Consider the following 60,948-nt stretch of genomic DNA (forward strand, 5'->3'; position numbering starts at 1 on the left):
AGATGGTGGCCTGTGCTGTTTAAGTGATATTTTAACAGAAGTAATTTCCATTTTAAGCTCTGCAAATGAAGTATAGCAATGTTTGATGGATTTAATATCATCTCCAAGATATTTTAATGAGGCCATGAGATCAGGGACAACCCTGGTCACTGCTTGCAAATGTATGGAATTGAAACTACTCTGAGCTGAAATAGCACGAACTTCACTGGATCCTATGTTTGAACACTTCTTGCACCGAATAATTTTGCAGCAATCACAAAGGTATCCGAAGATATCACCTGGATTTTTTGGTGGATCCTAATATTATCAATCAATATTATCAATCATATGCATGAGCATCAAAATGTGCCATTATTTTAGAATTTGCTATTTAAATATTTAAGATTTTATTTTTACGTTTCGTTAACATGTTTCTTCATTTTATTTTACTTCTAAGCAAACGCAAAAGTTAGATTTTTTTTTTATTTATTTATTTCTTATGCATTTTCTAAATATGTTTTTATTTTGTTGAGTTTTTTTTTAATTTTATGTTTCTTTAATCTTTCCTACATTTAATATTACTTGATAAAAACCTTTTATATTACCTTTAATTTTATTTATAATCCCAGAAGTGCGATATGAATGTATAAAATATACACTGTTCTGACACATTTTACGAATTTCCTACGCATGTTAAACCATGGCAAAATGACGTACAAGCCAATACATTATTTTGCCATTTTTTTGAAATTAGGTATTTAAATATAATTACCAAGGCACAAGAATGTAAGCTACATAACTGCGTTAAATTGATATTTATAGAGCTTTATTTTAGTATACTCTAAAAGGTATGGTAGAAAAACATAGGTTCGCAAATTTTTATAAAGATACGTCAACTAATAACCGCAGGGCACAAAAAATAAGGAAAACCTTATTTTTTTCGAAACTTGCTTTTTGCGAGTACATTCTTTAGCCTTGACACGGTAGAGCTCTATTTGAGGTGATGACGAGAGTTTGGAGATGTTTTGGGTCGAACTGTTTGTAGGCTAGTGCATTGTTGCACAATTATTTAAAGTAATTTTACACGACTTTGACAGCAGAAAATTGCTAGAAAACACGAAATTACGTCTGACCTATGTCCGCTATCGCTATCTTGGAAACGGTGAAAGATAGAATGTCGGCTAAAAAAGGAAAAAGTTGCGCTTTTTTGTGTAAAACAAAGTTGCGTTCACGAAGTTGCCAAATTTTCATTCGTTTCCGATATACAAGGATAAATGTAATAAGTGCCTAAGATTTTTTTTTATTTATAAACTCTCGTTGGTAGTAAAATAATTTGCCAAAAAAAATTCAATTACACCGCTTATCCGATTGAAATGTAAAATAAAATCCCGAATTTCGTCCCATTTTCATTCCCTTATCTCGAAACAAAGTTAATTATATACTCTAGGAATTCCTTAACGATTTTTCACAGTTTGAAAAGCGCTTAACTACAACGTGGATTGATGTTCAATGGTGCAAAATAATCTCTTTAAAATTAAATTACGATCCTGTTCCATCGGATTTTAACGGATCTCAGTAAAAGCCCCGCTTCTCGATGATAGGATCATGATTATTTAGGATTTTTAGATTTTATTATTATGAAGCTTCTCCCGTTTCTCACTTCAAAAATGAACGAAACCCAAGGGATTTTCAAATTGTTTTGCTCAGTTGGTTCTGGTTTAAAATTTATAAGAAGAGACTTTAATTTTAAAGCTTTTAGACTCGGACGTTTCTTTGATATGTCTTAAAATATAAATTTAAGAAGAGAAATTATGAATCTTTTAGAAGCTATTATTTGTTCACTAGAAGGCTAGCTTTTATAGCCCCAACTATGGCAGTTTAAATAGTGCTTACAAGATTGAAATTAAATCGAAAATGTCTGCCAGATATGTACTGCGCAGTACCAGGGATCTGTGCACCTAAAAATTATAACTTTTTGACATTTATTGAGGAAAAAACCCATCGAAGCTCCTCAAATGTATTGAAAGTTAAATGATTACCTCTACTCCGGTTTTGTCATACAAGAGTTATCAGTAATCTACAATCAAGCAAATAGACTTAAAATTAAAACATTAAGGAATAACAACATACAACTCATGTGTTCGAAAATTGTAATCTTTATTTTAATGAAATTCTGAATCTCGTGGCTTCAGAAAAAATAGGAAGCCATTGAATAAACAAAAATAAGCATAGTGACCAATTTGATAAAAAAAGATAACAAGACACTCGACTCGAACAGCCACAAAATAGTCAAGTGATTTATTACACATGTAGAAAATGTACAAAATTAATCATGTATAAGATTAACTATGAATTGACACTAACTGTTAGAGAAGATGGAATCATCCAATTTTATTCATTATTTTCTAACTGGATGTTAAGGTTACGTTGCAATGCAGCAGGAAAAAAAGATAATATATTCGCTATAGTAGTACATCTAGGTACTGACAAAGTATCCCGTGACTCTTTAAGATCGATTTCATAGCAAAATGTATTAAAGTTTTTAAAATGTAAATATTTATTTGCTTTCAATGCGCTCTTTAATTCTAAAGAACATATATTCTTTGTATTTACCTGATTGTCCGCTATTTCGATCGCTTTCAATCCCCAATGGAATCGTTATTGTTTCCTAAAAGATAGTCGTACTTCCGGTAGCATTACTTATGATACTTTACCTATGCCTCTTGAACGTCTTCTACAGTTTTCAACTTTTAAATTCCGTTCTGGAGAAATACTAACTAAAGAAGTCTATCTCGGACTGATTCCTCTTAAATTATCAATCTCCTTGCAAAGAAACTCATTTTACACCTCTTCTACCGCTGAATTTACTTCGATCATAGTGTTACTACTAGAAAAATTTACCAGATAACATGATCCTAGTCTATTGTCTTACTTAAGTTGGTCCAACGGATATGCCTTTATGCCCCATCAGACGTTCATCAAAAAAATGTATGACAAACTCGTGGATTGGAATAAAAGTCATATTCTGTAAGTCCATACGTAAGACTGTATCTTCATTTTGATGAAGGATTTACGATATTTGTAATTCCGTGGCTTTAGAAAAAAAAATAAGAAGCCATTAAAAATAATGACCAATCTTCAATCAAGAAGAGAACAAGACACTCGATTTTTAAATGACATTCGGCGGCGTAGCGTCATCTCGATGTATTAACTCGATGTTTTCGAACAGCCATTATACAGAACGTTTTTACGGTTAATTTAGGTTGGATTAGTACACTAGATATACATGAAATAGTCAATTGATTTATTACGGAGGTAAACACAATCATTTAAGACCACAAAAATCATTTGTTTATACTAGATTTATTTACTACCATACTGCCCAACTATGGAGAAAGGCAGTAACTGCCAAAAAATGTAAAAATCGTTTTTTTGCTTTGCTGGAAAGATATGCAAATTTTACATCCTAAACCAATGCAAAAAAGCAGTAAAATCATTTACTTAATAAGAAAAATATGAAAAATACTTACTGCCTTTTAAATAAGTAAAGCATTTACAACAGAAGAAAGCAGTAAATATATAATACAAAGCAAATAGGCAGTATCATTTTGTAAAAAAAATAGTTGCTGCTTTCTTGTGTTGGATTAAGTGACTTTTGTGACAACAGAAAAAAGCAGTAAGTGTATAATACAACACAAGTAGGCAGTTTCTTTGGGTAAACAAATAGATGCTGTTTTCTTGCAATGCATCAGGTGGTTTTGTTCAGTTTGTAACCTTACTATTTAGTGTCTGCGGCCCTTGCAACAATAATACCTCGTGTTCAATCAGTCATACTTGCACAGTGACAACGAGCGTTGATTAGTTTTTTTAGTTAGTAAGTAGTTGTAAATTCACAGTCAAAGTGTAAAAGAGATAATTATTAATTTATGTGGATTTAAAGGAGTAAAATAAATAAAAAAAATTTTCAATACAATTTTGCTGAAAAATAATTTATAGCAAGGGTACAGGGTGTCAAAGTTACAAATAATAATTGTTTTTTTTTGCCTTTTTTTTTGTTTTTTTTTAGTTTTTAAAATATTTAATCGATCTTAACCAAATTTCGCACACAAGTTAATATAATTAATGCTATTTTTAGCTTGACAAGAACAGAATTGATTCTACAAATGGCGATGAATAAAAAGCGTCTTAACATAGCTTTATAATTTTGCAGAATGAAAGTACTGACATAGGTAAAAATCTTGTAAGTTAAGTATATTATGTCCACTAAAAGCACTAAAAAACAGGTTTAAATTATGGGTATGTATTCTTACAAAAAAAATTCAGTAAATACTATGCAGACGGAACTGGTAGGATTAGACGCAGACGAAATTGGGGAATCCTATAATAACAGAGATGAAATGTGGACAGAAAATTTAAGAAATATATTGGAAAACGGAGTTATTAATTTTGAAGAGAACCTTGGTAAGTAGTGTATAAGAAATATTAACACTTTTCAATTACGTAAAAATAACTGTTCAAACTGTTTTTTTTATTTAACTAATCTTTTTACAGTATCTGCAACGATTGAAGATCATTCAGATTTGGCACTGGGGAATGATTTTCAAGAAATTCAGGAACCCATTCTCCAGAATAATTTGACTCAATTGGAAAATGTACGTAGTGACGGTAATAATGAGAATTCGGACATAATACCCGACTTGCAAGTTGTAGAAAATTCAGAAGACGTTCAATCGCATGACCCTTTGGAAAATGTATTTCAAGATAAGCAATATATTGGAATTACTCAAACAGAAAATGAAGAAGACTCTAGCAGTCCAGATGAAAATATTCCTTTGGCTAATTTAAAAGAAATACAGAGAAAGAGAAATATTAAAAAAGAAGAAAAACAAAATATCACGGAAAGAAAGGTCTAAACTTAAAAAAATAACAAAACATCCACTTAGAAAAGCCTGCAAAGATTCATGCAGCAAAAAGTGCAAGAAATTAATAAAAGAAGAACAAAGACAATCAATTCATGACAGTTTTTGGTCTTTAACATGGTATGATCAAAGAAAGTTTATCCTTAATTCATGTAGCCGAGTGTCAGTTAAAAAGAGAACCAGGGACGGACCGAAGCGAAATTATTGGGGGGATATAATAAAATTTTGCTAACAAAAAAAAAATTGTCTTAAGTTATTTATTGGACATTACGTTTTAAAATATAGGATTAATAACAAAAATTTTAAAAATAGAATAATGTAATCCTTTATACTAAAATAAACGTCTTGCTTAGTTATTATACAAAATACAAATAGAAATTAAAATTATAATACTTTAAACATTAGTTTGCGTAACTCTTAGTCTACGGTTTTTGCGCTTGCACCATGTTGATATAATTTTAGATATATTGATATTGCCTGTTATGTCTTTTTCGCATTTAAGGGCCATCAAAGAGTTAAGCCGTTCGTTTCCCATTTGAGTCCTACGGAACTATTGGAACGTTCATTTTTTGCAACTGAAAATCCAGCAGTATAAATAAATTGACATAACTGGAAGGTTAATATTAATGAGTCCTTCCGTTGTACTGCGACTTCCATAATGTCATGCATAGAGCTTACATTTTTTTGTCTGCATAACTCAAAAAAAATTTTGAGCTCGCCCTGCAGTGCATAAGGGTCTGGCTTGTTGCAAGGATACATTGCTAGAACTAGATTTATGTGTTCCCTAGAAAAATTTTCATTAGACAATGGCAAAGAAAATAGTTTTATTATTGGACGAAGGTTTTCTATGACATCATTTAAATTTGTTTGTAAAAATGTGATTAAAACATCCAAAACACAAATAAATTCTTTTTTAAAATATCCGTACATATCAAAAGACGTTGTGTTTTGATTGTTTTCATCGATTTTTTTTTGGTATAATGGATCCCCTCCCATCCCCCCCTAATGTCTGTCCCTGAAGAGAACTATAACTGCTGGATATTCTCAACGAAATTTAACTTTTTCTTACAAATTAACTCAAGGCAGTGGAATGTCAGTGGATGTATGTAAAATTTTTTATTTAACAACACTGGGATTTTTAATGTTTTGCACAAAATTGGACCAGGATCAATATTACCAAATAAAGACCGCAGGGGACATAATTCTCCAGCCAATAAAATTGATAGACAATTGATATTAAATCATATCGAAGCATTTCCCACTACCGACCCGAGCATGCTCCTTACGTGAAATACCTGCCCAGCGATATAACCATTGTTTCTATGCATCAAGATTTTATAGAAAAATACCCAGAACACAAATATGGATATGAAGCATATAGAAAAATATTATTTGCAGAAAACATTAGATTTACAAAACTGGGCCATCAAGAATGTGAAAGTTGCGAAGTTATGAATCTTCATGAGCACCAAAGTGAAAATTTAAACCCAGAGTGCTCAGTTTGCAAGAAATGGTCAGATCACATAAATAAGGCCAGAAGCACATGCAAACACTGACTACGATTGTAAAACAGTTTGCGTTTCAGCAGATTTAGAAAAAATCATCATGCTTCCAAGAATGGAAAGTTTAAAAAAAATATTGTTTACTCAAAGGTTAGTAGCTAAAAAAGTATTACCATTTGCAGTTACTTGGCATGAAGCCATACGGGGAAGAGGGAAAGAGGAGTTGATAAGTTGTTTCTTTCAGTTCATACTTCGACATAGAGACGCTAAAATTTTATATTTTGGTTTGCTCTTCCCAAAATAAAAATTGGGCAATAATGACATTTCTTGTTTACATTGTCAATTCTTTAAGAGTGGCAGCTCAGACTATTGATTTTTTTAATTTTGAGGCCGATCATTCGTTTATGTCAGCCGACTCCCTACACCATCAAATTGAACTATCACTTAAGCGTCAAAAAAAAAAACTTGTGACTTTAATGATTTCGTCACCGCTATTCAAAAACACTGAAAAAAAAGGGTACTTAAAATGAAAATTAGACACTTTATTTGAGAAAATCTATGGATTATATATCCGCAAGAAGATAAAAGTTTAATTTAAGAATATTATATTTTCAATTTCAAGATGTTTATAGAATTGGTTTAAGTCGACAAATAACTTATTGTGAGAATATATTGAAATTTCATTTTAGAATATCATATTCTTGCAAGGAATATTTTTTTCTTTAAAGCAATGAAATTTAATTATTTAATTCAAATTTATTTTTTCTCACATTGAAACGGTCATATTCTTAATTTAAGTAATTCTACTGCTTGCTTCATCAAATCAAAAATATTTAAGACTAGCTACAATGAATTATAAATTCAACTTAAAGATGTGAAGAATTGCTTTAAACCGCCTGGCAAATTGAATTGAATATTAAATAGTATTAAATTAAAATGTTTATGGCTTGTTATTAATATTTTTTATTCGATTTAAATAGGTTAAATATTTGAAATAAGTAATATTTACACTCAGTTGAAATAAATTAATAGTTTTATAGTATTTAGTGCTGTGGTATTTAATGGGTTCTTTTAGAATCAAAATAAAAATATCAAAAGGCACACACTTTCTGGTATTTTTATTTTGATAGCCAAAGAACCCTATAAATTACCACAACACTAAATAACATAAAACTGTCAATTATTATTTCAACTATAAGTTGTATAACTATAAGTGTATTAGTTGTACAACTATAAGTGTAAGAATTGCTATAACGTATTAAAAATTCAACCGTTTTATATTTTACAATTTAGGTATTGCAAAAAATATCTATGTATTTACCTAATTATTTTTCGGTTAAATTCTGGTAATAAATTAATAGAACAGGTTCTACGCAAACGTATGTTTATTATCCGAAAACAAAAACTACATACTTTATATAGGAACAAATATTACTTTAAATAATTGTAACAAAAACAGTAAACAAAAAAAAACACATTCTGTGTATGTTTTTTAAATATAAGTACATTTTTGTCATAAAGTACTCATACAAAATGAAACTGTGAACAAATATTATCCAAAAACAAAAACTTATACATACATTATATAGGAACAAATATCACTTTACATTGCAACAACAACAGTAAACCAAAAGAAACACACATTTTGTGTATGTTTTTAAATATAGCACTATATTTATCACAAAGTACAAAGTAGGTACTCAAAGAAAATAAAAATCTAAGTTAGTCTATGACTAACAAGAGTACAAGAGGCAAGCAGGGTACGCGTGGCGTGATACGCCGAAGTTGCCATTTTTGAGATGAACAAAAAGTTTCATTTGAGAATATATAAATTCAATTGAATACATTGATTTTATTGTAAGAAAATAAATATTTAAAGCAACAATTTATTTTCTTCAAATGAACCGGGTATAGTCTTCACTTGATTAATAGAGTATTTTAAACTATATATACGGGCTTTAAAGCAATAATATATATCTTTCTAAACAATAAACTGATTTATTTAAATTAATTAAGTTGAAAAGCTTAAATTGAACATAACATTTACTAAATTCAAGATTATAATGACTTGAATTGATACCTTTATTATTCAAATGGGACATTTCACTTGTTTTTATTTGAAAATACATTTAATACAACTAAATCTATGAAATAATTTGATTAAAAAAGTATTCTCTTTTTAAATCTGTATTTTAAATATTTTGTTTCCTATTTATAAAGAACTCTATTTCCGCAATTTAAGCCTATTTATTTCAATTAAGAATGTATTATTCTTGAAAAAATGAGAAAATTTACTTATTACGAGTAATCGTTTTTTTCTGTGAAGCAAACGGACGAAAAATTGAAACAAAAGAAATGATGATAACTGATTTTTATGAGTTTAAAGACTTGTCATCAGTTAATAAAGAAACATGACAACTAACAAAGAAAAGATATTGCTATCGGAGATTGTCAATGCAAAAGCAACACGAGGATCTTTTGACTTGATGGTCCAATGTGATCTAGAAAGTGAAAACTTTAAAACACTTAATTTCCTTTGGAGTGATGGATATAAAGTAAAAACAATTTCTGACCCTCTTCAGTTTACTATTCCATGTGGAATTAGTGAGGAAAAAAAACAACTATTAACACAAAATATTAAAAAGAAATGTAACAAAAAAAGAGTGACTCAATAAATAAAAATGTTCAAAGTTTACCTGTGTTATTTTTCATTATTACCCAACACTTAAAAGCAGTATAATAAAAATCAATGCAGAAAAGCAGTATGTGACACTTACTGCTTTATGGCTGCCTCAGAAGGATATTTAATACAATGGAGAAAAGCAGTAATTGGCTTAACTAATTACTGTAGAACTAAAAAACGTTTTTGCTTATTGAAAAAACATTTCCGATATTGTCTTTAATATAAGAACACATTTTTGTTTAAAGTTTGCTTTAAAAAAAGCTTGGCAAATGATCTTAAAGTTTTTGCCCTTTTCCCACAAATTTGCCGATTAGCAGATACTGCCTTTTTCCTTTTAGTATATTTATTTCGAATCAAAAGTGGCGCCAATATTTAGACCTGGCCTCCTAGCGGTCAGTTCCGGAACGCTCCAACTTTCTACGTGTATCACGAGATGTCGCGAGGTATGTCCGCCGCTCCTGCTAATCAGATTTATAGAAAATACACCATCCCAAAGAAGAGTGGTGCTCATAATGTTCTCTCGATGTTTCAGAACTGACTTTGGAACCTCTTATATACATCTTATGGATACAGTCCACTGTATTGGTCTTGTCTAATAGATGATTTTTGAATATGATATATTGTCGTGGCTTCAAAAAAAAATAACAATTAATGAACAACAATAAAAATAATGCCGATTCTGGCAAAAGAATATAACAAGACACTCGATCGTTCAACCACATGCGGCGTGGCGTCATCTCGATGTATTTACACGACGTTTTCGATTAGCCATTAAGTATAGATACAGGAAATGACACATTTATCACTTTGTTACTGTCAATTGACCAATTTTTTGGCCGACTTCACTTGGTTTTCTCAATTGTATATTTGTGAGACGTTATTGATGTTTTTTAAGCCTTACTCTTCTTTGACAGATAAAAAAATGGATAGTTGCACGATCTCAAACTTACATACGCCTTTTTTTTATTAAACTTACGGAAAATTACGTCATTTTCGTTTGGCTCGGGTCCAGAACGGCACTGGTGCAAGGGCAATAAATTCCGATCCTGCGAGACCGATTGAAACCTGGAGTGACGATGCCCGCCGCATACCGGAAACGGCGAGATATACACTTAAACCGTGCATACAGATCGAGATTTCGTGTCCTGGAATCCTAGCGATCGCGGGGTGTTAATTCGCTTTAAATTTATGTATTAAAGGTTACAGGTAATCGACAACTTTGACCCCAGAAACCATTTGGGATACCCGGTTTAGACTTGGGCGGTAATGAATTTACTTGCTTTGACGTATCCGCTATACAGTTTCGGATTGTTGGTGGTAAGAACCGATTTCCATCGAGGATATTCGAACTATGATCCCGTTCGGAGCTATTTCAATTTTATCAGTTATAATATCGAAACTATTCCCTACTGACCGCTAATTTGATTTAGATGTTTAGTAAATATATTTGTGGGGTTATTGATTGTAATGACCATTTATTAAAGCAGCTTACATTGGAATAATCAAAAAAAGTATTATATTTTTGAAGCCCGTAATTGATCGTATCAAAAGCCTTTGAGTAATCAAGAAGCGCAAGTATTAAATTAAAGTCAAAATTGGCTTTCTTGTTATAACAGAAACTGTTTTTCACATACCAAAGTACATACATTATGGGTTTTAAGGTTTATTCAGACAGGAAATTAAAGAATCCATAAATAAAATTGTAAATAAATAAAATACATTAGAAGTTTTAGTAAATGATTTTAATCATATTCAATTCACTTGAAACTTAGCGGGATTATAAAGCGTCCTATTGGTAATTGACCGAAAAAGACACTAAGTAAATCGGCCCGTTATTTTTTAAGTAATAAATGTTTCTTGAAAAGCGGTTCAAAAAATTACTCTCAAGTTTAAAAATTCATAAAAAATTCAAAGCAAGACTAATTTACTTGAATTTTAGTGAAATTATTAAACGTTTTATTGGGAATTTACACAAAAAGACCTGAAGAGAATTAGTTTATTATTTCTTAAGTTATGAAAGTTTATTAAAAGATGGTCCAAAAAAAATCTAGTTCCAAGTTTAAAAATTCATAAAAAATTTAGGTCACGTCCAATTTACTTAAAACTTACTGGAATTGAGCGGCATTTTATTAGTAATCGAGGTGTGAAAACTGTAGAAAAATTGATTTATTATTTTTAAAATTACAAAAATTTTTCAAGAAATGGTCAAAATAAAATTTAGTCTGAAGTTTAACAGATCATTAAAAATATAAATCAAGGCCAATTTACTTAAAACTTAACAGAATTATAAAGCGTTCTATTGGCAATTGATTGGAGAAGACCGTAAGTTAATCGGTTTATTATTATTTAAGTTATGCATGTTTCTCGAAAAGCAAGACTAATTTACTTGAATTTTAGTGGAATTATTAAACGTTTTATTGGCAATTTTCACAAGAAGGCTTGCAGAGAATTAGTTTATTATTTCTTAAGTTATGAAAGTTTCTTAAGATAATCCAAAAAAAAATCTAGTTTCAAGTTTAAAAATTCATAAAAAATTTAGGTCACGTCCAATTTACTTGAAACTTACTGGAATTAAGCGGCGTTCTATTGGTAATCGACGTGTAAAAACTGTAGAAAAATTAATTTATTATTTTTAAAATTACAAACATTCTTTAAGAAATGGTTTAAATAAAATTTAGTCAGAAGTTTGTTGATCATTAAAAATACAAATCAAGGCCAATTTACTTAAAACTTAACGGGATCATAAAGCGTTCTATTGGCAATTGATGGGGGAAGACCGTAAGTTAATCGGTTTATTATTTTTTAAGTTATAAATGTTTCTCGGAAAGCAAGACTAATTTACTTGAATTTTACTAGAGGTTTTAAACGTTCTATTAATTTATCGATTATTTTTAAAATTACGAAAATTTTTCAAAAAATAATTCAAATTAAATTTAGGTTCAAATTAAAGCGTTTTATTAGCAGTTGACGGCAGAAGACCACAAGTAAATCAGTCTATTATTTTTTAAGTTATGAATGTTTCTCGAAAAGTGGTTCAAAAAATTACTCTCAAGTTTAAAAATTCATAAAAAATTCAAAGCAAGAATAATTTACTTGAATTTTAGTGGAATTATTAAACGTTTTATTGGCAATTTACACAAGAAGACTTGCAGAGAATTAGTTTATTATTTCTTAAGTTATGAAAGTTTTTCAAAAGATGGTCCAAAAAAAATCTAGTTTCAACTTTAAAAATTCATAAAAAATTTAGGTCACGTCCAATTTACTTGATACTTACTGGAATTAAGCGGCGTCTATAGGTAATCGACGTGTGAAAACTGTAGAAAAATTGATTAATTATTTTTAAAATTACAAAAATTTTTCAAGAAATGGTCAAAATAAAATTTAGTCTGAAGTTTAACAGATCATTAAAAATATAAATCAAGGCTAATTTACTTAAAACTTAACGGGATTATAAAGCGTTCTATTGGCAATTGATGAGAGAAGACCGTAAGTTAATCGGTTTATTATTTTTTAAGTTATGAATGTTTCTCGAAAAGCGGTTCAAAAAAATTACTCTCAAGTTTAAAAATTCATAAAAAATTTAAATCAAGACTAATTTACTTGAATTTTAGTGGAATTATTAAACGTTTTATTGGCAATTTACATAAGAAAACTTGCAGAGAATTAGTTTATTATTTCTTAAGTTATGAAAGTTTCTTAAGATAATCCAAAAAAAAATCTAGTTTCAAGTTTAAAAATTCATAAAAAATTTAGGTTTTGTCCAATTTGCTTGAAACTTACTGGGATTAAACGGCATTTTATTGGTAATCGACGTGTGAAAACTGTAGAAAAATTGACTTATTATTTTTAAAATTACAAAAATTTTTCAAGAAATGGTCAAAATAAAATTTAGTCTGAAGTTTAACAGATCATTAAAAATATAAATCAAGGCTAATTTACTTAAAACTTAACGGGATTATAAAGCGTTCTATTGGGAATTGATTGGAGAAGACCGTAAATCAATCGGTTTATTATTTTTTAAGTTATGAATGTTTCTCAAAAAGCAAGACCAATTTACTTGATTTTTACTAGAGGTTTTAAACGTTCTATTAATTTATCGATTACTTTTAAAATTACAAAAATTTTTCAAAAATAATTCAAATAAAATTTAGGTTCAAATTAAAGCGTTTTATTAGCAGTTGAAGGCAGAAGACCATAAGTAAATCAGTCTATTATTTTTTAAGTTATGAATGTTTCTCGAAAAGCGGTCCAAAAAAATTACTCTCAAGTTTAAAAATTCATAAAAAATTCAAATCAAGACTAATTTACTTGAATTTTACTGAAATTATAAAGCGTTCTATTGGCAATCCACGAGAGTAGACCAGAAGTAAATTGATTTTCTATTTTTTAAGTTATGAAAGTTTTTCAACAAATTGTCCAAAAAAAACTAGTCCCAAGTTTAAAAATTCATAAAAAATTTGGGTCACGTCCAATTTACTTGAAACTTGCTGGGATTACAAAGCATACTATGCTTGTATGATAATCGATGTGTAAAGACCATAAGTAAATTGGTCTATTATTATGAAATTAAAAAAAAATGCTCCAATTAAACTTTAGTCCTAATTTTACAAATTTATAAAAAATTCAAACTAAGACCAATTTACTTGAAACTTTCTGGGATCTCTTGGTAAAAAATTACCCTGAAATCAAAAATGTTGCAGTCCAAGAAGTTTTTACCTAGGATCACAGTTTTTATATAGAATTGATACGGAATATTCTCCGAATAAGAATACTGCAAAGGAAGTACTCAGATACCTTAAGCAGCTTCGAAGTTAAATGAGAAAATGTCCAAGAATAATGAAAGAAAGAAAGAAAAGAAATTAAACAGAAAGAAAAAAGACCAAAAAAATCCCATTTATTTGTTTTGAAAGTAGTACAAGCCTGGAAGAAATTTATAAAGAATGTCAAGCAGTTCAAGTACTTTTTAAAACATTTTGTTCTTATTTTCTTACAGAGAAACTACCTGAAAAAATATGTAAAAAAATTTAAGTCATACATTTTTACCGCTCGTTTAAGTGTGAATTAGGACACTATACAAAAAAACTAGTCTAAAAACAATGACTTAGCCCAATTACACTGTATTTATTTACTACTATTTATTTCGATTCAAAAGTCGCGCCAGTATTCTTGAGGTGGCCTCCTAGCGGCAAGATCCGGAACACTCCAACTTTCCACGTGTACCACGAGATGTCGCGAGGTGTCCGACGAGATAATTCCTCAACCCTAATCAACTGGTATATTCGTGGTTGTTAGGCTCGTTACATTAAATAGATTTTTTATTTTTAATTGCAAGCAGTTTAGGTAATCTATTCAAGTCATTTTAAAGGAATAATTGTCTTTTTTTATGCTACTTTTAGGCAGTTGAAATGTAGTCGTTGTGCAGGTTGTGCCTATTCTCTGAAGCAATACTTCAACACAAACCCAAAGAAGTCCTCCCTTAACTATGGGATTTTTGTTTTTCATTAGAGAGATGTTTGACGTTTACTTCAGTCAGAAGTCGGTCTGGTGTAACCTCAGAAAAGATAGAAGGTCAAAAGTGATTTTCTCTTCGTATGTCTTTTCCAATATTCCCCATCTCTCTCTTGGTTTATTAGAAGAGTATTGTTCTGATAAATTTGATAGATCTAGATGTTGTTCACTTTGGAGGCATCAGTAAAAAGTTCTTTTTATCATACTTAATTGCCATCATTCCCTCTCTAAGCCATAAAGCTTCAAAACCGCATCGAGATATTACGTAAAATGGGAAAAAACGAAAAAAAAGGCAATCCAATCTCCATATAACATACTCGCTCCCATCAAGGAAGAAAATAGATGTAGCAAGGCGAAAACCAAGGGAGTTTTACGTTATTACATCCATTTTAAGCCGGGGAATCGGTCGACGTACACAAACACAAAATAAAAATCTTTCAACTTTTGCACCTGCGTTTTCATATGCTTATAGAGCTCGAAGGGGACGGATAGGAGGTCCCATCGATGTTATATAACCTTTCTCCAAAATGGGATGTGCAACCTGCGGGAGGAATGATAAATTATACGAGAATTGAGGCAATGGGCGGAAGAAAAAACGGAATCGGATAAATCTGGCTGACAAATTGAGGGTTGGAAAGTTTCAGACGTTTTGCGAGTAGACGGTTTAATTATTTTTTTTTAGGGAAAGGTTTGATAAATAAACTGCCTGGGTTACATAGACATATCTTAGGGCCTAAGGTTTTATTTCAATTTATTCTTGCAATAAAAACATTAAAAGTATCGCAGGTAATACATTTGAAGCATCTTGACCTTGAGATGTTGAAGATGTTGCGCGACAGCTCCACGAGAGTGGACTCACTTCAAGATAATTTAATGGCGTATGTAAAAGTACCACGTTGCCTAATAGTCAATATATTCCTGTAATTCGTTATGTGATTTAGTGATAAAAAAGATAAACTATTACTAAACTATAAAACGCTGGCGAATGCGGACATATTTCGAAAACTTCCATAACAAATTTGCCAGATTCCCTGTGCGCGTTAAATTACGAAGGATCAAAAAGCGGTAACTTATGAACAAAATTGCCGGATTATCTTTAACTTTAGATCTTGATATTGGGCTCTAGCGTCTATAATAAAACAGCTCAACATTATATCCGACGAAATTGAACAGGAAATGCTACGTGTGCTGAATCCTATTTCGTTGATTAAATTAAACTAAGCTCAGGGAAATACGTCGTATATGGCGTTGTTTCTTGGCACGCCCCTTGCTATCCGGAAAATTAAACTTTTCCTACTTTTATTTTTTGTAGAATGTACGAAAATTAAATTACGTTTTACCTAGAAGTAGCGTATGTCAAACATATGGTATTTTATTATTAGCAAACGAGGAAATGACTGGAAATACTTCTTTCTTGCTAGTGCAATCTTCTGCAACCTTAGTAAAGCCTTTGATTGCGTATCTCATCATTTACTGCTGCAAAGACTTAAGCTTTCTAGTTGTCAACTCAATATCAATGTTAGTGCTGACAGCTAGTATTTCAATGATGAGCTGTAGAATTATAGAATTAGATGCAGATTTGGTTGGCTCTGGTAGGGCTTAAGGATGCAGGGTTTATTGCAAATGAAGGTACTGCACCTTTGTTTATAACCCACTTATTCATTTAAAAATATTGCAGACTTTAGAAAGTTAATTAACGTTTAATATGATGGGTTTGAATAAATTACCTAAAAAATACCAAACAGGACCACTTTTTCCTTCTTTTTTTAGCACCTGCAGTAAGACAACCTTGACCGATGAATATGAGTTTAATAGAATGAAATGTATGCATAGATGGATTAAATGTGAACATTTATTATCATTTTTGATCTGATTGCGTAACTCAGGACCTTATATTAATATCCGTCAAGTTTTTACTTGTTTTTTTTTTCTCCATCTTCAATTTCTTCCCTGAATCTTGAGGTAATAATATTGATCGACGAGTAAGCAAGGTACTTATGATCTATCTCTACATCCGGTATTGTACTGTAAGTACTGTTTAAATATTTGTGAATATTTGTGTAAGGTCTCATGCCAGGATAATTAGGAGAAGGCTAAATTGAATTCAACCATAAATAAATAGTCAAATTTTAATGAAACATCTGGTAATGCAATATCACGCATCTCAGCGTCTTTATTATGACTTAACGAACATTATTTCACATTAAACTATTATGAAAGCCTAATAATCCCAAATTTTATATTAACATAAATAGCCTGGTCATTTGCATACAATTTTATGATCACCATTTTCTTTTTATACTAATTTTATGATGTACACTGCTCGTCTGATTACCATATATCATATATACGATAATCTTATTTTTAATATATATTGAATACAAGCGTTGTAGTTGATACTTAATTTTTTCTTGATTTTATGCATTGAAATCATGAATTTGGTAAATCAAATAATTTTTTTATTCCAGGCAGTTGAAATTTGATTTTTTCATTAATTTGATGCACTAAATCCATGAATTTAGTCAATCCAGTAATTTTTTTATTCCATGTAGTTGATACTTCATTTTCTTTTGATTTTATGCACCGAAATAGTAAATTTTGGTAAATCAAATAATTTTTTTATTTCAGGCTATTAAAATTTGATTTTTCTTGCACTTAGACCATGAATTTGATAACTCATCTAATTTTTTTATTCCAGGCAGTTAATACTTCATTTTTCCCTGGATTTTATGCACTGAAAAATAAATTTGGTAAATGAAGTAATTTTCTTATTTCAGGCTATTAAAATTTAATTTTTCATGCATTGAAACCATGAATTTGGTAACTCGTCTAATATTCTTATTCCAGGCAATTAATACTAAAATTAATTCACTTACCAAATTCATTATTTCAGTGCATGAAATTAAGGAAAAAATCAGGTATCAAGTGCCTGAAATAAAAAAATTACCTGACTTGCCCAAATTATTGTTTCAGTACGTAAAATAATGAAAAAATCAAGTTTCAACTGCCTGAATGAATAAAGTCAGTGTACCTATTAAATGATTGACTTTACTCCCTGGAATTAGGGACAAAACCGAGTATCAACTGCCTGGAATAAAAAATCACTTAACTACCAAATTCATAGTTTCAGTGCATGAAATTGTGCGTATTTTAATGTATAACGATTGTATCTGTGGTGTATGTATGATGGAGATGTCACTAGGTTTTAGTTGTTACGTAAACCTCTAATGTAAATTTGCCTTGAAAAAGACGTAAATAAACGTCGAAACGTCGGCTAATTTCAAATCTTGAGGTTTGATTTCTGTCCTTAACCCGCTATACTTCACTTCTATAGTCAATAATTTGATAATTAAAATAATCATCTTATTCCAGGCAGTTGAAATTTAGTTATTTTTTCCTTAATTTGATGCACTAAATCCATGAATTTAGTCAATCCAGTAATTTTTTTATTCCAGGTAGTTGATACTTCATTTTCCTTTGATTTTATGCACTGAAATAGTGAATTTGGTAAATCAAATAATGTTCTTATTTCAGGCTATTAAAATTTGATTTTTCTTGCACTGAAACTATAAATTTGATAACTCATCCAATTTTTTTATTCCAGGCAGTTGACACTTCATTTTTCCCTTAATCCCATGCACTGAAACTATGAATTTGGCAAGCGAAGTAATTTTTTTATCCTAGGCAGTTGATACTTGTTTTTTTCTCTAACTCTAGGCAGTATAGTCAATAATTTGATAATTAAAATAATCATCTTATTCCAGGCAGTTGAAATTTAATTATTTTTGCCCTAATTTCATGCACTAAAATCATGAATTTGGTAAATCAAATAATTTTTTTATTCCAGGCAGTTGAAATTTGATTTTTTCATTAATTTGATGCACTAAATCCATGAATTTAGTCAATCCAGTAATTTTTTTATTCCATGTAGTTGATACTTCATTTTCTTTTGATTTTATGCACCGAAATAGTAAATTTTGGTAAATCAAATAATTTTTTTATTTCAGGCTATTAAAATTTGATTTTTCTTGCACTTAAACCATAAATTTGATAACTCATCTAATTTTTTTATTCCAGGCAGTTAATACTTCATTTTTCCCTGGATTTTATGCACTGAAAAATGAATTTGGTAAATCAAGTAATTTTCTTATTTCAGGCTATTAAAATTTAATTTTTCATGCATTGAAACCATGAATTTGGTAACTCGTCTAATATTCTTATTCCAGGCAATTAATACTAAAATTAATTCACTTACCAAATTCATTATTTCAGTGCATGAAATTAAGGGGAAAATCAGGTATCAAGTGCCTGAAATAAAAAAATTACCTGACTTGCCCAAATTATTGTTTCAGTACGTAAAATAATGAAAAAATCAAGTTTCAACTGCCTGAATGAATAAAGTTAGTGTACCTATTAAATTATTGACTTTACTCCCTGGAATTAGGGACAAAACCGAGTATCAACTGCCTGGAATAAAAAATCACTTAACTACCAAATTCATAGTTTCAGTGCATGAAATTAAGGGAGAAATCAAATTTTAATTGCCTGGAATATGAACATTATTTTACGTATCAAATTGTTGACTTTAATGCCTGGAATAAAAACGAATTTTAAATGTTCTTGACTTATGAAATATTTGTATTTTTTCCACTCCAGAATCCAAGGGATTTCTGATAACAGGTTTATGGAAACAACGTGGCCGTGCGTTAAAGATTTGAATTTCCTGAAAATTGATTCAGAAACCCCATGTACAGGTATAGAAGCAAGTAACACTCTTTAAAGCCTTTTCAGAAGAAAAACAATTTTTATATTAAAGCATCATGCCGTAAAATTAAAATGCCTGTCAAACTTCAAGGAAGGATCTAGATAGATGTTTATAGTTCATAGTCCTCAGTCTTTTTATTTTATGAACAGCTCTCTCAATTCATTCACGCTTACCTTCGCTTTCGCACCAGCAAACATCATTACCTTTAAGGATTAACTCACAACATTGATTTTAATCAGTAACAATTGAAAAAAGAACAATATCCAATTTACTTAATCAGATCTCTCATCAGCCAAACAACTTAACTTATTAAAAACGAGTTTTGGCAAATAAGACATGCGATCTTCTTGGAGTTCCTCAAGGCTATTAACTTGGAAGTAAAGCTGGAAGAACTGACAATACCAACCACCTAAGTGACATTTATTAGTACTCTGAATGAGATGCACCGTTTTAAGTTCCTAAGAGTATATGCTAAGCTCTGTCACAATGTGGAGTCTAGGATCACACCTAAGACTTTAATAGACGAAATCTTAGTTTTTATAAGTCGACGATAAGCTAATAATCATCAGCAAACAAAGTTAGCATGCAAAATGCTGGCTGGAGGTTCAGTTGAAGCTCTATTGAAGCATTTAAATGCTGTTTGTTGCCAAGGCGCATGTGATATATGAGACATAATTAAAAGCTTTAAACGATAGCAATATTTGCACAATTTATTTGAGCAAATGTCAAACATAGAATCACATTCATCACTGAGTTTCACAACATTTGTCAACTTCACCATTTCTGGAAATTGGCACCACTGGGAGCAATTTTCTGGAAAAGTATACGACAATATACAAAGGTTAATTAATTCTTCTTTAACGGATATTTGATTGGTTCCTTTATGTGTTATTTTAAATAAGAGCCTAAAGGTGGCTAAAATTGAATGTCAATGACAGTCAAGTCTGGGTTTTGCCACCCTCGTTAAGCAAGTGTACGTTGACCTTAGAAAAGCACGTTTTACTTAATTTATTTAATAGGAAATCTTACTGGGTATAGATCTTGCAGAAGGAAGAAGGTGAGGACGAAGGAGCAAAAGAAGAGGAAAAAGGACAAGACGAAGACAAGGCACTCAGACATTAAGTAAACTAACTGGGTTAAAAGTGGTATTAGGGTGTCTGGTCTATCTGTCTAAGCCTAAAAAAAGATTTTTTTGATTTTTCCCTTAATTTCATGCATTAAAATAATGAATTTGGAAAGTGAAGTATTTTTTTTTATTCCAGGCAGTTGATACTCGATTTTGTCCCTAATTGCAGGTAGTTAAGTCAATAGTTTAATAGATAAACTAATTTTATTATTCTAGGCAGTTGATACTTGATTTTTTTTCTAATTGCAGGCATTGAAACAATGAATTTGGTAAGTTAAGTAATTTTTATATTCTAGGCAGTTGATACTTGATTTTTTTCTTAATTTTACGCACTGAAACAATTATTTGGGTAAGTCAAGTAATTTTTTTTTATCCAGGCTGTTGAAATTTTATTTTTCTCGTAATTTTATGCATTGAGACAATACATTTAGTAATTAAAAAAAAATTTTTATTCCAGGCAGTTGATACTCGGTTTTGTCCCTAATTCCAGGCAATAAAGTCAATAAGTTAATATTTAAAATTATTTTATTATTCCAGGTAGTTAAAACATAATTTTTCCCTTCATTTCATGCACTAAAATATAAAATTTGTTAAGTTAGATAATTTTTTTTATTTCAGGCAGTAGAGGCTTGATTTTTTTCTTAATTTTATGCACTGAAACAATGAATTTGATATGTTAACTATTTTTTTTACTCCAGGCAGTCGACACTGGTTTTTTTCCTTAATTTGATGCACAGAGGCAATAGATTTGGAAAGTCAAGTAAGTTTCCTTCCTATTCTAGGCACTTGATACCTAATTTCTAACCTCAATTTAATATACTGAAATAATGATTTGAGTAAGTCAAATAATTTTTGTATTCCAGACAGTTGATTCTTTATTTTTCCCTTAATTTTATCTATTGAAACAATGAATTTGGTAAGGCAAGTAATTTTTTATTCCAGGCAATTGATACTTTATTTTTCTTAGATTTTTTGCACTGGAACAATGAATTTGGTGAGTCACGTAATTGTTTTATTTCAGATGTCTAATGAACCTATGATCTAAATTATGTAAAATCAAAAGAGTCATCGTTATCTAAAGCACATTATATTTAAAAATTATGCAAGTAATATAATAATTGATTTTCGATCCCTTTGGTTATCTATCAGCTGACTTGTTAGACATATCGATGCATAAATTCTAAGTGCATCACGAACGATCATTGCTTGTATCTTTTTAACATAACTGCCAAATAGCACAAATTCATTAAAGATAGAGTAGTTTAGCATTGGAGATTATCTTCAGTTGTTGTATAATTCTTCTAACTATAGTTACTGATAGAGAACGAATCCAATAATATACCAAGGCGTTCACACTTAATAATAACATTAAACGCGTGGACTACTTTTCCTTTTTACCAAGAAGTTTCAATGGACATACTTACCTACATGCGTTGACTGATTTACCTGATGGCAATTATAGAAACGACCAAAGTTGCTTTGAAAAGAAACCCCGATATATCACCAAGACTGTGCTGTGTGAATCAATAATTTCTATCGAATGTCCCGCGAGATCATCCGACTTATATCTCCGTGATTTCTTCGTTTAGACTAAATGCTGTTTTATGGATATAATTGTCCACAAATATCCGATAGTTGGGAGCTATAACTCGTCTGATGAGTAGACAGCAACCAATTCCATAGTTCTAGAGGCAGTTTCGCCTCTTTAAGATTTTTTAGAATTAATAAATGACTATAGTCTTATGAACTCTCTTTGACTCAAAGTGTGTGCAGGGCAGGACAAAGAATTCAAATTTTTTTAAAAAGTAATGTTTCATAAATTTGGTAATGTTATAAAATTAATTATCTTTACCTGGTGACACTTGCATATTAGATGCGCCGAGACATATTAATTAAAAATTATTACATAAAAATGTAATTGGAGGTTGTCAGAAAATAAATTTACTTACCGTTGTGACATTTTTAAACTGGAATTCGGCTTTTTATCCGTTAAACCCGTCTCGACTTTTGGGTGCCCATCAAAAAAAATCCTCTTTCTTGAGATATAATTTAGATTCCAAAAATATAATATAGATTGTTGATGACCCAAAGTTGATTGCCTTCGGTTTCCAACAAGGTATATATAAAATATTCATAGATAACACAAGGCATCATTTTCAGTCCTTCTGTCGGTTGAGAATCTTTAGTTTTTCTTTTGTGGATGTACGCGGAATGTCTATAATATGGTACGTATTAAGTAATGTGACCTTTCATTTTAATTAGCCTTTAAACTATGAATATTAACATTTATTTCAAATGGATACAGTTGCTTAATGTTTATAGTAATTTAAAAAATCTTTGACATGTTTATTTTGATGTTATTTTTATCAAATATTTGTTGTTGTTTCATATTTTGTTGCAGCAGTCTTGAATTAATTTTTGCTTAAATTCCACTATATTTTTAATTAACTTAGGGCCATATTGTGTGGAGAATTATATAGAGAAAAGAAACTCAATATTTTCTGAGTAAATTCAATTTTAAAAGAGATGGAATGGATTGTTTTTATCTCATAAGTGTGCTTGGGACCTCAAGAGCTACATTAGTCTTAATGTTTTTTTTTAAAAGGCAATCCTTTAATTACATCTTAATTAAAGCGGACCTATATTTGCTATATTTAAATAATTATCTCTTTTAAGGTATTTTAAACTTTATGCAATTTTTGTGATTGTCATTTTACAAATGCGAATTTATTCTCTGTAGAAGTGTTTGAACATAGAAGCATTTTGTGAAACAAATTCATAGTCAGCGTTAATTTTATCAGTAATATAAGGTGGCGCACTCACAAGAAGTTAACATGCAACATCTTCAGTCAGTTTAGTCACAAATTCCTACTGATTAATAATTTGAAACTTGTGACTATCAAAAATCATTTCCAGGCCGTAAAACTGGACTTTGACGCAGGTAAATCGGGAACGCAGCATATGTCGGTTGCGAAAATGCCTCTAATTTTAATTTTTTATTTTGGATAAACAAATAGATGCTTTAGTATCATTTTAAGCTAGCTCTATACCTATGTTTGATAATCTCAGTAAAGCGTGCGACCTAGTCAAAGAGTCTTATGTATTCCATTTTTGGATATAGGTCTCATGCATGTGTTTTCATTTTGGTTCTGTGCTTCCTTCATCCAAGTGAGTCTTCTTCTTTTTATCTCTTGGATACGATTTTCTCATCCTAGTGATAATACATGACCTAGGTATATATAGTTTGATACATTCTCTAATTTTTGGTTCCTCTTCTAGTTGCACCAACATTTTTCCTACTTCTTCCTTGTTTTCGGATATCAAAACTATATCATCAGCATACCTCAGTTAGTTTAATCTCTTGCCATTTATTGAGATCTCCTTGTCCTGCCAGTTTAGTTGCTTCAAAGCATCTTCTAGAAACAAAGTGAATAAGTTTATCTTAGGCCTTTTTGTACTTGCAATATGGTCCAATGTTTAACGCTATCAAAGGCCTTAATAAACTCTATATACGCAAGCCCAAGAGATGTTCAAATTGTAATCGATAGGTTTCTACACTAGGATCGTCATTTTCAAAATTTGTCCAGGGGGTTAAAATTTAAGTTTCAACTGCCTGGAAGTATTTTCTTAACTTCTTTCAAGAAGTTGAAGGCATTTCTAATTTTTCCAGACAGTTTAATTTATTCTTTAAGTTTTTCAGGCATTCTGTTAAAAACCAAAATAAATAGTGGGTGGCAATATAGTTGTGACAGGAAAAAGCAGAAAAAAAAATAGAAATTACTTCAACTGCCTGGAAAAGTATTAAAAATGCTTACTAAACTGCTTACAGACAGTTGATGCTTTAATTTTAGTCTCCGGGAGAAATTAAGAGATGCCTGGAAGAAATTTAAAAATCTCTTTTGAAAAAAATTAAGAAACTACTTCCGGGCAATTGTGTAAAGTAATTGAGAATTGCCTTATTTCAAGTGCCTGGAAGAAAATAAAAATGCCTATAACTGCTTGGAAACAATTAAAAAATTAATTTTAGCATTTCGGAGACAAATTGAGAATAGCCGGCCTGGAAAAAATAGAGATGCCTTCAACAGCTTCGAAAATTACTTCCAGGCAGTTAAGGCATTATTTTTTACCCTTCTGGAAAAGTTGAGAAATGCCTGGAAAAAAAAAAGGAAAAAATATTTGAAATGTCTGCAAAAAAATAGATATGCCTTCAACATCTTGGAAACTAAGAAACTACTTCCAGGCAATTGTGAAACTTCAATTTTAGCCTTTTAAAGTAATTGAGAATTGCCTTATTTCAAATGCCCGGAAGTAAATAAAAATGCCTTTAACTGCTTGGAAACAATTAAAAAACTACTTCCAGGCAGTTGAAATTTCAATTTAAGCCTTTTGGAGAAATTGAGAATAGTCTGCCTGGAAAAAATAAGAAATAATTTAAACTGCCTAAACAAAATTAAGAAAGTACTTCCAGGCAGTCGAGGCTTTGATTTTAGCCACCTTGTGAAATTGATAAATGTCTTAAAATGCCTGGAAAGGATTAAAAATAATTTCAGGTGCCTGAAAAAAAATTTAAAATCTCATCATCTGCTTCGAAAATTACTTCCAGGTAATTAAGACATTGTCTTTTACTCTTCTGGAAAAATTGAGAACTGCTTTAAAATGCCTGGAAAAAATAAACGTGTTTTGAACAGGTTGGAAAAACTAAAAAAACTACTTTGAGGCAATTGAAACTTAAATTTTAGCCTTTTGGAGTAATTGAGAATAGCCTGCGTTGAATGCCTAGAAAAGTTAGAAATAATTTCAATTGCCTTAAAAAAATTAAGAAAGTAGTTCCAGGCAGTCGAGGCTTTAATTTTAGCCACCTTGTGAAATTAAGACATATCTTAAAATGCTTGGAAAAAATTAGACATGCCTTCAACAGCTTGGAAAAAATGAATAAATTACTTCCGGGCAGTTGAAACTTCCATCTTAGTCCTTTGGAAGAATTGAGAATTACGTTTGAATGCCTAGAAAAAAATTAGAATTAATTTCAACTGCCTGGAAAAAATTAAAATTGCCTTCAATTGCTTTAAAAATTACTTCCAGGCAGTTAAGGCATTGTCTCTTACTCTTCTGGAAAAATGGAGAAATGTTTTAAAATGCCTGGAAAAAAAAATATTTTAAATGTCTGCAAAAAAATAGACGTGTCTTGACCAGGTTCGAAAAACCACTTTCAGGCAATTGAAACTTAAATTTTTGGCCTTTTGGAGAAAGGTCGAAACAGGTTAGAAATAATTTCAACTGCCTAAAAAAAATTCACAGAAAACACTTCCAGGCAGTCGAAACTTTAATTTTAGTCACCTTGTGAAATAAGTGTCTTAAAATGCCTAGAAAAAATTTAAAATGCCTTCATTTGCTTCGAAAATTACTTCCAGGCAGTTTAAGCATTTTCTTTTACTCTTCTGGAAAAATTAAGAAATGCCCTAAAATGCCTGGAAAAAAGGTAAAAAATATTTCAAATGTCTGGAAAAAATAGACGTGTCTTGAACAGGTTGGAAAAATAAAAAAAAATTACTTTCACGCAATTGAAACTTAAATCATAGTTTGTTAGAGAAATTAGGAATAGCCTGGAAAAGTTATAAATTATTTCAATTGCCTGGAAAAAAATTAGACATGCCTTCAACAGCTTGAAAAAAATTAATAAATTACTTCCGAGCATTTGAAATTTTCATCTTAGTCCTTTGAAAGAATTGAGAATCGCCTTTGAATGTCTAGAAAAAAATTAGAAATAATTTCAACTGCCTGGAAAAATTTAAAATGCCTTCAATTGCTTCGAAAATTACTTCCAGGCAGTTAAGGCATTGTCTTTTACTCTGCTGGAAAAATTGAGAAATGCCTTAAAATACCTGGAAAAAATAAACGTATTTTGAACAGGAAAACTAAAAAAACTACTTTGAGGCAATTGAAACTTAAATTTTAGCCTTTTGGAGAAATTGAGAAAAGCCTGCGTTGAATGCCTGGAAAAAGTTAGAAATAATTTCAATTGCCTGAAAAACATCAAGAAAGTACTTCCAGGCAGTCGAAACTTTAATTTTAGCCACCTTAAAAAAGTGAAAAACTTCTTAAAATGCATGGAAAAAATTAATAAGTTACTTGCAGACAGTTGAAATTTCAATCTTAGTCCTTTGGAAGAATTGAGAATCGCCTTTGAATGCCTAGAAAAAAATTAGAAATAATTTTAACTGCCTGGAAAAATTTTAAATGTCTTCAACTACTTCAAAAATTACTTTTAGGCAGTTAAGGCATTGTCTTTTACTCTGCTGGAAAAATTGAGAAATGCCTTAAAATACCTGGAAAAAGTAAACGTATTTTGAACAGGAAAACTAAAAAAACTACTTTGAGGCAATTGAAACTTAAATTTTAGCCTTTTGGAGAAATTCAGAAAAGCCTGCGTTGAATGCCTGGAAAAAGTTAGAAATAATTTCAATTGCCTGAAAAACATCAAGAAAGTACTTCCAGGCAGTCGAAACTTTAATTTTAGCCACCCTAAAAAATTGAAGAATTTCTTAAAATGCCTGGAAAAAATTAGACATGCCTTCAACAGCTTGGAAAAAATTAATAAACTACCTTCAGGCAATTGAAACTTCAATTTTAGTCTTTTGGAGAAATTGAAAACTGATTTTAAATGCCTAGAAAAAAATTAGAAATAATTTCAACTGCCTATAAAAAATTTAAAATGCCTTCATTTGCTTCGAAAATTACTTCCAGGCAGTTAAGGCATTGTCTTTTAATCTTCTGGAAAAATTGAGAAACGCCTTAAAATGCCTGGAAAAAATAAACGTGTTTTGAATAGGTTTGAGGCAATTGAAACTTACATTTTAGCCTTTTGGAGAAATTGAGAATAGCCTGCGTTGAATGCCTGGAAAAAGTTGGAAATAATTTCCAATTGTCTGAAAAACATCAAGAAAGTACTTCCAGGTAGTCGAAGCTTTAATTTTAGCCACCTTGTGAAATTAAGACATGTCTTAAAATGCTTGGAAAAAATTAGACATGCCTTCAACAGCTTAAAAAAAAAATAAATTACTTACAGGCAGTTGAAACTTTCATCTTAGTCCTTTGGAAGAATTGAGAATCGCCTTTGAATGCCTAGAAAAAAATTAGAAATAATTTCAACTGCCTGGAAAAATTTAAAATGCCTTCAATTGCTTCGAAAATTACTTTCAGGCAGTTAAGGCATTGTCTTTTACTCTGCTGGCAAAATTGAGAAATGCTTTAAAATGCCTGGAAAAAATAAACGTGTTTTGAACAGGTTTGAGGCAATTGAAACTTAAATCTTAGCCTTTTGGAGAAATTGAGAATAGCCTGCGTTGAATGCCTAAAAAAAGTTAAAAATAATTTAAATTGCCTGAAAAACATCAAGAAAGTACTTCCAGGCAGTCAAAACTTTAATTTTAGCCACCCTAAAAAATTAAAGAATTTCTTAAAATGCCTGGAAAAAATTAGACATGCCTTCAACAGCTTGGAAAAAATTAATAAACTACCTTCAGGCAGTTGAAACTTAAATTTTAGTCTTTTGGAGAAATTGAGAACTGATTTTGAATGCCTAGAAAAAAATTAGTAATAATTTCAACTGCCTATAAAAAATTTAAAATGCCTTCATTTGCTTCGAAAGTTACTTCCAGGCAGTTAATGCATTGTTTTTACTCTTCTGGAAAAATTAAAAAATACCCTAAAATGCCTGGAAAAAAGGTGAAACATATTTCAAATGTCTGCAAAAAAAATAGACGTGCCTTGAACAGGTTGGAAAACTTAAAAAACTACTTTCAGACAACTGAAAATTAAATTTTAGCCTTTTGGAGACATTGAGGATAGCCTGCGTTGAATGCCTGGAAAAAGTTAGAAATAATTTCAATTGCCTGAAAAAAATTAATAAATTACTTCCAGGCAGTTGAAACTTCAATCTTAGTCCTTTGGAAGAATTGAGAATTGCCTTTGAATGCCTAGAAAAAAATTAGAAATAATTTCAACTGCCTGGAAAAATTTTAAATGCCTTCAGCTGCTTCGAAAATTACTTCCAGGCAGTTAAGGCATTGTCTTTTACTCTGCTGGAAAAATTGAGAAATGCCTTAAAACACCTGAAAAAAGCTATAAAATATTTTAAATGTCTGAAAAAAAATATTTAAAAAATTTAAAAAACTACTTTCAGGCAATTAAAATTAAAATTTTAACCTTTTGGAGAAATTGGAATGGCCTGCGTTGAATGCTTGGAAAAAGTTAGAAATAATTTTAATTGCCTGAAAAACATCAAAAAAGTACTTCCAGGCAGTCGAAGCTTTAATTTTAGCCACCTTAAAAAATTGAAGAATTTCTTAAAATGCCTGGAAAAAATTAGACATGCCTTCAACAGCTTGGAAAAAATTAATAAATAACTTTCATGCAGTTGAACTTCCATCTTAGTCCTTTGGAAGAATTGAGAATTACCTTTGAATGCCTAGAAATAAAATAGACATAATTTCAACTGCCTGGAAAAAATTTAAATTGCCTTCAACTGCTTCGAAAATTACTTCCAGGCAGTTAAGGCATTGTCTTTTACTTTTCTGGAACAATTGAGAAATGCCTTAAAATGCCTGGAAAAAATAAACGTGTTTTGAACAGGTTTGAGGCAATTGAAACTTACATTTTAGCCTTTTGGAGAAATTGAGAATAGGCTGCGTTAAATGCCTGGAAAAAGTTAGAAATAATTTCAATTGCCTGAAAAACATCAAGAAAGTACTTCCAGTCAGTCGAGGCTTTAATTTTAGCCACCTTGTGAAATTGATTAATGTCTTAAAATGTCTGAAAAAATTAGACATGCCTTCAACAGCTTGGAAAAAATTAATAAATTACTTACAGGCAGTTGAAAGTTCAATCTTAGTCTTTTGGAGGAATTGAGGACTGCCTTTGAATGCCTAGAAAAAAAATAGAATTAATTTCAACTGCCTGGAAAAAATTTAAAATGCCTTCAACTGATTTAAAAATTACCTCCAGGCAGTTCAGGCATTGTCTTTTACTCTGCTGGCAAAATTGAGAAATGACCTAAAATGCCTGGAAAAAAGGTAAAAAATATTTCAAATATTAAAAAAAATAGACGTGTCCTGAACAGGTTGGAAAAACTACTTTCAGGCAATTGAAATTATTTTTTTTTAATTAAATTTTGGCCTCTTGCAAAAGTTATGAAATGCCTGGACAATCTCTTACCGAAATTGTAATTAAAAATGAAATTTCACCTTCAAGAAATGGCACTTCTAGAAAAATTCAACCCAACTAATCCAGTTAAGGTTAATCTAATTAATTAGTCATTTATGCAATTACTACTATAATTTTTCGAAAGAACACCTACAGAACTAAACCTGAGTTTGACAAAAGGGAATTTATTTGTAATAAAATATAAAATAAATGCTGAACAAAAATTAAAGCAAGATAAGAACTTTTAAAAGAAATAAGACTGAACTCACTTCAATTAATAACAATTTTAATTAGAAGTCTACGATAAACGCTATCAATAGCTTCGGTTAGATCTGTATAAGTGATATCTACCTGACCCCCCATTCTGTACTACAAAATCTGTTATCTCTTACATCAACTTAACGATGGTAGTAAGTGAAAATCATAAAGAAGCTTTTTTATTCCTACTTATCTCTGATATATTCATACCTATAAAGTTTGAGGTATTTGCTTCATTTTATTTAACTCTCTATAATCAGACCAGTCATAAATTTAAGTCCAAGTCATTGGTCTCAAGTACATATAAGGCCAAAGGATTACACGTGTTTGGCCTATACTAAGCGTGATAAGAGCTTTATAAAAAATTACGCTTCATGATTTAATTAATTAAAGTAGATACTATAAAATGTTTTGTTATCACCTATAATTTTCTTAAAAAGCATTTTTTTTCAGACAATTATTTTGTGCAAAAAAAACAATTTTCATTAAGCTTACCCTTAGCCCCCCACCCACCCCACACAACTTACCAGTAAGAAATCGTTTTGAAAAATCATTGTTTTCCAAAATAATATGCATGAATAACACCTGGTTTCATCGTTAATATCTAATCTAATAACACAGTTTGTTTATTTAAATTTATATATATATTAATAAATATTTAATAAAAAAAACAGTGCTATTAAATTGGATATTATGGGGGTGATTTTTCACAAGAATTTCTTATTGGGCAAATGTTTGAAGTGGGTGGGGGGGGGGGCAAGGGTTGTGTTGATGAAAAACAATGTTTTTGCATAAAGTATATATTCAATATTTAATTTAATGACACTGTTTATTTAAATTTGATATAATTTTTTATATAATTATTTGGTGTAAAAATAGCGTTATTAGATTGGATAATATGGACGAAAAACAGTGATTTTTCAGAAGAATTTCATCAAATATTTGAGACTAACTAGATATGTAAATCCCAAGTCAATTTTTTAAAATGCAAAAGTTTTCTCCCTTTTGTAAACAGAATCGTATACGATATACGTATTTTCTACAGTTTAATAAATTTACCATATACGGTTGATCAATATATCAAAACCATTGAATAGACTATAAGCTCTAATATTTTCAAAGCAATTAAAGTGTACTTTCCTGAATCCCAATTTTTGTAAATATTTTAAATACTGATGCATCAAAGGTGCGGCCAATTAATATATAACGATATTTCTATAATTATTAACTGAAGTAAAGGTTGGCACTCCAATAAAAATACATTTTGCATAATAAAAGTTACATAAATAATAAAGTACATAAAATAAAAATAAGTCTTCATAAAATCTATATGGGGAGTCTTATATGACTCGAATAAATTATTTTTAAATAGGTAAGTACCATATAACTGTTTTATAAAATGAGCAGCTTGTTGTAACTACTTCAAAACGAATATAATTATATTTTAACCTTATAGCTTTGCTATTACACTTAAGTATTAATAAATTATGATAATTTTGAACAGTTGGTTTATACACCTACAAAATAAACATTTTCACTCATATTATATAAATAGTAACTCCAATTAACCTTGACAGATGAACTTAATTAATGCAACTGATTTTAAACATATTTGACATTTAATTTCGGTCATATATTAAAATCAAAAATGTAACCTTTTCTTGAAAATTTTTATAATCCAGTCGTTTAAAATAAAACTGTTGTTCTTTTTTTCTAATTATGCAAATTTATTATATAAGCCTCATTAGGTTACTAACAAGAGGTCATCTCTTAGAAAAATGCAAATTTTGTATTTAATTAAGTCAATGTTTGTTTTTTAGGTCTACTTAAACATACTTCCACTCTTGGCTTGCTTAGTGCTATGCAGAGGAGAAGCCAAATATAGCGACCAAAGATTTGCCAGACAAATTAATTTTGGCAACGATGGGTATTCCTACAAACCCCCGCAGCCTCAAGGGTACAACTACCCTGTGCCATCAAATCCTTTAATAATTAAAAAAGTTTCCACTTTGCCACCTCCTACCACTACTCGTCTCCCTCCACCACCGCAACCTCAAGGGTACAATTACCCAAAACCGAGTAAGCCCTTTCCACCAGTAGTAATCCCACAACCCCAGGCGCCTATTCCCAAGAAAGTGTTCATACCAAAGCAAACAGTGCCTTTGACCACTAAAGCACCTGCAACTCCGGGTTACGTATACCCCAAACCCACTCCACCACCAACCCAAGGTTACACATATCCTAAACCTACTACAAAACCACCTCAAGTAGGTTACCAGTACCCTAAACCACCAAAGCCTCTTGTATACGTAGCTAAGCCTTCTACTACGACTAAAAGACCAACCCCACCTTCAACCACCAGATTACCAGCTACATATTTGCCTCCTGTGATTTTTAAGGAAGTTACTACTACAACCACACGTAGGCCCACTACAACCACTACAACTCGCAGGCCCACTACAACCACTACAACACGCAGACCAACCACTACACCCAAGCAAATAGGGTATCAATACCCAGTTCCTAAGACCCCATTACCTTATCCTTCCAAACCTGAAATAGTGGTATACAAACCTTCCACAACAACAAAGAGGCCTAGCCCACCTTCGACCACTAGGCCACCAGCAACCTATTTGCCCCCCATAGTTATTAAAGTTCCTTCGACCACACCTAAGCCCATAACAACCACTACCCGTAGGCCAACCACTACTACACCAAGACCTACTACGAAAATCGTCTACACCAAACCACCTGCAACCTATTTACCTCCACAAACTACAAAAAAAGTCATTTACACCACCACTCCTCGAGCCCCAACTTTTAAAGTGTATTCACCACCTCCACCCACCTATTTGCCACCCAAGACAACTAAAACCACAACTACCCCACGGCCAACAGTTAAAATCATTACAAAACCGCCTCCAACCTACCTGCCTCCCGTGCCCAAGATTGTTACGACTACAACAACTAAAAGACCGACTACTACCACCCCAAGGCCCACAACCACTACGAAAAGGCCGACAACTACAACCAGGCCGCCAGCAACCTATTTGCCTCCAGTCAAGGTCACCACCACAAGAAGACCCGTCACCACCACCACAAGACCACCCACAACGAGGGTGTATACTCCACCACCAACTTACTTGCCCCCTATTGTAACCAAGAAGATACCACCACCACCACCGCCACCAACGACAACCAGAGCAACTAGGCCCCCAGTGAGTTATTTGCCTCCGGTGACCACCACTACAAGCAAACCGCCAACGCCACCAAAGGTTTACACCACTGTGAAATACGTGCCGCCTACGACCCCGAAGACCGTTTACTCCACACCTGGAAAGAAGTATTTGCCTCCAAGTAACCAGTATAGTTTCCCACAAAGTGTCATCATCGCCAATTAGGATCGTTTTGAATCTGTGTTTTTTTTTTATTAATAAAGATTTGTTGATGTATATTAAGTAAATGGTGGTTTTATTTGATCAAGAAGTAGAGTAAGGAATATGGAAATTCAGAGATTGGAGTCAATGGTCTCAAATTATGTTTATTTTTTAAATAGATTTCATTGCCTCACTTACTTTGGTAGTATCTCCTCTCGATTGGCTAAATTTTTTAAAAACTTTAATTTACCGATATCGTTCAAAACTTCCAACACATTATTTAAAAAGCTCGTAAACATTAAAGATAAAAGAGAACCCTTAATCAAATCGGGAGTTTACTAACTTAACTGCGGAGACTGTAATGCCGTTTACATTGGTCAGTCTGGAAGGAAAATAAAAACGAGAGTGCAGGAACACTTAAGAGAATATAATAAACACAAAAATACCGAAATCACCGAGACTAAATCGGCTTTTGTAAGTCATTTATTGTCCTCAAAACAATTTCCTTCCATCCCGGAAAATGTAAAAATCCTTTATGAGTGCCCCAAGGGAAAGAAGCTTGACTTATTAGAGAAGATGGAGATCACAAGGGCAAAAAGGAGTCCTGTACTGTCTTGTGTGAATGATGTTTTTACCTTTGAACCGCATTTAATTTTTAACAATATTTATCACGACCTGGATAGCAGGTAAGTTTAGCGCTTGCCTACGAAGCCGATGGTCGCTGGCTCATTTCTTGACCAAGACATATTTCATTTTTTATTTTATTTTTTGCTTTATTTCCGTTCTCCCGTTCAACTTAACCTCATTCTGCTTGTTTTGTTTACTTTTATTTTATTTAGTTTTGACACCGGATTTAATGTGAACGACAGCATTATTTTTTATGTATTTATTTTTGTTTTAACTTAAATGTTTGTGGTGTTAATCCAATAACTTTACCGATAAGTGATATCTCAATATTGTAATTTGTGTCTATGCATTGTTGTTTTTATACTAGGGTTGCTTTCTATTTTCTTTTAGATCTGACGATGCCTTAGGGCGATCGTTTTTTAAAAAATATACATAATTTAAGACCATTGACTTTGTGTCCCTCCAATCTCTGAATTTTTATTATTAAGAGGTCTCTTTGAGAAAAATTGACTACTTTTTTGAATTTAAGGAATATAGAAACTACAGCAGAGGGAATAGTCGAGAATATAATACGAGCGAATACGAAAAAATTGTTTAAGTCCAAGGATGAATGGTGTTGTGACCAATGTAATTAAAATAAGGCCAGTCGAAGCAATCAACCAATTTTACACTCAACGATGTGATTCAAAACTGGAAAATTTGATCATAAGTACAACAATGAGTTAAGAGGTTAAGGATCAAGTAAACAAGGAAGAACAAAGGTCTCTTAGTATCAGTCTTGTTATACAAGGTATGCCATAAAGGAAACATGAGAATCTAAAGATGATAATCGAAAAAGTTGCTGAACATATTCATGTACATTTGACTAGTGGTTGGGCGGCGTCGACAATGTCATGTCAACAATTCAATTGTCGACGCGTCGACTATGTCATGATGTCAACTTTATAGATGACATCATGAATGTCAACAATGTCGTCAATGTCAACAATTAGGTATCATTAAAATAAAAAAATACAAAAATTTATAATATATCATATATTATACCTATTAAAAATTAATATAAATTTAATTTAGAATTTTAGTCATCTTTCTCATCATAGTCATCATCATCAGGGTTAAGTAACTCAATATTTTGTATTGTGTTTTTAGTATTAAGGGTAAAGGTATAATAAAGATGCACTAACATTTTCGAATGGTTAAAAGATAATCTGTTTCTAAGAGGTGTTTGTACGTGTCCCCAATTTAAAAATAAGCGCTCAATTTGAGCAGAAGATGCCGGAATTTTAAGCAACTTAAGAGCCAAGGAGCCCAAGACTGGGCACTCCATCATAGCCATTCTCCAAAATACTAACGGCTTCGTTACGTTCTTCTTGTAAAGAATTTCGAATATACCTACAAAAAAGTTTATAAGTATTTATTTTATAAAAGTTATGGATATTCATTTACCTGATCTGATATTAAAAGAATCCCATTCCTCTATTCCCTTGTTGTTGAGATGTTTAAAAAGAAAAGAATTTATTTTTCCAGTGTGAGACGAGGATAATTTTGAATTGTCATATGTTGGATGAAAAAGTATGCTGTCAATGCATAAACGTTTAATGCCATTTCTTGTCTGCTTTTTAGTTTTTCTGCAAAAGGTTCTGGTACCTCCAATGCGAGCCAAAGATTCACAGCATCTGCCAACGAAGTATCCCCGCTCTGACAGCTATTAATAAGATTACAAATTGGATTTTGTATATCTAAATTTCTTTGGACGTCATCAGCAAAGTCGTCATTAAATATTAATTCAGTAACTTTCGGCTTAATTTTTTTTCTTGTAGCTGCTATAATTTTTTTCATGTAATCTAAATTTTCCAAAAAACTCTTAAACGCATTACGATATGAACACCAACGCGTCTCTACAGGAAGTTTAATTCTTCGACCTCCTTCATCTAAAATCATTTTTTCGAAGTCAGATTGCTTGAACTCTTTAAGCACAAGAACAACATTTTCCAGCAATTTCTTGTCCAATATATCCTTTGCTAAAAGATTGCCTGTGTGACTGTTACAAGTACTGTGCCACAAACAATGTTTTAAGAGAGATCCCATTTTAACCATTGCACTAGCGTTATCAGAAACTACAGCGTACACATCAACATTATATTTTTCTTTAGCAATTTCTCTAGATTGTATAATTATCTCAGCAAGTTTCTCTGCAGTCTCTGATTCAGTCGTTAAATCCCAGGCATCAATAAAACCACTCTCTCCATCGGTCGAGTGTAACATTGTTACAACGGTCTTGGTGTTAGATGAATTTTTCCATGGCTAGATGAATTTTTCCAACCATCGCACAAAATGACCGAATCTGATTTAACCTCTTTGCGAGCACTATCAAGGCACTCTTTATAACATGTCTGCAATAGTGTTGTACTGAGTTTTTTACGGCCAGGTATGTGATCAACATACGCAGGACGAATTGTCCTAATGAAGTTTTTGAATAAAGGTGATTCAACTACCCTAAAGGGTAGATTACATCCAAATATAAATTTAGCCAATGCTAGATCTATTTTTTCATCTTCGTTTTCTCTTAAAATATCTATATATTCCGTTATTTTTCTTGATTGTTTGAGTTGTCTTTTTTTTCCAGATGGAGGATTAGTAGGATCTAAATTTATTGCATCGTTAACAGATAAAGTTGATGAAGATTCTACATCAGAATCAGCTAGTTTGCTTTTTTTATTAGACATTACCAGTGTCGTTAACAAATTTCTTTTTGGGGGCTTTCAAATTATCCCCAAGTCATCTTCATTTGTTTTTTTTTTGCAAAATTTGTATTATTTTTAGAGTTAGGGAAACTTTCTTCGGTTACATCAGGAGCCGCGACTTCTTCTGTATTATTGGTACTATGTGAATCCGTTGAACCAACTGGAACAAGCGATCCATCTTCCGACACTAAGTAAGCCTCAACTTGAATACATTGACCATTTTTTGAATGTGCGCTCTAAATAAAATAAAAAATAGTAAATTTATGTAAGTGTGCAGGAAGGAATTCTTAAATAGAATCAATTCGATATCAAAAATGCGATATTATATTATTTATGCAATATATAAAACTTTTGAATTTTGTGTGTAATTAATTTATCAAAATATATTAATATAAGAACTGTCCCATTTTAAATAAATAAAAATTCATTGGTCACTGTTCTTGATTTTAATGTTTTTGTGAATTTAATTTTGTATAATAGTCATTGTTTATTACCATAGTCATATTCTTTAAATTTTTTCCACGTAAGAATTCCACCCTGTGTATGATTATTTATTAGTAAACTTACTGTACCACTACTTTCAGGTACAACAGGAAAATTTAAAGTGCATGATCTCTAAAAAAGTCTCATTATACTATAGAGAATTGCCAAGTTTGTATACAGGATTGGTCAATTTCTATTTTGAGTACCCATATATCCATGCATTGACATGCAACAGAAGATCATAGGCTATTATATGTAAATGCTATGTATATTCATAATATCCTGACGTATATACATACAATGTCTATTTTTAATGCTCTGTTTATTTTAGGGACATGAACTAAATATACATTTGTCACACACTAGGTAATACATGGAATATATAATTAGTATGTACAGTGTATAACCTGAATATACTAGATATTTATTTTTTGATTAAAACGATTTTAACTTTTCAAGTGAGTCACATTTAACCAATACAATATTATTAAGTGATAATAAAAGAAGGTGCAATTTCTCAAAAAAAAAACAAGTTTAATTATCCAGGTAAAATCCCTGAAATAAAATAGCAACTAGTACAATTTTTTTTCAATTATCCAAGGGTTATATGCTATTAATGTCTCATAATCATCTGTTACATTCTATGTATCTGTTACATGTATCTTTATAGAATATACAAATATTTATAAGGTATATAGATACCATATATGCATAATTTCCTGGGTAACAAAATGACGTCTTGCATACGTAATTTTTCGTACTTTCTGGTCTATATGACGAATCATTTTGACGTCCTTACTGTCTTAAAGTAGGTAAGGTACAAATGTCACATCCAAAATGAAGTCTTAAATGAAGGCTAAAAGAAGTCTTAAACAGAATTGAAACAGGCTTCTGGAAGACGTTAAATATTTACTTAGGACGACGTTTAAAGATTATTTTAGGTCATTTGAATTGACCGAAAATAGTATTAGGAACTTGAAGGTCTTAAAATAGTTATTATAGATATTCGTTGGCCAAGGAAACCCTAAATAAGGAGGAAGGAGAACAGGAGGAAACATTCGGAACAAAAATACTGACAACTTTTAATTTTAATAAATGGAAATTTTTTTTATCTATAAACAAGATTAGATCAAGATGTAAACGCTGTATAAAATAAAACCTTTTTGTATATAAACAGTATATTTCGGGCGGCTACTTGTTGTTGTGTTGATGTTCTAACACAACAACAAGTAGTTTTTCACATACACTTATATAACAAATATATAAAATTATATATTGTTCTTAAGGCATTCTGATAGAAATTAATGATTCTATTGCTTAACTTAAAATTAAATCAACCAAACGGAGTTTGGAGAGTGTGAAGATAGACTGCAACTGCAAAAGGCCATAAAAAAAAGTTTTATTGCACAATATGGCCGTCCAGTTTGTCCATGAATCCATGGCAGAAGCAAGTAAAATAGCTATAAAAAAGATTAATTCTTGTCTATACTTAAACACTTAAAATATGAAATAATATTCCTGATCTAATCCAATTTGACCAACACCTAAAACGTGAAACAAACACCGAACACAAAAAGAAACACAACACCTGAACACCAAACAATTGCAAAACCGGATTGCCATTAATTCCGGTATAGATATTAGCAGGCGACGGTAATGTTCACAAAATATATACATATATTTCTTATACTTGAACATAAAAAAATAATGTTAATATCAATGTGTAATATATTATATAAATAGAATATACACGATATTTTTTGCATTTTCTGGACTTTATATGTAGGTATATACAGTGGATATCGCATATGGGGGAAGGAGAACAACAATGCTTCCCGATTTCCAGAGTCCCTCTCGTTTCTATACGTTCAAATTGAGTCCAACTTAAAGACTCACTGTTGGTGAGAGTCAGTGTGAAGTTTTTGTATTTAGATGGGGAAACGCGTAACCTTTTAATAGACGCTTGATTTGTGAGACTTTGAGTATACTTTCTTTTCCTTTGGTCATATATCTAAGTCTCTTTGTGAATAATGGATGATTATTTTGAATTAAAGTAAATAGAAAAGGAATAAAGCGTTCCTCTATCGTTCTTTTCTTAACATATGACCTAGATTTAGTATTTGAAGTTGACTTTAAAACTTGACTTTACCAGACCAGTATAAGTTTTTAGAGAAATCAATAATTATTATGAAAATGTAAATACGTTAATTATTTTCCTAGTTTTTGTACTATTTTTATTAGTATTCAGTAGTTAAAGTTAATTCGTAGGGTTTATTTAGGATTCTACTTATTTTGGCCCTAATTTAGGTTATTTAGGTTATATTATTGTAAAACCTTGTAGTTTTAATTTTCTAGAATTTGTATACTTGCTTGCTTTGACTGTCAGTATTCTCCTAAAATTATTGGTCTCTTTCGGCAAAAACAATAAAGATAGTTCTAAATATTTCGAAACTGTTCCTAATTGTTTAGTCAATTTTTACCTTGGAAACAATTAAACGAAAGTCAAGGCGAGTTAGGTTAGTGTTTTTCAAAAAGTGAAAGTGTGAGCACGTTAGATTTAGTCTTGATTTGACGGTATCAAACGCCTGTGCAAAGTCATGAAAAATTTGCTTTCTATTGTTAACAGAAAAAACGTTGCCTTGTCATAACTTTCTATTAATTTAGCGCGCTGGTGCCTGTTCTTTTATTGGGACTTCAAAAACCTCTAGACATTTTAGAAATAAATAAACAGTACCTTTATTTCCTTTACATACATTCAAACCACAATTATCTACGACATCATATCTAATTAATCACAGATATTTCGCTATAAAAACCATAATGACAATTACAAGCCAACAGTTACTAACTAACTGGTGACTATCACTTGTCGCCCGTTGATTGAAACTGTCTATGATGTGAATTTTCCATCCCATGTTAGCCTGGGTGAATGAGTTGTAGTAGACAATGTCCGGCCATGAAGAGTTCGGGGTGAATTCCAAAATGCCAGGATCTCCAGGTTCGCAGGACCAGACTAGTGATCTGTTGAATTTTTTGAATGATTCGAAGTCATCGTCCAAGCGTCTGTCTGCGTCATCTTTGTGTTTTGATAAGCATAGTGGTCCACCTTAAAAAAAATTGATTATTAAGCATTCGTTTTATCATTTGTTTATCAGACCTGTATGTTTCTAAACAGTTTTGCGGACATTAAAACATAAATAAGCACGATTGTAAACTCTCTAAATTTAACTAATATCATAACTTTGTTACCTAATCTTACTTTATGGTTTTTTTCTCCATTAACTTATTTCAAAACCCCGGCTCCACCGTCAGAGCCAAAGGCGCTTTCATAAAGTGGATTTCCTGGTCTCCAACTATATAATATAATATCTATGTGCTGTTTCTCCCTTTTTCCTTTTTTTTTGGGTAGTTTTAAAGTATGCTTACGGGATGCAGATGTTTTAAATTTAATTGAGAATCGTTGTTAACTTTACGAACTGTATTAGGGCAATTTTTATTTTAATAATTATCCTAAATTAGCTTATGAGCTTAAACACTTTATCAAAAGAAACCATGAGGAACTGGTTATTGTTTATTTCTCTTAATTTACTCTAAACTCGTGACATCTAGTGGTGCACGTCCGAAGTTAGCGAACGTTAGGGATGCCGCTAGGAGGCGAGGCTGAATATTGGCGCGAAGTTTAAATCGAAATAAATACAATAGACAATAAACACAGTGTAAATAAGTGTTTAAGTACATATTGAGAGGCAATCTCTTAATATTACTTGAAGATCATTAGAATTTATATAAATTTTTAGGTAATGGCCATAATTGTTAACCTCTTTCAGGCACTTGGAGCCTTTTTTTTTAATTTCCGAAAATAGAAATAAAATCATAGTTCAACTGCCTGGAATAGTTTATTTTTGAATTTGAGACAGTTAAAATTTCCTTTTTTAGGAAGGTATTGTTATTTTAGGCTACTTAGAGCAAATTTAGTAATTTTTTAAAAAAGCTTCATTCATTTAAGATCAATACTGATTTTTTCCCAGGCAGTGGAAGCCATTGCTTAGGTCTTCGTGAGTTCAAGTGCCTGGAATAATCTATGATTTTTTAATTCCAGGCAAAAAATTAAAGGTTTCAAGAGTGCTTGTGGATCTTAACAAAACCTCATTTATATTTATTTATATACCTTACACATTGAAGATAAATTACTGGAAATGGATTAACAAAGTCTATACGGAGGATACAGTTTGCGACATCTCGTGGCGCGCAAACTTATGGATGGCGCTAGGAGGCGAGTCTAAATATTGGCGCGATTTTTGAATTGAAATAAATAGCAGGGCAGTAAATACAGCGTAAATAACTGTTTCTAGTAGACATTGAGAAGCAATCTGTTACTGTTACTTGGAAATTACTTAAAAATCAACGAAATGTATATAAATAAACTTTTTGTTTCTGGCAACTGCAATAATTTTTTACCTCTTCCAGGCACTTATAGGTCAACTTATAGTCCACACATAGGTCAACTGCCTGGAATAATTTATTTTTTATATTTAGACAGTTTAAATTTACTTTTTTAGGTAATTATGGTTATTTGTAGGTTCTCAGAGAAAAAATATTCCAGGCAATTAGGGTCAATACCGTTTTTTCCCAAACAGTTGAAGTCTTGAAAGGTTGACATTTTCATTCAATTGGTTTAAAAAAAACTATATCAAATACAGACTATTTTATAGCTTCAATTTATTTAAAACTCCCAGTGATATATCTTTCTTTCTTGCACTCATTAAGTTCTTATGGGAAGTACTAGAAGGAGTAATCGAACATGCAAGTGCGTTTCCTCATTTTAAAGGTAATTAAAAGTGCTTTTTAAAAATGAGAAAATCCAAGATGGCGCCCATAAGAAAAAATAAAGTTGGCGATGATCGAAAAAAAAACGAAACGTCGGATAATTTTTTTTTTGTGTCATGTTGTAGAGCATAAAAAGTGGCAATGAAAAACTATTTTTAGTTTTCCGAAGTCGGTAGAAGGTAAAAACGACTTTCACAAATTTCGGTTTTTTTTGGATATCTCCGGAAGTGTCCGGAATTTTAAAAATTTTTAAACGTCATTTTATTAAGCCCCAAATTGCGCAACTTTGCCTCTAATTAACCGAGTCCGTAACTCTTACGGTTTCCGAGATCCACCAGGGACTGGTTATTTTTTATTTCTCTTAATTTACTCTGAACTCGCGACATCTAGTGATGCACATGCGAAGCTAGCGAACGTTACGGATGCCGCTAGGAGGCGAGTCTAAATATTGGCGCGTCTTTTAAATACTAGGAGATAAATACAGTGTAAAGAAGTGTTTCTATTAGAAATTGAGTATCAATATGTTATTATAACTTGGAAATTACTTGAAAATCATTAGAATTTATATAAATTTCTTGTAGAAATTACATGGATGGTGCCTGGTGTAGCCCTTGTAATTCAAAAAAAAAAATAAAAAATGGCCTTAAAAGCGTCACATTTACCCTTATCTTTATTATTCAACTTAAGTCTTTATGGGGCGTAATTACTTACGCGGATATTTATAGCGTTAATTCGTTATCTTCGTGTTGCTTTACACTTTTTGGCATAATATATTTTTCTTTTAATAAAATAAAAGATATTTGCTTATAAACAGTAAACAAACGTTAGCACGTGTTTGATGCCTTTTTATTGTTTTGTTTCCTTACAGGACAATCGATACCTAAGGGAAAACAAGGCTTGGCAACGGGACGATGATGAACCCAAGGGAAAAGGTTATTATTCCTCGTTTTTTGAGCTTGGTTAATAAAACCGTTTCCTTTTATAGGTTGAATTGTTTACTACAATTTAATTAAATTGTTTAGGGGTCTGCAAGGGTTAAATCGTGGGTTCAGGGTAAGTATTGGAGGTAAAAAAAAAAACAAACAAACAACGATGCATATTCTAATTAATTTATATTTAAAATATGATTTGAAAAAGACCTCCGGAAGAAAGAAACCCATAAATAATGGTAGAACTTGGGGAAGGTAGTGGTAAGTTAATTAAAAAATTACATCCACATGAAATACCTAGATCTAAATTCATAATTTATTTTATAATTTGAAGCAGTAAGACTCATTATCTTCTAGACTTTCTGAAGCAGTTTTATATATATATGGGCACTTCCAGACAACTGCAATAATTCTTTACCTCTTCCAGGCACTTGGAGTAGTTTCTTAATTCTCGAAAGCAGATATAACATCATCAGAGTTCAACTGCCCAAAGTCGTGACATCTCGTAGCGAAAGTGAGAAGCTAGAGAACGTTACGGGTGCCGCTAGGAGGCGAGTCTGAATATTGGCGCGACTTTTAAATCGAAATAAATAGCAAGGCAATAAGCCAAGGGTAAACGGGTGTTTCTAGTATATATTGAGAGCCATTCTGTTATTATTTTCAGGCAATTGCAATAATTCTTTATCTCTTCCAGGCACTTAAAGCAGGTATAACGTCACCAGAGTTGTTCAACTGCCTGGAATAATTTATTTTTTAATTTGGCGTGGTTAAAGTCTACTTTTTTAAGCAGTTATTATTATTTTTAGGCTTCTCAGACCAAATTTCGTATTTTTTTTTAATTTTTCCCAGGCATCTAAGGTCATTACTAATTTTTCCAGGAAGTTGAGAGCATTGTTAATTAATTGTTAATTTAAACATTGTTAACCATTGGACTTAGAAATTGAGTTCGACTGCCCTAGGAGAGATAAAATCATAGTTCAATTGCCTGGAATAAGGTTTTTCTTATATTTAGACAGTTTAAATTTACTTTTTTTAGGTAGTTATGGTTTTTTGTAGGTTCTCGGAGAAAAATTAGTAAAGTAATAAACAAAAATTTCAAGCAATTAGGGTCACTACCGTTTTTTCCCAAACAGCTCAAGTCTTGAAGGGTTGACATTTCCATTCAATTGGTTCAAAAAAATTAACTGGTTATTTTTTATTTCTCCTAATTTACTCTGAACTCGCGACATCTAGTGATGCACATGCGAAGCTAGCGAACGTTACGGATGCCGCTAGGAGGCGAGTCTGAATATTGGCGCGTCTTTTAAATACTAGAAGATAAATACAGTGTAAAGAAGTGTTTCTATTAGAAATTGAGTGTCTATAACTTGGAAATTACTTGAATATCATTAGAATTTATATAAATTTCTTGTAGAAATTATATGGATGGTGCCTGGTGTAGCCCTTGTAATTCAAAAAACATAAAAAATGGCCTTAAAAGCGTCACATTTACCGTTATCTTTATTATTCAACTTAAGTCTTTATGGGGCGTAATTACTTACGCGGATATTTATAGCGTTAATTCGTTATCTTCGCGTTGCTTTACACTTTTTGGCATAATATATTTTCCTTTTAATAAAATAAAAGATATTTGCTTAAAAACAGTAAACAAACGTTAGCACGTGTTTGATGCCTTTTTATTGTTTTGTTTCCTTACAGGACAATCGATACCTAAGGGAAAACAAGGCTTGGCAACGGGACGATGATGAACCCAAGGGAACAAGGTTAATATTCCTCGTTTTTTGCGCTTGGTTAATAAAACCGTTTCCTTTTATAGGTTGAATTGTTTACTACAATTTAACTAGATTGTTGAGGGGTCTGCAAGGGTTAAATCGTGGGTTCAGGGTAAGTATTGGAGGTAAAAAAAAAACAAACACACGACAATGCATATTCTAATTAATTTCTATTTAAAATATGATTTGAAAAAGACCTCCGGAAGAAAGAAACCCATAAATAATGGTAGAACTTGGGGAAGGTGTGTGGTAAGTTAATTAAAAAATTACATCCACATGAAATACCTAGATCTAAATTCATAATTTATTTTATAATTTGAAGCAATAAGACTCATTATCTTCTAGGCTTTCTGAAGCAGTTTTATATAAATATGGGCACTTCCGGGCAACTGCAATAATGCTTTACTTCTTCCAGGCACTTGGAGTAGTTTCTTAATTCTCGAAAGCAGATATAACATCATCAGAGTTCAACTGCCCAAAGTCGTGACATCTCGTAGCGAAAGTGAGAAGCTAGAGAACGTTACGGGTGCCGCTAGGAGACGAGTCTGAATATTGGCGCGACTTTTAAATCGAAATAAATAGCAGAGCAAACAATAAAGGGTAAACGGGTGTTTCTAGTATATATTGAGAGCCATTCTGCTATTATTTTCAGGCAATTGCAATAATTCTTTATCTCTTCCAGGCACTTAAAGCAGGTATAACGTCACCAGAGTTGTTCAACTGCCTGGAATGATTTATTTTTTAATTTGGCGTTGTTAAAGTCTACTTTTTTACGCAGTTATTATTATTGTTAGGCTTCTCAGACCAAATTTAGTATTTTTTTAAATTTTCCCAGGCATTTAAGGTAATTACTAATTTTTCCAGGCAGTTGAGAGCATTGTTAATTAATTGTTAATTTAAACATTGTTAACCATTGGACTTAGAAATTGAGTTCAACTGCCCTAGGAGAGATAAAATCATAGTTCAACTGCCTGGAATAAGGTTTTTCTAGCCCTTGTAATTCAAAAAAAACATAAAAAATGGCCTTAAAAGCGTCACATTTACCGTTATCTTTATTATTCAACTTAAGTCTTTATGGGGTGTAATTACTTACGCGGATATTTATAGCGTTAATTCGTTATCTTCGCGTTGCTTTACACTTTTTGGCATAATATATTTTTCTTTTAATAAAATAAAAGATATTTACTTAAAAACAGTAAACAAACGTTAGCACGTGTTTGATGCCTTTTATTGTTTTGTTTCCTTACAGGACCATCGATACCTAAGGGAAAACAAGGCTTGGCAACGGGACGATGATGAACCCATGGGAAAAGGTTATTATTCCTCGTTTTTTGAGCTTGGTTAATAAAACCGTTTCCTTTTATAGGTTAAATTGTTTACTACAATTTAATTAAATTGTTTAGGGGTCTGCAAGGGTTAAATCGTAGGTTCAGGGTAAGTATTGGAGGTAAAAAAAAAAACAAACGACAATGTATATTCTAATTAATTTATATTTAAAATATGATTTGAAAAAGACCTCCGGAAGAAAGAAACCCATAAATAATGATAGAACTTGGGGAAGGTAGTGGTAAGTTAATTAAAAAATTACATCCACATGAAATACCTAGATCTAAATTCATAATTAATTTTTTAATTTGAAGCAGTAAGACTCATTATCTTCTAGGCTTTCTGAAGCAGTTTTATATAAATATGGGCACTTCCAGACAACTGCAATAATGCTTTACTTCTTCCAGGCACTTGGAGTAGTTTCTTAATTCTCGAAAGCAGATATAACATCATCAGAGTTCAACTGCCCAAAGTCGTGACATCTCGTAGCGAAAGTGAGAAGCTAGAGAACGTTACGGGTGCTGCTAGGAGGCGAGTCTGAATATTGGCGCGACTTTTAAATCGAAATAAATAGCAAGGCAATAAGCCAAGGGTAAACGGGTGTTTCTAGTATATATTGAGAGCCATTCTGTTATTATTTTCAGGCAATTGCAATAATTCTTTATCTCTTCCAGGCACTTAAAGCAGGTATAACGTCACCAGAGTTGTTCAACTGCCTGGAATGATTTATTTTTTAATTTGGCGTTGTTAAAGTCTACTTTTTTACGCAGTTATTATTATTGTTAGGCTTCTCAGACCAAATTTAGTATTTTTTAAAATTTTTCCCAGGCATCTAAGGTCAATACTGATTTTTTCCAGGAAGTTGAAGCCATTGTCTTGAAAGGTCATGGTCATGTGTCATGGTTTTAAAAGTTGAGTTCAACTGCCAGGTATTAAGTATGATTTTTTTAATTCCAGGCAATTAAATCGCTGCTACGATTAAAATGTTGATTAGGCAAAAAATAAAACCTTTCAAAAATGCATGTGGATTTTAACAAAACAGAATTTATATCATTTACAAATTAAATATAAATTACTGCAGATCGATTATTAAAAGCGATACGGAGAGTGCAACTCGCGACCTCTTGTGGTGCATGTACGAAGCTAGCGAGCATTACGGATGCCGCTAGGAGGCGAGTTTGAATACTGGCGCGAATTAGACCAAATTTTGTATTTTTTTTAATTTTTTCCAGGCAACTAAGGTCAATAGTGATTTTTTCCAGGAAGTTGAAGCCATTGCTTAGGTCTTGAAATTTGAGCTCAATTGCCTGGAATAACCATTCATTTTTTAATTCCAGGCAATTAAATTTTTGCTCTGACTAAATGCTGATTAGGCAAAAAATAAAACCTTGCAAAAATGCATGTGGATATTAACAAAACAGCATTTATATGATTTAGAAATTAAAAATAAATTACTGGAGATCGATTATTAAGAACGATACGGAGAGTGCAACTCGTGACATCTCGTGGTGCATGTACGAAGCTAGCGAACGTTACGGATACCGCTAGGAGGCGAGTTTGAATAATGGCGCGAATTAGACCAAATTTTGTGTTTTTTAATTTTTTTCCAGGCAACTAAGGTCAATACTGATTTTTTCCAGGAAGTTGAAGCCATTGCTTAGGTCTTGAAATTTGAGCTCAATTGCCTGGAATAACCATTAATTTTTTAATGCCAGGCAATTAAATTTCTGCTACGATTAAATGCTCATTAGGCAAAAAATAAAACCTTTCAAAAGTACATGTCGATTATAACAAAACAGCATTTATATGATTTACAAATTAAAAATAAATTACGGGAGATCGATTATTAAAAACGATACGGCGAGTGCAACTCGTGACATCTCGTGGTGCATGTACGAAGCTAGCGAACGTTACGGGTACCGCTAGGGGGCGAGTCTGAATACTGGCGCGTATTTTAAATTCTAGAAGATAATTACAGTGTTAATAAGTCTTTTTATTAGAAATTGAGGGTCGATCTGTTATTATCCCTTTTAAATTACTTGAAAATCATTAAAATGTATATAAATTTCTTAGAAATTACCTGGATGGTGCCAAAAAATATAAAAAATGGCCTTAAAAGCGTCACATACTTACGCAAATACTTCGTTATCTTCGCGTTACGCTACATTTTTTAACGTAATATTTTTTGTGCAAGAAATATATTTTTCCTCAACAAAATCTGAACTTACTTGCAGTCGATTTAGGTCTGCCTCGCCTCGAATACTCCACTCCAGCCAATACTCGCACTTTCGATTGTGCAATATCAGTGAGCCGATCGTAACCTCCGTGGGGATCATCAGTTATGATGAGCGGATGATAATATTCCGGACTGTGAGGATCGTTGCCTCCGTTCACTTTGAAGAGGTAGGTTAGACCGCGACGTAACCACAATTCTGGTGCTAGTAATCCGTTGATGTACCATGCCAGAGCCGTGGAGGTGTGTCCTAAGAACGTGCTAGTTAGAATTGAATTTTCTCAATTTTAATGTTTACATGCCTGTGATTGCTTGATATCCTTTTTTTCCGCCGGAGGGCCCGATCGTAGCCTTGAATATTCTTATGGCCTTATCGAAAATTTGTCCTTTACTCCAGGGATCTTCCATTTCTCTTTTGGACCTCGTAAAAGCGGAGCAACTTTTTATCGGCTCTTTTGGGTTCAGTTCGATTTTTAAGTCGGTTTTGGGGTAAACATCATGATAAGCAGGCTCTTTATTTTCGTCCAGTTTTCCCATCGCCCATGTTACATACACCGAACCGTCTGATGGAAATTCTTTATCTCCGCTATCAGCTGAAATATTCAAGCTTAGTTTGGCAAGTACATCGAAGTCAAATGTTTACTTACAAGAAATAAGAGATCGTCTGTACGTTATAATGTTAACACCGTTTGCTCTCACAGCGGTATTCATCTGGTTGTTCTCTTGACCACCGACAAGTTCATCTTTGCATACGCCCTTATACTGACCCAGGACCTTTACGCACTAAAACGACGAAATAATACCCTTGGATTAAGAAAGAAATAATTTATATATATCTGACAACTGATAATAATAATAAGAGAAATCAGGTGAGTGTATCTCTGGATAAATCAGAATGAACTTTCAATGTAATTATCTTTAAATGCTAAACCTCTAAAAGCATAATGTTCGAGCTTCCACAGCAATACATCATGACTGACACAATCGAAAGCTCCGGACAAGTCACCAAATACAGCTGCAGATTGACATTTCATAAATAGATAGATGTGGTTCAAAAGAGTCAGTAGTATTCTTGCCTAATTTAAATATAAATCAGTCATTAATTATTCCAGGCAGTTAAAGGTAATTTAAGTGCCTTAAGTTTTGAAAATCTAGGGCTTAACCACCTAGAATAGTAAGATAATTCTAATTTAAACAATATTAATTAATTAATGAATTATTCCAGGCAGTTGAGACTTAATTTTAATTTAAATGCCTTAAATTTTAAATGTTCAACCACTCAATTGCCTAGAATTCTAAAATAATTAAAAGTTAAGAAATATTAATTAATAATATTTTCTTCAAAAAATTAATAATTTTAATTTAAATTTTCAGATTTTAATTAATTGAAATTTAGGCAATAATATTTAATTAATTTTTACAGGCAGTTAAAAGTAATTTTAATTAAAGTGCTTGAAGTGCCTAGCGCTTCACTAGCTAGATTTATAGGAAAATTGTAATTTAAATAATAATAATTAAATAATGAGTAATTCCAGGCAGTTGAGACTTTATTTTAATTAAACTGCCTTAAATTTTGAAACGTCAACACCTCAGCTGCCTAAAATAATTAAAAGTTAAGCAATATTAATTAACAATACTTTCCAGGCAGTTAAAGGTAATTTTAATTAAAGTATTAAATAATTGAATTTTAAGCAATAATATTAAATTAATTTTTACAAGTAGTTAAAAGTAATTTTAATTAAAGTGCCTGAGGTGTCTCGGGCTTCACTAGCTAGATTTATAGGAAAATTGTAATTCAAATAATAATAATTAAATAATGAGTAATTCCAGGCAGTTGAGAATTTATTTTAATTAAACTGCCTTAAATTTTGAAACGTCAACACCTCAACTGCCTAAGATAATTAAAAGTTAAGCAACATTAATTAATAATACTTTCCAGGCAGTTAAAGGTAATTTTAATTAAAGTATTAATTAATTGAAATTTAAGCAATAATATTTAATTCATTTTTACAGGCAGTTAAAAGTAATTTTAATTAAAGTGCCTAAGGTGCCTAGGACAAGCAGTAGCTAGGATTATAAGAAAATTGTAATCTAAATAATAATAATTAAATGATCCGTAATTCCAGGCAGTTGAGACTTAATTTTAGTTTAAATGCCTTAAATTTTGAAACGTCAACACCTCAACTGCCTAAAATAATTAAAAGTTAAGCAACATTAATTAATACTTTCCAGGCAGTCAAAGGTAATTTTAATTAAAGTATTAATTAATTGAAATTTAAGCAATAATATTTAATTCATTTTTACAGGTAGTTAAAGGTAATTTTAATTAAAGTGCCTGAAGTGCCTAGGGCTTCACTAGCTAGATTTATAGGAAAATTGTAATTTAAATAATAATAATTAAATAATGAGTAATTCCAGGCAGTTGAGAATTTATTTTAATTAAACTGCCTTAAATTTTGAAACGTCAATACCTCAACTGCCTAAAATAATTTAAAGTTAAGCAATATTAATTAATAATACTTTCCAGGCAGTTAAAGGTAATTTTAATTAAAGTATTAATTAATTTAAATTTATGCAATAGTATTTAATTAATTTTTACAGGCAGTTAAAAGTAATTTTAATTAAAGTGCCTGAAGTGCCTAGGCCTTCACTAGCTAGATTTATAAGAAAATTGTAATTTAAATATTAATAATTAAATAATGAGTAATTCCAGGCAGTTGAGACTTAATTTTAATTAAACTGCCTTAAATTTTGATAATAAATAAGTCAACTACCTAAAATTGTAAAATAATTAAAATAATAATTAATCTTAAGCATTGTTTAATGATTAATTAATTATTTCCGAGGGTTAAGGTGTAATTTTAATTAAAATTTTATTGGTGTATTGAAAGGTCATTGATAAATTAATTAATTATACTAGGAATTTAAGGCCATCTAAATTTTAATTAAATATCAACTCCTTTCTTAGAAAAATTATGCCTGAACAGCCTGGAATTATTAAATATGTTTAATATAAACGTCATTAGTGAATTAATTGAATATTCCAGGCAGTTGAGATTTAATTTTAGTCGAAATGCCTTAAATTTTGAAAAATGCCTGAAATAGAGAAATCATGCCTGGAATTAAAAGATAATTTAAATTTAAACGTAATCATTAATATGTTGCTAATTATTGCAGGCAGTTGAGGTATAATTTTAACTAAAATTCTGATATTTTAAAAGCTCAAAGTCTCAGTTAGCTAAAATTCTAATTAATTATATAATTCAAACGTAAATAATAATATTAATGAAATAATTATTGTAGGCATTTGAGGCGTTATTTTAATTAAAATGCCTGACATGTAAAAAAATCAAGGGCTTAATTACCTAGAATTTAAATTAATTAAATAAATAATTCTAATTTAAAAATTGTCAATTAATTAATTATTCCAGGCAGTTGACGCAAAATCTTAATTAAAATGCCTGATATGTAAAAAATAATCTGAGGTTCATTTACTTGGGATTTTAATGAATTAAATAACTATAATTTAAATATTATTAATTAGCCCAGGCAGTTGAAGCATAATTTTAGTTAAGAAGCATGACATGTAAAAGTAAAATACAGAGTTCAATTGCTTGGAATTCTAATTAATAAGGTAATAATTCTAATTAAAATATTAATAATTAATGTATTTATTATTTAGACAAATGAGGCGTAATTTTAGTTAAAATGCTTGAAATATAAAATTACGGCTCAACTAAATAGATTAATTAATTATTCCAGGCAGTTAGTTTAATTAAAATTTTATAGGTGTATTGAACGGTCATTGATAAATTAATTAATTATACTAGGAATTTAAGGCATATAAATTTTAATTAAAGATCAACTCCTTTATTAGAAAAATCATGCCTGAACAATATGGAATTGTTAAATAATTTTAATATAAACGTCATTAGTGAATAAATTGATTAATACAGGCAGTTGCGGAATAATTTTAACTAAAATCTTAATATTTTTAAAAAACTCAAAGTCTCGGTTACTTAAAATTGTAATTAAGTATAAAATTCAAACGTAAATAATAATATTAATGAAATAATTATTCCAGGCATTTGATGCATTATTTTAATTAAAACGCCTGACATGTAAAAAAAATCAAGGGCTTACCTAGAATTCAAATTAATTAAATAAATAATTCTAATTTAAAATTATCAACTTTAATTAAAATTATTCCAGGCAGTTGACGCAAAATCTTAATTAAAATGCCTGACATGTAAAAAATAATCTAAGGTTCATTTACTTGGGATTTTAATAAATTAAATAACTATAATTTAAATATTATTAATTAGTTAATTAATTAGTCCAGGCAGTTGAAGCATAATTTTAGTTGAGAAGCCTGACATGTAAAAGTAAAATAAAGAGTTCAATTACTTGGAATTCTAATTAATAAGGTAATAATTCTAATTGAAATATTAATGATTAATTTATTGATAATTTCAGGAAAATGAGGCGTAATTTTAGTTAAAATGCTTGAAATATAAAATTACGGGTCAACTTAATAAATTAATTCATTATTCCAGGCAGTTAGGATTAAATTTTAATTAAAATGCCTTTAATTTTAAAAAATCTACATTTTAATGTTTTCACTAAATTAAAATGTTTTAACGGATTTTAATGAATTTTTTCTGATTTTAATTTTTTTTCTCAAATTTTTATGCCAATATGGTAAATCTACGATAAATAAAGAGTAAATGTGAATACATTGTGCATTTTAATGTTGAAATTAAATTCAGATATGAGGCGGAATTAAACCAGCAAACCAAATTAATTAATTACTCTAGGCAGTTAAAGTAAAATTATTATTTAAATGTTCAATATTGGAAAAAAAATCAAGGGCTCAAATACCTGAAATTCAAATCAATTAAATGATTCTAATTTAAATATTATTAATTTACTAATTATTGCAGGCTAATATTAAAATGCCTAATTAATTTTAAAAAATATACAGCTCAAAGTGTTTCTCTATTCAATTTAAAATTGCTGTAAAATTTAAATGAATCACACATTTTACGTAGTGCATATGATACTAAAACTTTCAAGCAAAATTTGTGTGAATTTTAATGTTAAAATTAAATTAAAATTTTTAATTAATTTTTTTTTACGATTTTAATCTTTTGTTCTGAAAAGTTCATGTATCCTACAAATTTCGAGTAAATAATTAAATTATTAAACAATTAAATTAAATTATATATTATGGGTGTATATATTATAGGATATAGATATATATTATGGGAAGTTTTTACTTCAAAACTCTATAAAATTTTAAAAATCTACGGATCAACTCCTTTATCAGAAAAACCATGCCTCAACAGCCTGGAATTTTTAAATAATTTTAATATAATCGTTATTAATAAATTATTTGATTATTTCAGATAATTCAGGCATTATTTTAATTAAAATGCCTGGCAGGTAAAATAAAATTCAAAGACTTAATTAATATTCAATAACGAATTATTCCAGAAAATTGAAGTATAATTCTATTAAAAATGCCTGGCATGTGAAAATAAAGAGTTTAATTAATTGAAAATATAATTATTTAAATGTAAATATTAATAATTAATTCATTGATTATTTCAGGCGAATTAGGCTTAATTTTAATTAAAATGCTTGAAATATAAAATGATGGCTCAATTAAACAAATTAGTTAATTATTACAGGCAGTTAAGTTTGAAATTTAATTAAAACACTTTAATTTTAAAAAATGTACACCTTAAGTTAAAATTTAAATAAATCATTAATTTCAGTAGTGCATACTGCTTGCTAAAACTGCAAATTTTGTGGGACATTTAATGTTAAAATTAAATTAAAATTTTAGCGTGTTTTAATGAATTTTGTTGATATTATTTTTTTTATGGTAAATATGACAAATTCACTATAAATTTAGATTAAATAATTTATTCAAGTTACCCATACGGTGCTAAAAGTGAATACTTTTGTGCATTTTAACGTTAAAATGATATTGAGATATTATTAGGAAAATTTAATCAATTTTTCCACGTAAAAAAAAAGTTTACAAATTGCAGGTAATTCTCTTTTAAAGGTCAGTAATAAATTAATTAATAATTCCAGGCAGTTGAATCAGAATTTGAATTAGACTCCATCAAATTTTGAAAAATTAAACTTTCAATAGAGAAATTATGCCTGAAAGCCTGAAATTATTGAATAATTTTAATTTAAACATTAGTAGTGAATTGGTTGATTATTTCAGGTAATTAAAATTGAATTGTAATTAAAATGTCTTAAATTAAAAACAAAATACGCAGCTCAACTGCCTCAAATAGAGAAATCATATAAGATATTTAAAATTTTAATGTCAGTAAATAAGTTAGTTAATTATTCCAGGCAGTTAAGTTTAAATTTTAATTTCTTTTAAAGGTAAGTAATAAATTAATTAATAATTCCAGGCAGTTAAATCACAATTTGAATTAGACTCCAAAAAATTTTGAAAAATCAAACTTTCAATAGAGAAATCATGCCTGAGAAGCCTGGAATAATTAAATAATTTTAATTTAAACATCAATATTAAATTGGTTGATTATTTCAGGTAATTAAAATGTCTTAAATTAAAAAAAAACATCCAGCTCAACTGCCTCAAATAGAGAAATCACGTAAAATATTTAAAATTGAAATGTTAATTAATAAATTAATTAATTACTTCAGGCGGTTAAGACCCAATTTTAATTACTCCAGATTAATTAAAATTTAACTCCAGAACAGTAATTTTTGAGAATCTACACATCAACTCTTTCATTAGACGTGTCATATCTAAACTGCCTGGAATTGTAAAATTATTTTACTGTTAACATAATTAATACATTTTTGAGACTTTTATATATCTCTCAATAGCCTTCGATATTGTTGAAAGTAGGAAAATTAGTAAAAACTGAAGGTCTTCAATAATTCCTCCTCGAATCACACATACACCCAATAAAATTTGACTGATAAATAAAAGAAATCCTACCGGAGTTAAAGCAGTTATATTATAATCAATGGCATATCCTTGATATCCATTGATATATCCAACGGCAACATCTGCACCGAGCATCTGACTTCTCTCTTGGGACCCGGATATACCGAAAGACAAATATTCATTCTCCGATACCATTCCTGCTAACTGGATGGTGATGGCTGGTCCAAATATCTCCCAAGACACTTGGAAGTCTTTGTGCAGTTGGATACAATTGGGCAAAGCGTCTTTGTGAGGCTATCATATGTAAAATTCATTAAATTATTACTCCAGTTTGTTTTTTTTTACATACCACAACTTCTATTAGAGACGGCGGAACGTTTAGGGCTTCCGGAATAATAATCGATGCCAGATTTGTATTCGTTTCCCTATCGAAGATGCTAAACCAGTCTATATTAAAAATGGTTAGTTCCCCAGGTAGTTCCAAAATGATCGTTTTGTTGTTATAAGATTTCAAGGGATCCAGACTTTAAAAAAATGAAAACTGAGTATTTTAAAGTGATATAAAGGGCACAAACTTACTATCCATATTCGTCGGGTACTTGAGTACCTTTTGACACAGGTTGGGCCCCGACCCCCACCCAAAAATAAGCCTTAGAAACCTTATTACTATAGCTGAATCCTATAAGCTTAATTTGCTTAGCATCCAGGATTTCTACGGCTATTGTGGATATACCGTTCAACTTGCCAGTCAGCTGTGGGACCCTTTGGACCATCGGAGGTTCGAACTCCTCCGGGATATAAATATCTGCAAAAGTATTCTGAGAGCCAATGTCGTAGATGGCAAACCACTTGATATCGGTAATTTTCTTCTTATCAGGTAGAACTAATGTAAATTCTTTATTGTAGTATCTGGATAAGACGTTGGTTCTAAAAAATGCATTTAAATTATACTTTTAAGGGTTGCTTGATTATTGTCGCTTACTTTCCGTGTTCGTCTGGAACAATAAACCCTTGCGGTCCAGGTCTATTGGCAGCTCCAGCCCAGAAGAACGTGTCAGCTCCATTGCCGTCATAGTTAAAGGAGGTGAGCAATATGGTGTATTTGTCTACAGCGTAGATGTCCCCAGACACTTGGTGATGGTAGGAGTTTAGTTTTCCTATCAATTTTCCTTTGTATGGACCTTCGTCTTCCTCTTGACCAGAGGCTACTAAAGAACAAACATTATCCAGATAAAGTTTGATCTGAAGGCAAAGTAAAGTTGCTCAAATGGTAGAAGTACATAGTGGGAGTTAATTAATCAGTGAATGTTATTATAGCCAGAGGAGTACAGAAAGCCTAAGTGAATGGAGGAGTTGTATGGTGAGTGTGTGATTAAGTTACACCAATGCTATAGAAGGGTTAAAGAAGTGTATACTTAGGAAAGGAAGAAGAGCAGGAAAGAGACCAAATTAAATTCTACAGAAAGTAGAAAGAGAAAATAGTCTGAAGAATAGTGAAGGAAGCATGAATAGTCAAGATGAGTCTTTTGTTGTCAAATCCTGGCAAATAATGAATCTGGATCAATACAACTTGCAAGTAACCGCACACCTTCTTTGGAACCTATCTGTAAAGGATTCAAAATGAGAGACAAATGCTATTGACATAATCCAGATCCAGTAGTAGACACGTCAAACGTCACAGTTATTTGGGACGTACATAAAGGTACAAATAGACCGAACCATTAGCCTTAAGCATGATGTACTCTATATACATACTTAGAAGAAAATAAAAGTGATTCCAGGATATTGAAAATTGGCTGGAATAGGTTCAAGAGTAACACGGACTACTTGGAATAAAATGAAAATTTATTCCAGAAGCTTGATACATATGAAAAATCACCTTAACTTTCTGGAAACCTTCTGTACTAAAAAAATTGAAAATTATTCCAGGATCTTGAAACACATTAAAAATTAATTCGGTAAATAAGATGTGATTCATCAAATCAACCTATAGTTTAGCAAAGGTCAATAATGGATATGTAGTATTACAGAGAGACTCCTCAACTACCTGGAAGAAGGAAAAAGTGACCTCAGCATGTCCAGAAGAAAGAGAGAGATAAGGAGAGCCTGGAATAGGGAAAAAATGACTCCTCAACAGTCCTTGACAAGGACAAAATGACTGTTTAGGTTCTTGATAGCATGACTTTTGAAATGCGTGGAAGAAGGACGGAAACATTCCTCAAGTTACTGGAAAAAAGGAAGATTGACTTTAATATCCTTAGCTACAACAGCCTCAGAAAGATCAATGAAAGAGAGAGATAAAGAGAGCCTGGAATAGGGAAAAAATTACTCCACAACTGTTTGAAACAAGGACAAAATGACTGTTTAAGTGCAAGAGAGAATGAGTTTTCATTTGCTTAGAAAAAGGACAGAAACACTCCTCAAGTTAATGGAAAAAATGACTTCAACATCCTCAGGATCACTAAAGAAAGAGAGAAATAAAGAGAGCCTGGAAAAGAGAAAAAATGTCTTCTCAAATATCTGGAACAAGGAACAGAAACACTCGTCAGGTTACTGGAAAAGGGGAAGAACGACTTCAACATCCTCAAGAGGACCGAAGAAAAAGAGAGATAAAGAGAGCCTAGAAGAGAAAAAAAATTACTCCTCAACTATTTGAAACAAGGACAAAATGACTGTTTAAGTACCCGCGAGAATGAGTTTTTAATTGCGTGGAAGAAGGATAGAAGCACTCCTAAACTTAATGGAATAGGAGAAAAATGCATGCAAAATCATCAGTAGGATCAAAGAAAGAGAGCCTAGAAGAGAAAAAAATTACTTCTCAACTGTCTGAAACAAGGACAAAATGAATGTCTAAGTGAGAAAGAGAGAGATAAAGAGAACCTGGAATAGGGAAAAAGTTCCTCCTCAACCGTTTGAAATAAGGACAAAATGACTGTTTAGGTGCCAGAGAGAATGAGTTTTCAATTGTGTGGAATAAGGACAGAAGCACTCCTAAACTTCTGGAAAAAGAGAAGAATATAAAATCATCAGTAGGATCAAAGAAAGAGAGAGATAAAGAGAGCCTAGAAGAGACAAAAAATGACTCCTCAACTATCTGAAACAAGGACAAAATGATTGTTAAAAAGTGCCAGAGAGAATGAGTTTTCAATTGCGTAGAAGAAGGACAGAAATATTCTTTAAGAAACTGGAAAAAGAGAAGAATGACATCAACATCCTCAGAAGGATTAAAGAAAAAGAGAGGTAACGGGAGCCTGGAAGAAAGAAAAAATGACTCCTCAACTGTTTGAAAAAGGACAAAATGACTGTTTAAGTGGCAGAGAGAATGAGTTTTTAATAGCGTGGAAGAAGAGCAGAAACACTATTCAACTTACTGGAAAAAGGGAAAAATGACTCCAACATCCTCAGCTGCAATAATGATAATGCTCAAAATAATGGCAGATAGAGAGAGACAAAGAAAACCCGAGAACAGACAAAATAACACATCAGCTGTTTGGTACAAAGACAACATGACTTTAAAAAACAGTTAAGCTCCTCTTTTTAAAAAGGGTGCTTGTGAGAAAGACAGAATGACGGAATTTTAATCGCATGAAAGAACAGAAACACGTACTCTTCAACAGAGAGAGCCTGACTTGACTCTTGATGAACCCCTTGGAACTTCTTGTAAAATAAAAGTGGTTTATAATTCTGTTTATGATGGTGTTGAGGTGAATCGTTTTATCAATTGTAATAAACTCAAGCATTCATCCAAAAATTGTTCAAAATTCAAAATTATTAATCAGTTTTCTGGAAAATCTTCAATACTGAACCAAACGGGAAAAGAAAAATTAACAAATTGTTCCAAGAGCTTAAAATACATGCAAAATTAGCTCAACTGCTTGGAATAATTTCAAGAGGAACACGAACTACTTCGAAGAAGATAAAAATTATTCCAGGAGCTTGAAATATCGTCAAACTTAGTTCTGGCAAAATAGTGCCTGGAAAAACGTTCACCAGTAGCACTAAGATGCCAGTTTATGTTTTGTAACTTTCACAATGAGTGGAACAAGGATGGATCGATGTTGCAGACCATATAACTGGACGTTCGCAAAATCATTAGGTCGTTCTGTTAGTTATTTTAGTTGGTCTACTGTAATTTTGCAAATAAACATACAAAACGGAAAATCGTCATGCTAAAAGATCATGGTGGTCATGATTCCATCCGAGTATACAACACTCATGGAATATGAAAAGTTATGAAATATAACATACAGTAGTGAGTGATTCTTATATCAAAGATAACATGTAAACGAGCTGAAGAAAATCCCTTTTCCAGGTGAGTTTGCGCTTTTGAAGTTGTTTTTTGTCATGCCTTATTTCTTCCAGGCAATTAAAGCAAGTTTTCTCCAAGCAATTTAACCCTTGGAACTCTAAGAGTGTGTATTTTAAAGTCAATTTCCCTATATTGATTGACTGGAATTTGCGTCATTTTTTTTGAGAGAGAGAATTTTTTAGAAGATTAACATTAAAAAATAAAATTAAATTAAGAAAATTACAGTAGATATACCCTGCTGAAGTAGTTCTTTCAGTGGGGTATTTATTGAAAGTTTTCTTTACAATAACCATCCAATAAGAGGTCTAATAAAAATTTACACATTGTCTTAGAATAGTAAGAAATATTATGACAAACTCATCGCAACAATGTGAAGTCAACCTTGTGCTCATGATTAACAAAACGTATGTTTCACTTGAAAAATGTCAATGACACATAAGAATTTTCAGAACCACCTTGGTAACGTTCAGTTCTATATGACAAATTATTTAAATAATTGTATGCCTAAATACCAATTAAATACGGACTTTTTCAACACCTTACTTACCTTTACAAATAAACAAAAGTGCCACAACAGACACCGCGATCCTCTTAAAACTCATAATATTTTAATGAAAATATCACAAAAAACCACTAACATATTATCACAAAATCACATTTTCTTTATTACTCGCACCAGAAGACGTCGATGGTCGCTTTAACCTTCACGGTACTCCATGCAGACAAGCAAGAATTCTCTCTTGTTCGCTTTCGATTTCAACTTTCTATTGTAAATTGGTGGGGCGCCATAAGGTACTTACGTACTGCACTGTAGCGTGTAACGGTATAATGGTACCTTAAATATAATTTATAATGGTACCGGTACCACGGTTAGTCACTATAGGTTAATAAAAAAAATGCTTATGAATTATGTTTATAGGTGTGGACTGATAACTGAAATTTAATCAAATATATATTAATTATTGCAGCATCAATATCTTTATGCATTAAAAGGTATAACTGGAACTAACTTAACATTATCATATTTTTTACACCAAAAATAGAGGGATTCCTGACGACGTGTCTCAGGGAAAGACGTGGTCATCATAGTATAAGATTTATGTATGGATGAAGTAATTGTTCGCTACACAGAGCGTCTGCATCAAATGGCGAAACATTCGTATTTCATATAATTGATGTTCCCGTAATATTCAAATAGATTCGATATTGCTAGAATATTCACAATATTTGAAAACATGTGCTTTGGTGCAGCTTGCTTATCAGACTCCAAGCATACACCGTATCGAATGCTTTAATAAAATCAACAAACACTTGAAAACCACCTGTTTCTTTTGTAAAATCCTTCATATACTGGAGAAGTGAAAGGTGTAAATTTGCATCTTCTGTAGACTTGCCTTCTGTTTAGTTTTATTAACGATCTAAAAATTGAACCGT

General features: G+C 31.2%; 2 protein-coding genes across 3 annotated transcripts; one reads left to right on the forward strand and one right to left on the reverse strand.

Moving 5' to 3' along the window:
- Positions 1-22,558: 22,558 nt before the first annotated feature.
- Positions 22,559-33,404, forward strand: LOC126745875 (mucin-2-like). The gene is made up of 2 exons (XM_050453905.1): positions 22,559-22,707; positions 31,762-33,404. Exons 1-2 carry the CDS (start codon positions 22,705-22,707, stop codon positions 33,340-33,342), a joined length of 1,584 nt encoding a protein of 527 aa, XP_050309862.1. The 5' UTR covers positions 22,559-22,704; the 3' UTR covers positions 33,343-33,404.
- Positions 33,405-39,883: 6,479 nt separating this feature from the next.
- On the reverse strand, positions 39,884-60,253 carry LOC126745828 (protein Skeletor, isoforms B/C). 2 transcript variants are annotated; one of them, XM_050453847.1, is made up of 9 exons: positions 60,062-60,253; positions 56,188-56,410; positions 55,785-56,132; positions 55,555-55,729; positions 55,257-55,499; positions 48,907-49,042; positions 48,562-48,852; positions 48,255-48,509; positions 39,884-40,278 (listed from the first exon to the last, which is right to left on the reverse strand). In XM_050453847.1, exons 1-9 carry the CDS (start codon positions 60,114-60,116, stop codon positions 39,965-39,967), a joined length of 2,040 nt encoding a protein of 679 aa, XP_050309804.1. In that variant the 5' UTR covers positions 60,117-60,253; the 3' UTR covers positions 39,884-39,964. The 2 variants fall into 2 exon arrangements, with proteins under 2 accessions (XP_050309804.1, XP_050309803.1); XM_050453846.1 differs by having other exon boundaries at positions 56,188-56,413.
- Positions 60,254-60,948: the final 695 nt, after the last annotated feature.

Source organism: Anthonomus grandis, chromosome 16 (assembly GCF_022605725.1).
Source record: "Anthonomus grandis grandis chromosome 16, icAntGran1.3, whole genome shotgun sequence".
Classification (NCBI taxonomy): domain Eukaryota; kingdom Metazoa; phylum Arthropoda; class Insecta; order Coleoptera; family Curculionidae; genus Anthonomus; species Anthonomus grandis.

What these genes read in the sequence shown, in the direction of transcription:
- LOC126745828 (XM_050453846.1), bottom strand. Translation starts at nt 60,116, where the DNA reads ATGAGTTTTAAGAGGATCGCGGTGTCTGTTGTGGCACTTTTGTTTATT. An exon ending in CAGACGATCTCTTATTTCTT is followed by an intron (nt 48,853 to 48,906) that starts GTAAGTAAACAT and finishes TGAATATTTCAG; the next exon opens with CTGATAGCGGAGATAAAGAA. An exon ending in AGGATATCAAGCAATCACAG is followed by an intron (nt 48,510 to 48,561) that starts GCATGTAAACAT and finishes GCACGTTCTTAG; the next exon opens with GACACACCTCCACGGCTCTG.